The sequence below is a fragment of the Zea mays genome, chromosome 3 (genome assembly GCF_902167145.1).
Source record: "Zea mays cultivar B73 chromosome 3, Zm-B73-REFERENCE-NAM-5.0, whole genome shotgun sequence".
NCBI classification, from domain to species: Eukaryota; Viridiplantae; Streptophyta; class Magnoliopsida; order Poales; family Poaceae; genus Zea; species Zea mays.
In genome coordinates this window covers 35,951,169-36,023,257 of record NC_050098.1, presented here as the reverse complement: position 1 = coordinate 36,023,257, position 72,089 = coordinate 35,951,169, and the positions used below count along the sequence as shown (strand labels likewise).

The window sequence follows — 72,089 nt, the reverse complement described above, 5'->3', positions numbered from 1 at the left end:
AAAGCCCGACTTGTGGCCAAGGGATATTCACAAGTCGAAGGTTTGGACTTCGGTGAAACCTATGCACCCGTAGCTAGGCTTGAGTCAATTCGTATATTACTTGGCTATGCTACTTACCATGGCTTTAAGCTCTATCAAATGGACGTGAAAAGTGCCTTCCTCAATGGACCAATCAAGGAAGAGGTCTATGTTGAGCAACCTCCAGGCTTTGAAGATAGTGAGTACCCTAACCATGTGTATAAACTCTCTAAGGCGCTTTATGGGCTCAAGCAAGCCCCAAGAGCATGGTATGAATGCCTAAGAGATTTTCTTATCCCTAATGGCTTCAAAGTCAGAAAAGCCGATCCTACACTCTTCACTAAAACCATTGCAAATGATTTGTTTGTATGCCAAATTTATGTTGATGATATAATATTTGGGTCTACTAACAAATCTACCTGTGAAGAGTTTAGTAGGATCATGATTCAAAAATTCGAGATGTCTATGATGGGGGAGTTGAAGTATTTCCTAGGATTTCAAGTGAAGCAACTCCAAGAGGGCACCTTCATCAGCCAAACTAAGTATATTCAAGATATACTCACCAAGTTTGAAATGAAGGATGCCAAACCCATCAAGACACCCATGGGAACCAATGGGCATCTCGACCTCGACACGAGAGGTAAATTTGTCGATCAAAAGGTATACCGGTCGATGCTAGGATCATTACTCTATTTATGTGCATCTCGACCAGATATTATGCTTTCCGTATGCATGTGTGCAAGGTTCCAAGCCGATCCCAAGGAAGTTCACCTTAGGGCCGTGAAAAGAATTTTGAGATATTTAGTTCATACACCTAAGTTTGGTCTTTGGTACCCCAAGGGATCCACTTTTGATTTAATAGGTTATTCCGATGCTGATTGGGCAGGGTGTAAAATTGATAGGAAGAGCACATCAGGGACTTGTCAGTTTCTGGGAAGATCCCTGGTGTCTTGGGCTTCAAAGAAACAAAACTCAGTAGCTCTTTCTACCGCCGAAGCCAAGTACATTGCCATAGGCCATTGTTGCGCGCAATTGCTTTGGATGAGGCAAACCCTTAGGGACTATGGCTACAAATTGAGCAAAGTCCCTCTCCTATGTGATAATGAGAGTGCAATCCGCATGGCGGATAATCCCGTTGAACACAGCCGCACTAAGCACATAGCCATTCGGTATCACTTTTTGAGGGATCATCAACGAAGGGGGGATATCGAGATTGCTTATGTTAGCACCAAAGAACAATTAGCCGATATCTTTACCAAGCCATTAGATGAGAAAACCTTTACCAAACTTAGGAATGAGCTAAACATTCTTGATTCTCGGAACTTTGGTTGATACTTTGCACACATAGCTCATTTATGTACCTTTGATCATATCTTCTCATGTCTACGACTAATGTGTTTTCAAGTATATTCCTATGCTAAGTCGAAGATTGAAAGGGAAATGGAGTCTTCGGCGAAGACAAGGCTCCGCACCCCTCTCCACTTTGGTATAATCTTCACTCTAATTACTCATACCATTGGGGAGAAAGTAAAAAAAGAAGGGCTCTCAAAAGACTTCGTTTTTGGCGATTGATGCCAAAGGGGGAGAAATATAGCCCAAAGCAAAATGACCGCACCACCACAAATTTCAAAGTTTTTAAAAGAAGTTTTAAATTGTCATCTTATGATGAAAATATTTAGTAGACATATTTCAAATTGGTATCTAAAATATTTGATCTTCTTTCAATTGATAAAACCCTCTTGAACAATAAGAGGAGAATTTCATCCAGGGGGAGTTTTGTTTAAAGTCAAAGGAAAAGCATTTGAAACAGGTGGAGAAAATTTCAAATCTTAAAAATGCTTCTTGCAATCTTATTCATATACCTTTGACTAGTTGCAAATGGACTTTGAAAAGATTTTCCAAAAGAATTTGCAAAAACAAAACAAGTGGTGCAAGCGTGGTCCAAAATGGTAAAAGAAAGAAAGCAATCCGCGCATATCTAGTAAAAGTAAAAATTGGTTTAATTCCAAGCAACCTTTGCACTTACCTTATGCAAACTAGTTCAATTCTGCACTTATATATTTGCTTTGGTTTGTGTTGGCATCAATCACCAAAAAGGAGGAGATTGAAAGGGAAATAGGGTCATACCTTTTCCTATAAATATTTTGGTGGTTGAATTGCCCAACACAAATATTGGACTAACTAGTTTGCTCTATATTATATGTTCTACAGGTGCCAAAGGTTCAGCACAAACCAATAAAAAGATTAAAGTTAGGGTTCAAAAGAAAGGAGCAAAAGAAATTGAAGTGAACCCTGGTCTGGCGCACCGGACTGTCCAGTGCACCATCGGACAGTGTCCGGTGCACCAGGGTGGATCGACTTCGAACTCTTCACCTTCGGGTTTCTGAGGCCGCGCTCCGCTATAATTCATCGGACTGTTCGGTGGGTCACCGGACTGTCCGGTGTGACAGTGGAGCAACGACCGCCAGCGCAATGGTTGACTGACAACTGAACAGTGCGCGGACAGTTTGTACAGAGTCATAACAGGCGCCAGAAGGCGCACCAGACAGTGAATAGTGCATGTCCGGTGCGACACCGGACTGTCTGGTGGCCCAAGCTGTCAGAGCTCCAACAGTCAAAACCGTCAGAACCCTTACGATTGGGTGACGTGGCTGGCGCACCAGACAGTGTCCGGTGGCACACCGGACTGTCCGGTGCGCCCATCGACAGCAGCCCTCCCCAACGGCTGTTTTGGTGGTTGGGGCTATAAATACCCTCCAACCACCACCATTCAAGGCATCCAAGTTTCCAGCATATTGCATTCAATACAAGAGCTCTAGACTTTACTCTAAGACACAAACAAGAGATCAAATCCTCTCCAAAGTCCAAAACCACTCCAAACACCTAGTGACTTGTGTGTGAGAGATTTTCGTGTTCATTTGAGTTCTTGTCGCTTGGATCGCTTTCTTCTTCCTCCATTCTTGTTCTCAAGACACTTGTAATCAACGCAAGAGACACCAAGTTGTGGTGGTCCTTGTAAGGGGTCTAAGTGACCCGTTGATTAAGGAGAAAGCTCACTCAGTCTAAATGACTGTTTGAGAGAGGGAAAGGGTTGAAAGAGACCCGGTCTTTGTGACCAACTCAACGGGGACTAGGTTTGCAAGAACCGAACCTCGGTAAAACAAATCACCGTTTCACTCACTTTATTTCTTGGTTGATTTGTTTTCGCCCTCTCTTTCGGACTCAGTTTTATTTCTAACGCTAACCCCGACTTGTAGTTGTGCTTAAAGTTTGTGAATTACAGTTTCCGCCTATTCACCCCCTCTAGGCGACTTTCAGTGTCCCCTTCATCCTCTATGTTTTGGCGACCTCCTCCTTTTTATTGGACAAGGTGGGGGTCGAATACCGGTAGCTTCCCAAGGAAGGAGCTACTCTGTTGTGGTACACTGGAGTGTTCGACCTTGGTAAAGTTGTGTTTGTCCGTATGTGCCTTGGTCGTCTAGGCTTCCCTAGTCGCTCTTTATGGGTGGCGGCGTGGGTGCCGAAGAGCATCGGCGCCATCATTGACGTCTCTATGTCGCACCGAACCCTGGCCATCGTAGACTGGGTCTCGGTGCGGCCCATCGTGTTGAGGGTCCTGTAGGCGACTAGTGCTCTTAGGCCTAGGCTCGATAGGTCATGAGTGGTCCATAGGCCTAGGGACCTGGAGCTCATGAGTGGAAGGTGGACCGACTCTTCCTCTATGGCTCGATGTCAGACGCAATTAATGCAACCCGCAGGTTAGTCCTAGGTCAGGCGTCGAATCCACTCGAGTGGCTTCCTCTCACTCTGCCCGACCCCTCTTTCGACTCCACCTCGCCCGACCCGAGCTTGGCGCCTCGGTACCAACGGGGGACGGGTTCTTCTGGGATGATCCTTTCCCTGGCCTTCTATTGACCAGTGGGCCTAGAGGCCTAGGGATCATTTCCCCGACAATAGCCCCCAAGCCCCGAGGGGAGAATGTCTCCCCTTGGTGGCTCCCCTAGGTCGGGCGCCGCTCGCCTCGTCCTTTAGAGCGTCCAAGTTCAGAGGGTAGGATTCGCGAGACTCGTCATTAGCCTTCTAGGGGCTAGTTGATCCCTATAGGTAGGGGGTTTCTGTGCTCTATCCTCATCCAGCTTCGTCCAGCGCCTTCGTCTTCTAGAAACAACATCTTATCGGAAAGCTTGCCTACCCAAACCCTTTCAGGGACCCCTTGGCTGACCATGGATCGTGGCAAGCATCCTACCTCAGAGTGTCCTCACTAGGGTCGACTCAAAATCCATCCAACACAGGAAGGGTAGGTGGTTCTGAAAGCTTCCTTACCTTTCCTTCCTTCGATAATCTCTCAGGATGGCTTCTTTTGCAGGACGGCTGGCTCAAGCGACCGAGGAGATGTTATCTTCTTTTCGTCTTCCCCCACAACCTCTCCAGATGAGGAGTCAGGGGCTGGCCCTCGGTACGGTGGGCTCGGGCCTTCCTCCTGTGGTGTAACACGTCTGACGCCCTAACTATGATCGATCATCCTGTTCTAGCCATAGGGCTGGTCAAGGCTGGGCCCACCCTGGTCGTGTCATCCCATGTAGAAGGGTCGTCGCTTCTTCCCTTCATGTCGGACCTGCGCAACCTAGTGGATCCATGCCCCAGACCTTCCACTACTTGTGATAGCCGAGGTGCCGCCATCACCCTCGCTATCGCCCAGTTTCGCACTGGGCCAACCTTCGCGTTCGATGAGGCTTCCTCAAGGCGCCTTGCCCATGGCGTTTGAGAATCTGATCCAGGGATATGACGAGACCGCCAGCGGGATTGCAGGTGCCACGTCCTTGGAGGACTTTTGAAAGGGAAATGGCATTAACCATTTTCTCTAATTGATTTTGGTGCTTGATGACCATCACAACCTTATGGACTAACTAGTTTGCCTAGTCATTGATTCACAGGAGCATAAGTCCAATCAACTTTGTTCTAAGTTAGACTCAACTCAAAACCAACCACGAATTGGTAAAACTTGGAAAATATGTAGAGCACCTATTTTCACACCTTGGATAAGTTGCATACACCCCTAGGAATCTATTTAAGACATCTAAGAAAGTTGGAATAGCTCAATTTCACAAAGTCACCATTTTGGAGCTAATTTGAGCAAAAAAAGTTTTTGAGAAAGAGAGAAGAAAAGGTCCAAGAACCATGACTTAAACTAGTTAGATTGTCACCACATATGTTCGTATAAGTCATAAGGAACATCCTCAAAGATAGCCAAAAATATTTGGAGGAGAATTGGACAAAAGATAGAAAATTGGGTTGCTGGACAGTTGCACTGGGGGCTCACCGCACCGTCCGGTCCAAGGGCTCAGCCTCAGACAGAATCAGGCCAGTGCACCAACGGCTCATCGGACTGTCCGATGGCGCACTGGACCGTCCGGTGTGAATTATAGTGAACTCACCAACTTTGGTAATTTTTGCAACCAGAACATCAGACCGTCTGGTGGCACACTGGATAGCCTGACAGGGCTCTAGCGGTCACCTGCCATGTTACTATTCATGGTCTGGTGGCGCACCGAATATGTACTATTCACAGTCTGGTGCACCACCCGACAGTGCAGTGTTTGCAGCTTTTCTCCAATGGTTATTTTGGTTGTTGGGGCTATAAATACTATTCAAACATCACATTAAAGACACAAGAGCTACACCAAAGTGATATACATCAAGTGCAATAACTCCCACGCCTCCAAAGCCATACAAGCTTGTATTCGATCGATTTGAGAGATTAGACTTAGCGCTTGCGCAATTGAGTGTTGCAACCTCTTGTGTTCTTGATTTGAGCTTTCACATTCTCACTCCCATTATCATTCTCTTGATTGTAAAGCAAGGCAAGAGATTCTGAATACTTTGTGTGGAGATCCTTGCATGACTTAGTGTCCCTGTGATAGTGAAACAAGCTCAACTGGTCTACGTGACCGTTTGAGAGAGAGGGAAAGTGTTGAAAGAGACCCATCCTGAGTGGACTCCTCAACAGGGACATAAAGTCTTCAGAGTTGAACCTCATGAAACAAATCGTCGTGTCTTTGTGTTGATCACTCTTAGCGATTTGATTCTTCCTCTCCCCTATCTCTAGTCTCTTGTTTGCATTCATTTTGATTTGGCTCCAAAAGTTATCTACGTTGATTGAGTAACTCATAGCAAGAAGAACTGGTCTTCAGCACACCAATTCCATTAATATTCATTCTAACCCTAACCTTGGGAAAAATTGTGTTCAAAGTTTATAATTTTCAGGTTTCGCCTAGTCTAACAACTCGAAGTGGTGTCGGGTGAACATGCCAAGAACGACAAGGTGCGATCGAGAGGAAAACTCGAGCCATCGGGATCCAAGCTTGAAGACAAGGTGCCATCGGGAGGGATGAATCTATGCAGCGACAAGCTCAAGCGCAAGGAACACAAGGAAGAATCCTCGGGCTCCACCAAGTTGCACAAGAAGAAAGGCGACAATAAGAAGAAGATGAAGAAAGTGGTCTACTACGAAACTGACTCATCCACGCCTTTGACCTCGAACGTCGAATCAACATCCTCGAAGCGTCAAGAGCGCAAAAAGAGTAACCAAATTCCTTTCTATTACCCTCACATTCCTAAACACACACAATTACTTTTGATCCCATTAGGCAAACCACCTCAATTTTATGGAGATGATTATGCTATGTGGAGTGATAAAATGAGACACCACACCTAACCTCACTCCACAAAAATATTTGGGATATTGTTGAATTTGGTGCACAGGGTCCACATGTTAGAGAGGAAGATTATGATTCGGATGATGCCGCAAAAATCTAACACTTTAACTCCCAAGCCACCACCATAAATCATCGTTCTTTGAGTAGAGAAGAGTATAAAAGGTGCAAGGGTTAAAGAGCGCAAAGGAGATATGGGACGTGCTAAAGACGACGTACGAAGGTGATGGAGTGACAAAGATCACCAATAGGAAGATGATCGAGGGAGAACTTGGACGATTCATCCTCAACAAGGGAGAGGAGCCACAAACCATGTACAACCTGCTCAAAACAATGGTGAACCAAGTCCACAACCTCGGAAGCACCAAATGGGGTGACCATGAAGTCATCAAGCTCATCCTAAGGTCACATGTCTTTCGTAACCCTACATAAGTTCAATTAATTCATGAAAATGCTAGATACGAAGAGATGTCTCTCGATGAGGTAATAGGTAAGTTTGTGAACTTTGAACTTATGGTCAAAGACTCCAAACACATCGGGAACATGGACCATAGCGCCACCTCCACACCCGAGCCGCAACCCATTGCATTCAAGGCAATGGAAGAAAAGGAGGAAACCACACCAAGCAAGGGACTTCAAATCGACACCTCCAAGCTTGATGCGTTGGGATCCTTAGGGCCCTTTTCACTAATCGTCCTTTGGCTTCCCAACGCGGACTTTCACCCTCGTAGTCATACCAATTGGCGCAATAGGGAGGGGGTCACTATGACCTCCCTTCTTATAGTCATAGTCATAGATTCCCCTTTCTTTTGGTTGTATGGCCCCACGGCCAGCCCCTGAGTCCGAAATTGTAGTAGCAAAAGGCTTGGTGCCCTTTTATGCAAGGAACATTGTAGCTTAGGGAATCTCTATTGATTCTCGTGTATTCTTTTCCTCCTTGCCCTATTTTACTAGAGGGAATTTACCACTTGCACCATTGATCGAGGGGCGGTGGGGTATGCACTGGTCTGTTTCTACCCCATCGATGGGCCAGGCATGTTTCGTTATCAGACGAGTCACCTCACCTAGGCATCAAGCGATAGAGAGTTGTAGGGTGGCCTTTATTTAATTGTGCCATTCTCCCTGGTGTCCTCACTTTGCTCTTGGCCCCCTTGTTGTCCCATCTTCCTTGCTTAGCCTTCCTCCTCGCTCTTTGGGTTGTCCACCGCATCCCCTATGGCAAGCTGGTGTAGATTCTTGGTGGATCAGGAGCACATTCGGGCCCTTGATAGGCGTGGCATGTTGGACGATGGCAACTGGCTAGCCCTCAGCACCAAGGAAACCTCAGCTCATCCTCCTAGTTATGCAGTTTCGTTTGTTCATTTTCACAGGTGAGGCCTTGTCTTCCCCCTTCACACCTTTGTTGCGACTGTTTTCGATTATATGCAGGTTCAATTTCACTACCTGAATCAAAATGGGATTCAACATATTGTTGCCTTTATCATCCTATGTGAGGGGTATCTTGGCGTCGAGTCCAATTTTGACCTATGGTGATAGTTTTTCTGCGTCGAGTTGCTGCGAAAGAGGGAGGAGCGAAAAATGACAGAGGCGTGGCCAATCGGGTGCGCGAGTATCTATCTCCGCAATGTGAGATCATGTGAGTACATCTCGGTTCCACTTTCCTTGCCCCACAAGGGCTAGTATCAATAATGGTTTTATTTATAGGTTGCGGGTCAGGAGACCTTATCGGGGCCATGACTCCCTTGCTTCAATCTAGGCATTCCCCTCAAGGCCCCCATCAGTTGGAGTCATGACATCACGCCCGACGAGAGGGTTCGAATCCGCAATCATCTAGCAGGTGTGCTTATCCTCTAAGAGAAAGGAGTGTTGGGTGTTGGCGTTATTAGTGCCTACCTCCGGTGCAAATTGCTCCTCTTAAGGCTCGAGTTACGCCCCTAAATTGGATAGAGGCCGACCTTTTCCCCCGAGTACTTCGAGTACTTGGGGATTCCTGAGCGACATAGATGTTGCTCGGGGGCTTGCGCATGCCTTAGAGTTTGAAAGGACGTGGATGGGGTGACACGATTGTCCATGTTTCCCGTCCTTGAGTGTCCTTTGATGCGCCCCATACCAGGCTTCGTTCAGTTCATAAGCATTCCTCTTTCACACCCTCAGCTCTCTCCGTGACCCTCGATTTTGTTTTCCTGACGAGTTTCTATTGCCATTTTCATAGCCTTTTCGCTCGAGGAGCCTCCGCTCTGGCTGCCCCTAGGGTGCCCCGTAGAAATGACACATGGCCCTTTCCTTGACTCCGGATCTAAGACTATTGTCCATGAGGGTCATGGAGTTGCCAGGGCAGCCTTAGGCTCATCGTTGGTCCCTGCAAGGGCCCAATCATCCCCCTCGATCGTCGCTCAGCACACAATTTCTTCGAGGGCTCGCGGGGAATCAGTTTCGGCAAGCATGGCTTCTGGGGACTTCCGCGGTCAGTGTCCCCTCCCCAGAGAGCCCTTTTTCGATGGGCCCCCTTTTAGGGGCGTCGACGCTCTCGTGGAAGCTCCCCTTGGTCGAGAATGAGCCTCCTCGACAAGGTCAGGGTGTTCAAGGGGCAGACAGGTTTTCACTCCATGCGCATCTGCCACCCACGAGGGAGCCTCTGTCTCCCCATTATCGCGGGGATCGGGAGGGACCCTGCACCGGGACCAAAGCTGGTCGACATAAGATATCTGAGTTCCACAGTCGTTTTGATGCGGTAAGTGGAACACCTTGTTGCCCAATGCTCGTAGTAGGGGTTACAAGCGGACGAGAGAGGGAGGAGCTCCCGAGTCTTATGTGTGGCTAGACCTAAAGACTACGGGACTGGTGCTCTCTACTAAGCCTTGGACATCATGGTGGCTCGCTCCTTGGCAACCTTCAAGTCTTCTGGTCTTGTCGTCCAGGTGCATGTATGTATGTCCGTCCTCTCCATCCTCTGTGTTCTGGCCGGCCACCTCCTTTTTATAGGCTAAGGTGGGGGTCAACTATCGGTAGCTTCTCAAGGAAGGAGATAATGCGCTGTGGTAAAACGGGGTGTTCTACCTTGGTAAAGTTGTGTTTGTCCGTATGTGCCTTGGACGTTTGGGCTTCCATGGTTGCACTCTTTATGGAGAGCGGCGTGGGCAACGAATAGCCCTGGCACCATCATTGCCATCTTTGTGCGGCATCGGCCCTTGACCGTCGTAGCCTAGGTCTTAGCATAGCCCATCGTGTTGCGGGTCTTGTAGGCAACCAATGCACTCAGGCCTAGGCTCGATAGGTCATGAGTGGGCCGCAGGCCTAGGGACCCGTAGGTCATTAGTGGGAGGTGGATCGACTCTCCCTCTGTGGCTCGGTGCTTGACATAGTTAATGCGACCAATGGATCAGCCCTGGGTCAGACGTGGAATCCACTCGAGTGACTTTCTCTCGCTCCGCCCGACCCCTTGAAAGTCGCCTAGAGGGGGGGGTGAATAGGCGTAATCTGAAATTTACAACTTTAAACACACACTACAAGCCGAGGTTAGCGTTAGAACTTAAATTAAGTCTGGGAGAGAGGGGAAAACAAATCAAATGGAAATCAAGTGAATGAACACGGTGATTTGTTTTACCGAGGTTCGGTTCTAAAGAACCTAGTCCCCGTTGAGGTGGCCACAAAGACCGGGTCTCTTTCAACCCTTTCCCTCTCTCAAACGGTCACTTAGACTGAGTGAGCTTTCTCCTTAATCAAACGGGTCACTTAGACCCCGCAAGGGCCACCACACACTTAGGTGTCTCTTGCTTAGATTACAAGTCACTTGGGAACAAGAATGAGGAAGGAAGAAGTGATCCAAGCAACAAGAGCGCAAATGAACACGAACACAAACTCTCTCAAGTCACTAGGTGGTTGGAGTGAATTTGGGACTTGGAGAGGCTTTGATCTTTGGAAAAGTGTCTTGGAGTGAATGCACTAGCTCTTGTATTGAATGAGAACTTCAGAAACCTGGATGCTTGGAGTTGTGGTGGTTGGGGGTATTTATAGCCCTCAATCACCAAAGAATTTGTTGGGGAGGCTGCTATCGATGGGCGCACTGGACAGTCCGGTGCGCCACCGGACAAGTCTTATTCACTGTCCGGTGCGTTGCCACGTCACCCAACTGTTAGGGTTCGGAGCTCGGTCGACCGTTGGGGCTTTGTCTTCTTGCGGCACCGGCCTCTGACTTTCTGCTCTGACTTATATGATGCACTGTAGCTGCATTGTTCACCTTTGCAGAGTCGACCGTTGCGCGCAGGTAGCCATTGCCCGCTGACGCACCGGACAGTCCGGTGGCACACCGGACAGTCCGGTGAATTATAGCAAAGCGCGCTTGCGTTTTCCCGAGAGTGACTGGTTCATCTTTGTACGGACATGGTGCACCGGACACTGTCCGATGGCACACCGGACAGTTCGGTGCGCCAGACCACAGCACACTTGGTTTCTTTTGCTCCTTTGAATTGGATCCCTAACTTGAATATTTATTGGTTTGTGTTGAACCTTTTTGCACCTGTAGATCATGTATTCTAGAGCAAACTAGTTAGTCCATATATTTATGTTGGGCATTCAACCACCAAAAACAGTTGTGGGAAACGGTTAACCCTATTTCCCTTTCACCCCTCTTTCGACTCCACCTCATCTGACGTCGGGCTCGACACCTCGGGACCAACCGGGGTGGGTCCTTCTAGGGCAAACCTTTCCCTGACCTTCTACTGACTAGTGGGCCCCAGGATCATTTCCCCTGACATGGTTCTTTGACTTTTGGGCACGGAGGAATGACGATCGACAACTGGCCCGACACCCATGGGAATAATTAAGCTATGAATGAATTCAGTGTGTCATGGTAGGCCATTCTTCCTAATCTGGTTCGTCCTGCCCCTTATGCTTCTATAATTCTGTTCATCTCGAGGGCCCGTTAACATGTGACCTTCTAGTGCACCTTATCATTGAAGCACACACAATAAGTCTCTAGACGTGTGCTAAACTATTTTACCAGACATCTTATCAGAAGTGTTGGGGGCCTTCGGCTTCCGAAGGTCCTCAAAAACATGATTTAACAATGTCCTTGGAGTATAATACATGAACAGGTATCTTTGGACTCGGATCAGATCCACAGTATGAAGAAGCACAAAGAACACGAAGGTTGGCGCAGAGCCGAAGCCATGTGCAGAAGAGCTTCGGCACTATAGCAGAAAAGGAAACCGACTTAAAAAGGAAAAGGCTATTCAGACCTCGATGAGTTACTATAGAGTCATTAGCAAATGTAAAGGTGAAAGGGAAATGTGCCCTTGGGCCATTTCTAAGTATTTTGGTGATTGAGTGCCAACACAAGTGCTTAATTGTGAATCTATGCCCATGGATGAACAAAGTGCAAATCAAGAGCAAAGGTATGTTTCTAAGACTTAGTACATTGGTTTTGTGTACTAATATACTTGTCTAAGTATCAGAAACAGAATGAAGAAGAAAAGAGAAGAGTTGGCTGTGTACAGCCAAGAGGCTGTTTCGGTCTGGGGCACCGGACTGTCCGGTGGTGCACCGGACAGTGTCCGGTGCGCCAGGCTACCTCGGGCGAAGTGGCCGCTCTCGGGAATTTGCCGACGGCGTATGGCTAAAATTCATCGGACTGTCCGGTGTGCACCGGACTGTCCGGTGAGCCAACGGTCAGCCGGGCCAACGGTCGGCCGCGCGATCTGCGCGGGACACGTGGCCGAGCCAACGGCTAGAAGGGGGCACCGGACTGTCCGGTGTGCACCGGACATGTCCGGTGCGCCAACGGCTCCCGCATCTGCAACGGTCGGCTGCGCTGTTTAAGGAAGGAAATCGGGCACCGGACAGTGTCCGGTGTGCACCGGACTGTCCGGTGCGCCCGACGACAGAAGGCAAGGATGGCCTTCCAGAATTGTTCTCAACGGCTCCTAGCTGCCTTGGGGCTATAAAAGGGACCCCTAGGCGCATGGAGGAAACCACCAAGTATTCCTACAACATTCCTAAGCACCAAGACATCGATTCCACGCATTTGGTTCATTGTGATAGCATCTAGAGCTCCTGTTGAGTGGTGAACTCATTGAGTTGTGTTGCGAGCTCTTGTTGCGACTTGTGTGCGTGTTGTTGCTCTGATTTTGTCTTGTGTGCGTTGCTAGTTTCTCCCTTACTCCGTATTTCTTTGTGAATCTTAAGTGTAAGGGCGAGAGGCTCCAAGTTGTGGAGATTCCTCGCAAACGGGATATTTAAAGGCAAAGCAAAACACCGTGGTATTCAAGTTGGTCTTTGGACCACTTGAGAGGGGTTGATTGCAACCCTCGTCCATTGGGACGCCACAACGTGGAGTAGGCAAGCGTTGGTCTTGGCCGAACCACGGGATAAACCACTGTGTCATCTCTGTGTTTGATCTCTTGTGGTATTGTGTTTTGTTGAGACTCCTTTCTAGCCACTTGGCAATTATTGTGCTAACACTTAACAAGTTTTTGTGGCTATAAGGTTAAGTTTTCACAGGATCACCTATTCACCCCCCCCTCTAGGTGCTCTCAATTGGTATCGGAGCCGTTCTCTTCAAGAAGGGACTAATCGCCCGAAGAGATGGATCCTAAGGGGAAGGGAATCGTGATCAACGACAAGGAGAAGGAGTCCTTCGTCAACGAGCCAAAGGATGACAAGCCTACTGACTCGGGCTCGGGACACAAGCGAAAAGATGGGAAGAAGAAGAAGACAAGGCGCATCAAGGAGATTGTCTACTACGACGATAGCGATGAGTCTACTTCTTCCAAAAAGGACGACGACACGGACGACGACAACGACTACAGGAAGACGGTCAATTCGAACTTTTCATTTGATTATTCTCGTATTCCACATAGTTCGAATTCGCATTTGCTTTCCATTCCTCTTGGCAAACCTCCACACTTCGATGGGGAGGACTACGGATTTTGGAGTCACAAAATGCGTAGTCACTTATTCTCTCTCCATCCAAGCATATGGGAGATTGTAGAGAATGGAATGAAATTTGATAGCTCGGATAGCCCTATGCTTATAAATGAACAAATCCATAGAAATGCACAAGCTACTACTGTTCTATTAGCATCTTTGTGCAGGGAAGAGTACAATAAGGTGAGCGGCTTGGACAATGCCAAGCAGATATGGGACACCCTCAAGATCTCTCACGAAGGGAACGACATCACCATGCTCACTAAAATGGAGTTGGTGGAGGGCGAGCTTGGAAGATTTGCGATGATAAGGGGCGAGGAGCCAACCCAAACATACAACCGGCTCAAGACCCTTATCAACAAAATAAGGAGCTATGGAAGCACGCGATGGATGGACCATGACGTCGTCCGACTACTACTAAGGTCCTTTACCATTCTTGATCCTCATTTGGTGAATAATATTCGTGAGAATCCCAGGTACACCAAAATGTTGCCCGAAGAAATCCTTGGAAAATTCGTAAGCGGGCGAATGATGATCAAGGAGGCAAGATACGTGGACGACGCGTTGAACGGTCCAATCCATGAGCCTCAACCCATTGCTCTCAAGGCAACAAGGAGCAAGGAGGCGTTACCTAGCAAGGTGGCGCAAGTTGAGGCGGCAGGGCTAAATGATGAGGAGATGGCCCTCATCATCAAGCGCTTCAAGACGGCGCTTAAGGGTCGCAAGGGACAGCCAAGCAAGACCAAAGCCAAGGGAAAGCGCTCATGCTTCAAATGCGGTAAGATTGGTCATTTTATTGCTAACTGTCCCGATAATGAAAGTGACCAGGAACACGGGAGCAAGAGGGAAAAGAAGAAAAATTACAAGAAGGCCAAGGGCGAGGCACATCTAGGAAAGGAGTGGGACTCGGATTGCTCCTCCTCCGACTCTGACAATGAAGGACTCGCCGCCACCGCCTTCAACAAGTCATCCCTCTTCCCAAACGAGCGTCACACATGCCTCATGGCAAAGGAGAAGAAGGTATGTACTCGAGACAGTAATACTTATGATTCTTCTAGTGATGATGAGTCTAGCGAAGAGGAAATAGATTACTCTAGCTTGTTCAAGGGATTGGATAGGAATAAAATTGATAAAATCAATGAATTGATTGATGCCTTGAATGAGAAGGATAGACTCTTAGAGAAACAAGAGGATTTATTGTATGAAGAACATGATAAATTTGTAGAAACACAAAGATCTCATGCTCTAGAAGTTAAAAGAAATGAAATGCTTTCTTGTGAATTATCTTCTTGCCATGAGACAATTTCTAAATTAAAGAGCATTAATAATGATTTGAATGCTAAGTTAGAGATTGCTAGTAAATCTATCTCTTGTGTAGAAAATGTTGTAACGTGCACTAGGTGTAAAGACATTAACATTGATGCTTATAGTGAACACCTAGCTTGCATTACTAAATTAAATGAAGAGGTAGCTAGTCTTAATGCCCAACTTAAGACTAGCAAAAGTGATTTTGATAAGCTAAAATTTGCAAGGGATGCCTACACGATTGGTAGACACCCCCCAATTAAGGATGGACTTGGCTTCAAGAGAGAAGCCAAGAACTTAACAAGCCATAAGGCTCCCATCCCCGCCAAGGAGAAAGGGAAGGCCCCAATGGCTAGTAGTGCTAAAAAGAACCATGCTTTTATGTACCATGATAGGAGACAAACTAGAAATGCTTATAGGAATTATAATGCTTATGATGATTTTGACTCTCATGCCATGTTTGCTTCTAGTTCTTCCTATATGCATGGTAGACATATGTCTAGGAGAAATGCTACTCATCATGTGCCTAGAAAGAATATTATTCATGCTCTTAGAAAAGTAGTGAATGAACCTTCTACAATTTATTGTGCTTTAAATGCTTCCTTTGCTATTTGTAGAAAAGATAGGAAAATAGTTGCTAGGAAGTTAGGGGCAAAATGCAAGGGAGACAAAACTTGCATTTGGGTCCCTAAGACAATTGTGACTAACCTTGTAGGACCCAACAAGAGTTGGGTACCTAAGTCCCAAGCCTAAATTTGCCTTGCAGGTTTATGCATCCGGGGGTTCAAGCTGGATTATCGACAGCGGATGCACAAACCATATGACGGGGGAGAAGAAGATGTTCACCTCCTACGTCAAGAATAAGGATTCCCAAGATTCAATTATATCCGGTGATGGGAATCAAGGCAAGGTAAAAGGGTTAGGTAAAATTGCAATTTCTAATGAGCACTCTGTCTCTAATGTATTTTTAGTAGAGTCTCTTGGATATAATTTACTATCGGTTAGTCAACTATGCAATATGGGATATAACTGTCTATTTACAAATGTAGATGTGTCTGTCTTTAGAAGAAGTGACGGTTCACTAGCTTTTAAGGGTGTATTAGACGGCAAACTTTATTTAGTTGATTTTGCAAAAGAAGAGGCCGGTCTAGATGCACGCTTAATTGCTAAGACTAGCATGGGCTGGCTGTGGCATCACCGCTTAGCACATGTAGGAATGAAGAACCTTCACAAACTTCTAAAGGGAGAACACGTGATAGGTTTAACTAACGTGCAATTCGAAAAAGATAGACCTTGTGCAGCATGTCAAGCAGGTAAACAGGTGGGAGGAGCACATCACAGCAAGAATGTGATGACCACATCAAGGCCCCTGGAGCTGCTACATATGGATCTCTTCGGACCCGTCGCCTATCTAAGCATAGGAGGAAGTAAGTATGGTTTAGTTATTGTTGATGACTTTTCTCGCTTCACTTGGGTGTTCTTTTTGCAGGATAAGTCTGAAACCCAAGGGACCCTCAAGCGCTTCCTCAGGAGAGCTCAAAATGAGTTTGAGCTCAAGGTGAAGAAGATAAGGAGCGACAACGGGTCCGAATTCAAGAACCTTCAAGTGGAGGAGTTCCTTGAGGAGGAAGGGATCAAGCACGAGTTCTCCGCTCCCTACACACCACAGCAAAATGGTGTGGTAGAAAGGAAGAACATGACGCTAATCGACATGGCGAGGATGATGCTTGGAGAATTCAAGACCCCCGAGCGTTTTTGGTCGGAAGCCGTGAACACGGCTTGCCATGCCATCAACAGGGTCTACCTTCATCGCCTTCTCAAGAAGACTTCGTATGAGCTACTAACCGGTAACAAACCCAATGTATCTTACTTTCGTGTATTTGGGAGCAAGTGCTACATTCTAGTGAAGAAAGGTAGAAATTCTAAATTTTCTCCCAAAGCTGTAGAAGGGTTTTTGTTAGGTTATGACTCAAATACAAAGGCGTATAGAGTATTCAACAAATCATCGGGTTTGGTTGAAGTCTCTAGCGACGTTGTATTTGATGAGACTAATGGCTCTCCAAGAGAGCAAGTTGTTGATTGTGATGATGTAGATGAAGAAGATGTTCCGACAGCCGCTATACGAACCATGGCGATTGGAGAAGTGCGGCCACAGGAACAAGATGAACGAGATCAACCTTCTTCCTCAACAATGGTGCATCCCTCACCTCAAGATGATGAACAGGTTCATCAAAAGGAGGCGTGTGATCAAGGGGGAGCACAAGATGTTCACGTGATGGAGGAAGAAGCGCAACCGGCACCTCCAACCCAAGTTCGAGCGATGATTCAAAGGGATCATCCCGTCGACCAAATTCTGGGTGATATTAGCAAGGGAGTAACTACTCGATCTCGATTAGTTAATTTTTGTGAGCATTACTCTTTTGTCTCTTCTATTGAGCCTTTCAGGGTAGAAGAGGCCTTGCTAGATCCGGAATGGGTGTTGGCCATGCAGGAGGAACTCAACAACTTCAAGCGCAATGAAGTTTGGACTTTGGTGCCTCGTCCTAAGCAAAATGTTGTGGGAACCAAGTGGGTGTTTCGCAACAAACAAGACGAGCACGGAGTGGTGACAAGGAACAAGGCTCGACTTGTGGCAAAAGGTTATGCCCAAGTCGCAGGTTTGGACTTTGAGGAGACCTTTGCTCCTGTAGCTAGGCTAGAGTCCATTCGTATCTTGCTAGCATATGCCGCTCACCATTCTTTCAGGTTGTACCAAATGGATGTGAAGAGCGCTTTCCTCAATGGGCCAATCAAGGAGGAGGTGTACGTGGAGCAACCCCCTGGCTTTGAGGATGAACGGTACCCCGACCACGTGTGTAAGCTCTCTAAGGCGCTCTATGGACTTAAGCAAGCCCCAAGAGCATGGTATGAATGCCTTAGAGACTTTTTAATTGCTAATGCTTTCAAGGTTGGGAAAGCCGATCCAACTCTGTTTACTAAGACATGTGATGGTGATTTGTTTGTGTGCCAAATTTATGTCGATGACATAATATTTGGTTCTACTAACCAAAAGTCTTGTGAAGAGTTTAGCAGGGTGATGACGCAGAAATTCGAGATGTCGATGATGGGCGAGTTGAACTACTTCCTTGGGTTCCAAGTGAAGCAACTCAAGGACGGCACCTTCATCTCCCAAACGAAGTACACGCAAGACTTGCTGAAGCGGTTTGGGATGAAGGACGCCAAGCCCGCAAAGACTCCGATGGGGACCGACGGACACACCGACCTCAACAAAGGAGGTAAGTCCGTTGATCAAAAAGCATACCGGTCCATGATAGGTTCTTTGCTCTATTTATGTGCTAGTAGACCGGATATTATGCTTAGCGTATGCATGTGTGCTAGATTTCAATCCGATCCTAAGGAGTGTCACTTAGTGGCGGTGAAGCGAATTCTGAGATATTTAGTTGCTACGCCTTGCTTCGGGCTCTGGTATCCAAAGGGGTCTACCTTTGACTTGGTTGGATACTCAGACTCCGACTATGCTGGATGTAAGGTCGATAGGAAGAGTACATCGGGGACGTGCCAATTCTTAGGAAGGTCCCTGGTGTCGTGGAACTCTAAGAAACAAACTTCCGTTGCCCTATCCACCGCTGAGGCCGAGTATGTTGCCGCAGGACAGTGTTGCGCGCAACTACTTTGGATGAGGCAAACCCTCCGGGACTTTGGCTACAATCTGAGCAAAGTCCCACTCCTATGTGACAATGAGAGTGCTATCCGCATGGCGGAAAATCCTGTTGAACACAGCCGCACAAAGCACATTGACATCCGGCATCACTTTTTGAGAGACCACCAGCAAAAGGGAGATATCGAAGTGTTTCATGTAAGCACCGAGAACCAGCTAGCCGATATCTTTACCAAGCCTCTAGATGAGAAGACCTTTTGCAGGCTGCGGAGTGAGCTCAATATCTTAGATTCGCGGAACTTGGATTGAAATGTAGCATACATATGTTTATGCTTTTGATCATGTTCATTCTGCATTTTGTTGTTTATTGTGGTGCTCAAGTTGTACAAACACTCCCTGGACCTCACAAGCCCGTTGCAAAGTGATGCACATGTTTAGGGGGAGATGTGTTACAACTTGACCCTTTGAAGACTAACCATGTGCATGAGTTTGATGATTTAGTCTCAAAGATGGATTGAAAGGGAAAAAGGTGGACTTGGACCATGAAAGACTTCCACTGCACTCCGATGAGAGGGTAACTTATTCCAAGTTCATCTTTAGACTCTTATTGCCTATTTGCTCTTAATTGAAGATTTTGGTGAGGCAATGGGGTTAAAGGGCCAAGATTGATCCCGTTTTGGTGCTTGATGCCAAAGGGGGAGAAAATAAAGGCCAAAGCAATAGATGGATCAGCTACCACTTGAGAAACTTTGAAAATAGTAGGATAGAGCTTTTGGTTTGGCAAAACTCTTGCATTGTCTCTTTTGTCAAAAGTTGGTCTCGTGTAGGGAGAAGTGTTGATTATGGGAAATAGGGGGAGTTTTTGAAATCTTTGATCAATCTCTTTTGGAATGACTCTCTTTATGCTTCAACATGTGTGTTTGACTTAGAGATAGAGATTTGAGTTTGATTTGCAAAAACAAACCAAGTGGTGGCAAAGGATGATCCATATATGCCAAATTGAATCACAATAAATTTGAGTTTTTATTTGAAATGATATTGCACTTGTTCTAGTTGCTGTATGTTGTGTTGGCATAAATCACCAAAAAGGGGGAGATTGAAAGGGAAATGTGCCCTTGGGCCATTTCTAAGTATTTTGGTGATTGAGTGCCAACACAAGTGCTTAATTGTGAATCTATGCCCATGGATGAACAAAGTGCAAATCAAGAGCAAAGGTATGTTTCTAAGTCTTAGTACATTGGTTTTGTGTACTAATATACTTGTCTAAGTATCAGAAACAGAATGAAGAAGAAAAGAGAAGAGTTGGCTGTGTACAGCCAAGAGGCTGTTTCGGTCTGGGGCACCGGACTGTCCGGTGGTGCACCGGACAGTGTCCGGTGCGCCAGGCTACCTCGGGCGAAGTGGCCGCTCTCGGGAATTTGCCGACGGCGTACGGCTAAAATTCACCGGACTGTCCGGTGTGCACCGGACTGTCCGGTGAGCCAACGGTCAGCCGGGCCAACGGTCGGCCGCGCGATCTGCGCGGGACACGTGGCCGAGCCAACGGCTAGAAGGGGGCACCGGACTGTCCGGTGCGCCAACGGCTCCCGCATCTGCAACGGTCGGCTGCGCTGTTTAAGGAAGGAAATCGGGCACCGGACAGTGTCCGGTGTGCACCGGACTGTCCGGTGCGCCCGACGACAGAAGGCAAGGATGGCCTTCCAGAATTGTTCTCAACGGCTCCTAGCTGCCTTGGGGCTATAAAAGGGACCCCTAGGCACATGGAGGAAACCACCAAGTATTCCTACAACATTCCTAAGCACCAAGACATCGATTCCACACATTTGGTTCATTGTGATAGCATCTAGAGCTCCTGTTGAGTGGTGAACTCATTGAGTTGTGTTGCGAGCTCTTGTTGCGACTTGTGTGCGTGTTGTTGCTCTGATTTTGTCTTGTGTGCGTTGCTAGTTTCTCCCTTACTCCGTATTTCTTTGTGAATCTTAAGTGTAAGGGCGAGAGGCTCCAAGTTGTGGAGATTCCTCGCAAACGGGATATTTAAAGGCAAAGCAAAACACCGTGGTATTCAAGTTGGTCTTTGGACCACTTGAGAGGGGTTGATTGCAACCCTCGTCCATTGGGACGCCACAACATGGAGTAGGCAAGCGTTGGTCTTGGCCGAACCACGGGATAAACCACTATGTCATCTCTGTGTTTGATCTCTTGTGGTATTGTGTTTTGTTGAGACTCCTTTCTAGCCACTTGGCAATTATTGTGCTAACACTTAACAAGTTTTTGTGGCTATAAGGTTAAGTTTTCACAGGATCACCTATTCACCCCCCCCCCTCTAGGTGCTCTCAAAAGGGCATGGGTGTAATTTTACATGGGCTGTGTCCCGTGCCTATAAATAGATGAACAGTGCTCCCGTACTGTTCACGCTGACTTGGCATTTGCTTTTGCGTCACGCTTGTACTCTTACCTTCTTTCAAGCCGAAGGTACATTTGTAATTTAATATCATTTCCATTTTTCCATAATAATAAAATAGAAATGAGTTGATAACAATACATAATTGTTTATGTTATCTCTTACACTTCATATGATTCCTTCTTCATTATTATATCTTGTGCTCATGAAGGTATGTCCTTCATAACCTTCGTCCGAAAATCATTATGTCCCAAGGGAAATAATGCTTCGAAGGATGAAGGACTTTAATGTTTAACATTTTTTGTGTTGCCTTGTTCTTAACTCATAGAATTTGAGAACAAGTCCCCAACATTGGCGCCCACCTCCGGTGAACCCTTTTCGACCACCTTCGGCAAGCATTGACCTTCGTCATGCCACCGAAGAAAGCTTCAGCGACAGGGGCTGCCGCTCTGCAGCCGCTGGACCTGAACCAGGAGACCCTTTCTCTTCGAGAGGCCCGAAGACAGAAGAGCAAGGCCACTAGTCCAACACCCCAGGAGTACGAGTTGGACCAAGAAATCAGGAACATGGAAATGCTTCATCAACAAGTACAAAGAAAGAAGGAGAAGATGGCTCGACTAGCCGATCTTCAGAGGCAGATTGACGAAGCTACTGAAGAAGTACGCCATCTCGCTCAAGATGAGCAAGAGCGAAGGCCCCAACATAGGGAGCTTCACCAAGAAGGCTTCTTCAATGAGGATGAATGGTATGAGGATTTCCATCATGGAAATTTTGCTTTTGATGATGCTTCTCCTCTGTCAGCAGAACTGCAGGCTACACCTTGGCCCCCATCTTACAATCCACCCCAGCTCCCCATGTATGACGGGCACTCAGATCCGAAGCAATTTCTGATGAGCTACGAATCAACCATATCTTCATATGGAGGCAATACCGCAGTCATGGCGAAATCTTTCGTCATGGCAGTCAAGAATGTTGCGCAAACCTGGTACTCCTCTCTTTGGCCAGGAACAATCACATCATGGCAGAAGCTGAAGGACATGTTGATCACCAGTTTCCAAGGGTTTCAGACGAAGCCGGTTACTGCTCAAGCTTTGTTCCAGTGCACGCAAGATCACGAAGAATACCTCCAGGCGTATGTTCGAAGGTTCTTGCGTCTGAGGGCACAAGCGCCAACGGTGCCCAATGAAATTGTCATTGAGGCCATGATCAAGGGGCTTCGGCCAGGACCTACGGCCCAATACTTCGCCAGGAAACCCCCTCAGACCCTGGAGAAATTGCTTCAAAAGATGGATGAATACATCTGAGCTGATAATGACTTTCGTCAAAGAAGGGAGGAAGCCTACAGGTTCTCTGAGATGACCAGGGGCTTCGGAGGGAGAATCCACCCAAGGCACGTCAGATCAATCCACTCCTCCTAGAATGACGACAGAGGAAGTCAGCAACAGAGGCCACAGTATTCCTCGCAAGCTTCGGGGCAGCAACAAAGCTATCTTCGGCCGCCAGCTCTAAGGGGCAGAGGCGCCAGGGGCTTCGGAGGAAGGTTTGGGGATCAGCCTAGGAAAATTTATTGCTTATTTTGTGGTGAGGACAAGGGCCATACTACAAGGATGTGCCATGTCACCATTTAGAAACAGAAGGAAATAGCAGAAGCTGCATCTCAGCAGAACCAGCCGAAGCAGGTCATGCATACTGCTTCATATCACTCGTCCTACATACCAGAGTATGTGGGTAACCATCCTGCAACGTCTGTTGCTTCGGCCAGTCAGCCACAGGCATCCTGGCCATAGCATCCACCTCCGCCACCACTACAACCTGCATATTCGCGCGACCAACAGCCAGAAGGGAGTCAACAGACCCATCAGCAGAGAGACTTCAGGGAGGAGTCCGAAGCTCGAACAGTCAACAGTATTGTGCTAGAGTCGAAGCATATCTTCTAAGAGATATCCTACCCCTGAATTAGTTTTTACATTTATTGTCATTCTCTTTCTTACTAAAGAACAGTTGTTGAAAACTTAGTTTTCTTGGCGTTTTTAATTCCTTGTAATAGCTACGTTTTTGCCATAGTGAAAATATATCTTCTCCACAGACTTATGGAGTCCAAAAAGTTGCCGAGGCACAAAAAGCCGTTTCTAAGGCACAAATATCTTCGAAGCTACAAAAAGTCGTTCTACGGAACACAGCGTAAGTTTGCCGAAGCTACAAAAATTCGTTCCTAAGGGAGCACAGTGTAAGTTTTCTGCTCAAAAGTTGTTCCAAAGGGAATGCAGAGCCAAATACCGCCGAAATATAAGGCGAAGCGCGAAAAGTCAACGCGAATACCGCCGAAATAGAAGGCGAAGAAGTTCAAAAGGCGTTCCTAAGGGAATGCAGAACTTACAGCGAAAAGTCAGCGCTGATACACCGAAAAATAAGCGGTGAAGCCAAAAAATAAACGACAAAGAGATTGTGTATTCCGTTGTGGGGATGTGTGTGTGCGTCTTCGGCACAAATATCATCTTGCACAGCATAACATCATCACATCATTTGCATAACATAACATCATACATCATGTTGCATCAATGGCACAAGAAGGGGGTACAATGTCAACCTTCGGAGAATGTTTCGAAAAAGTGAAATTGTGCTAAGGCACAAAATAAGTTTTGAAGAGATACTGATTTATTAGCTCTAAAGTGGAGGAAAAAGTGTATTGTTGACGAAGCATCAGTGCTATGGCGACGTTTGAAGCATTTTTTTATGAAGTACTCTGATATCGAGGAAGAAAAACTATCATTGACGAAGCATTAATGTTTCTACGATGATTGGAGGATTTTTCACGAAGCATAAAAACTCTTCTTTACGAAGCATGAAAAGAAGGGAAGGTGTTTTTTCGCTGAAGGCTCAGAAGCGGTATGTACAATAAAAATTTCATGCATCGCAAAGAAATAGATTAGAAAGTCATTTACACATTACATTAAGAACTCATGAGTACCAAATATTACAAGCATAGTCCAGCAAATGTTACATTAATATTTTGGCAATATTTTTATAATATCTATTCCTCTTCTCTCAAAACTTTGTCCGCAGCTTCGGTCAGCAGTTGAGTAACGACTTCGTCCATAATGGCTTCAGCCATGCTAATAATTTTTGATGATTCTTTTGCCTCTGCTTCGGCCAGTGGCTCAAAAGGCTTCGAGGGAGGAGATAGTTCGGCTGTGGTAGAAAACGTAAATAAGTTCGAAGCCACAAAAATAAAAAATAAAGTTAAAAGCTATTAAGCAATACTTATCCGTCTTTCGAGTTCTGCAGCTTTTTCAGCTGCCTTCGTTGCTTCCCTAGCATCGTGAGTATCTTTTTCGCTCTTCTTTATTATCTCATGAGCCATCCCTCAGCCGCCATTTTCCCATATGTCAGTAAAAAAATTTCCACCAACTAAGCTTGCTTCGGCCGAGGGGTCCTTCGTATCATCAATAGATAAAGTAGCTTCGGCTTAGGCCAAAGCTTTCACATGATCGCAATCTGATTTTTCCAAGATAGCCGCAATTCCCCTTGCACCTGAGAAGGCGCAGACGTCCCCACAGCCACTTAAAATCTCTTCAAAGGCTTCGGCCTCGCCGCTAATCCACTCAATTGGCCCCTCGAGATCACCCCGTACGAAGTTGTCTTCACTTGAATATGCGCCAACATTGGCGAAGCTAGTTTTTATTTTTCCCACACATTCTATGGATTTTTCATAACATTTTTCTTTCGAAGATCGAAGTTCTACAACTGTTTTCTCCCAGTATTTTTTCCAGTAATCACTGGCGTCTCGGTCAGCTTTGGCAATAGCACATTTCAATTTTGTTTCTGCCAGCTGTTTCCGAAGATCCTCAATTTCGCATTTCTGGGCTTTAGCTTGGGCTTTGGAAGTAGCTTCGTCTTCTTTTATTTTGTTCACCAATGAGTTTAATATCTTATCTTTTTCAAGACCTTCGTTCCTTAGTTCAATTACTTCGGAACGAAGGTTGTTCAAAGCTATAGTGCATCCTTCGTCTTCGACACTTTTCTGTGCCCTGAGGGCGTTGCTAAGAATGAGGCCCTGCAAAAGGAGTGCGATATTAAGTATAAGAAAATGAAAAATTTTATTTTTAAAGTACAAAAAACTCATTCTCACACCTTTAAACTATTATATGCTAAGCTATCGACCAATTCATCTTTTGATAGCACCGAAAGCCCATCTTCTAGTGTCGAGAATCCGAAGCTTCTGCTTATCTCCCGGCAGACAGAAATCTCCTTGCTGTCCGGGAGACAATACAAGAAATCTTCTTCTCCGCTGCCGTTGAATATCAATGCCCCCTTTAGATATTTCAGTTTCCGGGCATAGTATTGAGCTTCTCGCTTTTCTTCTTTAGATAACCTTTTTCCTGAAGCATGTCGTACAAAATAATCAAAAGCTTCGGAAGATGTTTTTCAGGCAAAATTTGTTCTGTTGCTTCTTTTTTCGTTTCTTTTTCTTCGATTTCCAAGGATTTCTCCTTGGCGGGCTCTGAAGGCCCAGCTTCGGTCTCGGCCTAACTCTTTGCAGCTTCGGCTTCGGACAATCTTGTCTCAGACTGCGTCTTTGGAGTTTCGGCAGTTTTCCTTGGAGTAGAGCTTGTCTTTATTGTCTCCAGCGCATCTAGCACGTTAACCATCCTTTTCCTCTTAGGGGTCGCTCTAAGATCTTTTTGTGCCTTCGGCACTATCACTTCTGCCGAAGGGCTTGTAACTTCTAATATCCTTGTTCCTTTGACTACTATCTTTTTAATATTATCGGCCTTTGGCTCAACTAATTCGGCTGAGGATGTCTTCGGCATTGCAGCCGACTCTTCAATCTTCTGCGTAGGCGCAGGTTCTTTGGCTTCAATAGCCGAAGAGGTCTCACCGCCAAATTTGGGCACCACGACCGGCTCAATATATCGCGGCCGGTGAGTAAGAACCTTCACCTTTTTCCTCTTCGGCGCGGGCTCGTTTGGAGCAGCTGAAGCATCATCCTTCCCAGAAGTTGCACTTTTTCTTTTCTGCCCCCGTGACGGGTAGCGGTAGTCAGGGTACATGAACCCAATAGCATCAAAAACTCTGTTTAGCCTTTTCTTCTTCCGGCTTCCGAAGGCTGCAGATAACGCATTATCTTCCGCTTTGGAGTACGGCCCAAGCAGTTCATCACTTGTAGCTTCGATGCACTTCAGCCAATCATCGTCTGGTTCGATAAATTGGTCTTCAAACCTGAAGGTATATTTCAGTCGAACCAAACCACCTTCATTGGGGTTGCTGATGGTTTCTTTTGGCATCTCCCGATTGACTACCAATGGCCATATTCTGTAGGCCACGTGCTCTTGGACTAAGTCCCTTGTCCCGATGAAAGAACAAACTATGCCAAAGGCCCTTCGACATTCTTCAGCTGCTTCATCAATTTCTACCTTCAGTTTCCGAAGGCCGAAGCGGGACCAGATGGGGCGCATGATGATCTCTTTAATATCTTCTCTCGCCTTTAAATCATTTTTCATATAGAACCATTCTTTCATCCAGTCTCCAGGCCACCTCTTCCGAAAGGTTGGCACTGGGCAGATTGAGCCTGAACGAGCAACGAAGCTGTAGCAGCTAAAATTGTTGTGATACTGCTCCTTACCCCAGGGCTTCGTCTCATATAAAAGTTCGTGCATACTGCAGAAACCTTTTGCACTTGGTTCCAAACCCTGACTCCTCACAGCCCACACGAAGATTCCCATTCTTATGATGGCTTTGGGAGTAATCTGGTGAAGAAAAATCTGGTATATCTTTAAAACTTCAACCATGAAACTGCTTAAGGGGAACCGGAGACCAGCCTTGAAGAAGCTTCGGTAGATTACGACTTCATTCTCTTCAGGAACAGGGTCAGTCATGTCTCCGTTGTCAGCCCTCACGATGGATATGTCTCGAAAATATCTTCCGCTCATGTTATCAAGATGACTTTGCCTGATAGTCGATTTTCCGAAGACTGCGTGACTTGGTCGCCACTGCCGATCTTCGGAGTCTTCGCCCCCACTTTCCACATCATAACTATCGCTGTCATCGGTATCTTCAGATAAGCCTTCTAGAATTTCTTTTGTAATCTTTTCTGTGTTGGTCTTTGCAATTGACTCGATGAATCCAGCGGTTTTTTCCTTAAGAAGCTTCTCATCTTCGCTCAGCTTCGTTTCAGCAATAACTTTCTTATCTTGAGACATCTTCTCTTCGGAAATGGTGAAAAAGCGCTCTTAAAGCTGAAGCTTAGAAAATCTAAAAAGCCAAGCAAGCGTTGGTAGGCAAGAGCTAAAAATTGAGCAAGCAGAGCAGATGGCAAAAAGCGTGCCAAATGAGCTCGTGGTGTGCTCTTATTTATACGCCTAGTGCGTTGCAAGCTGGAGGGCCCCACTTGTCATTGACTGTTGCTATTCTAGCAAAGGGAAGGTGTTTTTCGGACCTTCGACTTAGGGCCTTCGTCCATATCGCAATCTGAATTTATCATTCTAACAAATTAATATTGCGAGGGGCTACTGTTGGGGGCCTTCGGCTTCCGAAGGTCCTCAAAAACATGATTTAACAATGTTCTTGGAGTATAATACATGAACAGGTATCTTCGGACTCGGATCAGATCCACAGTATGAAGAAGCACAAAGAACATGAAGGTTGGCGTAGAGCCGAAGCCATGTGCAGGAGAGCTTCGGCACTATAGCAGAAAAGGAAACCGACTTAAAAAGGAAAAGGCTATTCAGACCTCGATAGGTTACTATAGAGTCATTAGTAAATGTAAAGGACATGGGTGTAGTTTTACATGGGCTGCGTCCCATGCCTATAAATAGATGAACAGTGCTCCCGTACTGTTCACGCTGACTTGACATTTGCTTTTGCGTCACACTTGTACTCTTACCTTCTTTCAAGCCGAAGGTACATTTGTAATTTGATATCATTTCCATTTTTCCATAATAATAAAATAGAAATGAGTTGATAACAATACATAATTGTTTATGTTATCTCTTACACTTCATATGATTTCTTCTTTATTATTATATCTTGTGCTTATGAAGGTATGTCCTTCATAACCTTCGTCCGAAAATCATTATGTCCCAAGGGAAATAATGCTTCGAAGGACGAAGGACTTTAACGTTTAACATTTTTTGTGTTGCCTTGTTTTTAACTCATAGCATTTGAGAACAAGTCTCCAACAAGAAGGTTGTTAAAATATGGATTATTTTGGATTTTATAGTTACTATGCACCTGGTTACAAAAATACGTCTATATATATATATATATATATATATATATATATATATATATATATATATAAGTCGTATATGTTAAAAGACAAAACCTCTATAAAGAAGAATAAGAGAGTAATATTTATAATATATAATAAGTACTAAGATATTTTTATAGTAAATATTTATAGTAAACTTAAACATATCAACTTATAGAGAAAAAAGTCTTTACATCACAACATGGACAATTATACCGCACACACAGACAACTGCCTATTGATCCCAGGGCACGTGAACCTGCACTTAGTTAGGACATGTACAATTTTATTAGATGCTTTTTAAAGAGTCTTTAGAGACTTAAGTAAAAAAATAAAGAGGCAAACTCTTCACGTATCTTCACAATTTTTTTATATTTATTGTCTTTTAATTATATTTATGATCCAGAGGTTTAAAACTATGGTATAGTCACTTAGCATCGTGTTGTATTAGAAAATCGTTGTAGTGTCTCTAGGATGTACCTGCCCTCATCTCCTTCAGTCGGTGCCGTGCGCCACTGTTTTCCCACTGGCACGCTGCTGATCCGAGAAGACGCGCGATGGATGTAAACTGCCTTCCTGCAGTCCGCAACCAACCACGCATGGAAACGCAAGCCAGTCTCGTGTCGTCTCGTCTCGGCAGCCCCAGCACCGCCCTTCCCCTGTCTCGCGAGGCGATGTCTCGCGCGCACGTCGCCCTCACAACCGGACGCCAGCTCACGAATATCCATCCGATTTAATCCCAGCCCTTTCGATTCCGCCGCACTCGACCTATCATATAAGTACGTGCAGATATCAATAAGCTTACCCACTTATCAATAAGGACATGTGCTTCTCACAGATAAGCCAGTGCTGGGTGGCGTGGGGAGAGAGAAAAGGGCGAGAGGTCTGCAACGCATCGAAGAAAGCGAGACCATAGCTTCTCTCTCTCCCCCAACCTTCTCTTCCACATCTCCGCTTCTCTCTCGCCTCCGCTTCGCTTCGCGAGAGACGGGCCGACGACGGAACCCTAGGATTCGCGCCCGCCTGAGCGGCCAAGCCACCAGGACCGCGCCCTCCGGACCCGGGGGCGCCAGACAAGCTCCGGGGCGCGCGGATCGACCACTGGCCGGCTTACCGCCGCCGCTGCCATGTCGTCGCTCAGCCGCGAGCTCGTCTTCCTCATCCTGCAGTTCCTCGACGAGGAGAAGTTCAAGGAGACCGTGCACAAGTGCGTACACCCTCCCCTCTCTTTGCGCGGCCGGTGGTTACCTTGGGTTGGTGAGTGGTTGGAGATCAGGCTCCTCTACGCTCTAGGGGATTTGATTTGTCGCGCAGCCTGTTTCCGCTTTTTTTTTTTCTCATGAATCCGGCCAGACGCGGCTCTGTTTTTTTTTAAGTCGTTTCTTTTCCTTTCTGGGATTCGACGAGTTGCTGCTGGAAAAAATAAGTTTTTTCAAGCTTCGTTCGATTTGTTAGGAACCGTGTAATAACATGGAAGTTTGGGGGCTATTTAGGTCAAAAGACATTTTATCCCCCCTCGTGCTTTTCTCCGTGACAGTCGATGTTTTTATTTAATCAGGCCAAAAATCGATTTTCAAGGTCTCAACTTTTTTTATATTCCGGAAAAATTCAGGGGCGCATTTGGAATATAGAGCTTGCATGTGCGGGTCACTACACCCATCGCTGGTTCTTGTGTCCACTGGGCTTCCTCTTCTCTGTCGGTTCACTTAATTTCGTCGAACAAATGAATCTCGTGTTATTAGTTTTATAAATCAATACTCTGTTTGGTGTACTGGCGCTTTGGTCCCCTTGTCGTGTCCTGCGGGTAATAATCAGTAAACGACGCACTAGACGGTAATGTTGCTGGATTACGTCATTTCAACCAGGCAATTGGAACTTGTAGGACGTTCTGTTTTCAATGTGTTCTGCACTCTGCTCTGCTTGCTCCAAATTTTTGCATCGAAGAAAACACACGGTTGGTTAGTCAGAACTGTACTTTGTGGCTTCTGATCTTTTTCACAATAAATGCCATGAACTTGGTTGGTCGTTTAGGATCACTTCCAAGCTCAAATCTTGCATTGTGGTTGGCTGGTTTAAGTGGTTACTCGATATTTTTCAGTTTTGACCATTGGAGTTATGAGCTCTTTAGTGTACCCATTCTGTTGATTGATGAGAAAATTTGACAACTGATGTTGTACCACGTTCTTTTATCCCAGAAATGGAATTGCCTGTGGGCTGATATTCTACTACATGTAATAATTCCCTACTTCACATTGTGTTGTAGGCTTGAGCAAGAGTCAGGGTTCTTCTTCAATATGAAGTACTTCGAGGAGAAGGTCCATGCTGGGGAGTGGGATGAGGTGGAGAGATACTTGTCAGGATTCACCAAGGTAGATGACAATAGGTATTCGATGAAGATCTTCTTTGAGATCAGGAAGCAGAAGTATTTGGAAGCGCTTGATAGGTACTGTTCTTTCATATTTCAAACTTCATTTGAATGAGGAGCTGGGTTTTCGAATTTCGTGCCATTGTTTGGGGAATTGTAAAATTGTACTGACTTTTTTTCTTTTTTCTATGTTCCAAACAGGCATGATAGAGCAAAGGCTGTAGATATTCTTGTCAAGGATCTTAAAGTCTTCTCGACATTCAATGAGGAGTTGTATAAGGAGATAACACAACTTCTCACTCTTGAGAATTTTAGGTTTGTTCCTTTTGCTTTCTAAATCCATGGCATCAGATTGCTGAGAAACCATTAAAATAAATATTTCTTAGAGCCTTGTTACCCCTTAGATCTTTAAGATAAACATTGAAAACGACTCTCCTGTTTGGTGCAATGCAATTAATATATCTTCACTGACAATGAAATAGGACATTTACTAATAGATCATGAACTATTAGGAAGCCATGGCAAGCAGCTGGTACACATACATTAGCTGAGTAGGCCTGCAAGCCGGCAACGGCATAACTCGTTAGCTGCCAGATGCTTATTGCAAATGATAGAGGTTTGTTTAAGATATTCATTTGGTAGCTTTTATGTTATGCTGTATTTTCCTGTAAAAATTATTTTTTAAAATGAAATTTGTTAGTTGCTTAACAATATATTTATTACTATCCTACAGTGTTTTATTCCAAGTATTATAATTCCTTAGCCTGCTGCTTCTGTTTTCAATTTGTAGCTCAAAACTATCAAATAATGTTGCTTGCAGGGAAAATGAACAGTTGTCTAAGTATGGGGATACTAAATCAGCTCGAAGTATTATGCTGGTTGAGCTAAAAAAACTTATTGAAGCAAACCCCCTTTTCCGGGAAAAACTTGTCTTCCCTACTCTTAAGGCATCACGCCTCCGAACTCTAATCAATCAAAGGTTTGAAAGTAATCTAATGCTGTTACTTTAACGGATATTCTGTTTCCATTCCAATATTTTTAGTGTGACTGATTTCCCCCCCAAATGTGCAGCTTGAATTGGCAGCATCAGCTTTGTAAGAACCCTCGTCCAAATCCAGATATCAAAACTTTATTCACCGACCATACATGTTCTCCACCCAATGGAGCTCGTGCATCGCCGGTATCTGTACCACTGGCAGCTGTTCCAAAGGCTGGTGCTGCATATCCACCACTCACAGCTCATACTGTATGTTTGCACTTGATCATTTTCTGCTCGTGCGTGGATTTTATGATGTTTTTTTACATTATGTATTTATTTATGCAGCCGTTCCAACCTCCACCTGGTCCATCTTTAGCTGGTTGGATGGCAAATGCAGCCGCCTCTTCATCTGTTCAGTCTGCTGTTGTAGCAGCAGCATCAATACCTGTTCCACCCAATCAAGGTATGCAAATGTGGTGCTAAATTTCTGTTAAAGTTTATCTGGTTGCTTGTTTTGAACATATTTGTTCCTTACAGTGGTTAATTTGATCTGCATTAAGACATTTTAACAATTTTGTATTTTCTGTGCAATTCAATTAATACCAGTTAGTATGCCTTTGTGCTGTGTATCAGTCCATTCTGGAAATGTTACACATGCAAACTTCAATTCCAGATATATATATATTAGATGCTTCTAATTTATTATAATTTACAAATTACTCAATCATGAGATACACATTAAAGGGCGAATCCAGTGCCAGAGGCTCCCACATGAGTGGGGTCTGGCTAAGGATATACTGAGGCAAGCCTTCCCCCGCAAATGCGGAGAGGCTGATGCATATTTATGGCTTCAATCCCATTCTGTGAAATAACACTGCTCTTTGGTAGGTTTAATGCTGTTAGCTCTAGGGTTTCAGTGCAGGTTCTTATGCTTTTGTGTTTTTCAGTCCATGTAGTAGTAAGTACGATAATTTGGTGCAGCAATTAATTAGTAATGTTATACTCTTTCAGTTAACCTATAAAAGTTTAGATCAGTTTTGCTTAGAATCGTTGTGTGCATTGTCATGTGGAAATATATTTGCGTTGTCAGTTATATGCATGTTTCAAAACATCACATGACGTCATTTATATTACATTGTTTTGTCAGCTGTCTCCATGTTGAAACGCCCAGCTCTAACAGACTATCAAAGTGCAGAGTCTGAGCAACTAATGAAGCGCTTGAGGCCTGGTGGACATGGCATTGATGAGGTAATAACCGTAATATTGCATTTGCACTTAGAAAAATATGTCATTTTTGGATTTTGTATGAATTTTAATAATCAATCATGCTTATGCAGGCCACATATCCTGCTCCCACCCCTCAACCTGCATGGTCAGTGGATGATCTTCCAAGGACAGTTGCTTGTTCATTGTCACATGGATCTAATGTAACTAGCATGGATTTTCATCCAACTCGGCATACACTGCTTCTAGGTATGATCAAGATAACTGTCTTATTTGATTAACTTTATTTACAAAATGTGATATTCAATGTTTCATGTAATCTGTGTGAATCCTAAACTTGGATATACATCAATTTATTAAGTTTCTTACCCTGTGTTTTACTACACAGTGGGATCTGCTAATGGTGAATTTACACTTTATGAGATCGGTCTGCGTGAAACATTACTTTCAAAGCCCTTCAAAATTCGGGATATAAATGCATGTTCACCACAATTTCAGGTATTCACATACAAGCTGAAGTCTTATCTGTAGTTTACTTTTGATATCTATTTACTTGTACCTTGTCTGTTAGCATGCCTGTGTGTTTCATCTTGTGAGTCTGATTATTTGTCATTCCTGTGTAAAGAATGCTGTTGTCAAAGATTCCTCCATATCCATTAATCAAGTTACCTGGAGCCCTGATGGAGAAATGATTGGTTAGTATCAATATTGTACTTTTTCTCCCGGTCAAAAATATTGTACATTTTCAGCTAATACTTTGGTTGAGAAAAGAAACTAAGTAACACTTTGTTGAGCAATAATTTTCATTTAAACTTACTTTTTTTTTTGGTTTTAGGCGTTGCATTCACGAAACATTTGATCCATCTGCATGGATACCAACCACCAAATGAGACACGACACCTTCTAGAGGTACCACAACAAACTTTTATAGATAATTAAATGCCATATAACATAATTTGAGTTACTATCATTTTTCTTCATGTCAGATTGAGGCTCATTCTGGAGGTGTAAATGATATAGCATTCTCCCGACCAAATAAGCAACTTTGTGTGGTCACTTGTGGAGATGATAAACTAATAAAGGTATGAGATGTGACTTGTATGGAAAATTAATAAACTGTTTTACTTGGCTTATCTCCTTGAACTTCATTTTTTTTATTTAGGTATGGGATATGCATGGACATAAATTATTCACATTTGAAGGGCATGAGGCACCTGTGTATTCTATATGTCCGCATCACAAAGAGAGTATTCAGGTGTGTTATCCGAGTAATATGCGCATATTGAGATTTCATTCTGGATGCAATACCAATCTTTGCTATCGATACCTTTTCTATACCTAGTTTTACTTGATTCTTCTAGTTTAAATGTAGGGATTATGACAGTGGAGTTTCTACTACAATTATGACATACAATATAGTGACATGCTTATTTAAGTGGAAAAGAGGGAGGTCTGCATGTGGATGACTTTTAAGTGAACAAAAGTTGATTTTAGCTGTATTTACGGTGCCTCTGTTTTGTTCGCTATAGCATTTGTCCAAGATCTGTCCACATTGTTTATCAAATTCCTGATTGATTCAAATTTATTTAATTAATAGAAGAATGATCTTATTAAAAAAAAGGGCAGACCTAGTGTCAGAGGCTCCCACATGAGTGGAGTCCAAAGGAAGGGATAAGCGAGGTAAGCCTTCTCTGCAATTTGCGGAGAGGCTACTTTGAACACGTGACCTGGTGACTCGATGATACAGTTCTCACCATTGCACCATCTAAGTTTAAAATGCTTTGGATTATTCACTTATTCACACAGCTCTATTTTGTTATTTTACAATTTCCAGTACTCAGCAGAATGAGCAAAATCAAGTCTAAAACATGACTTTATTACGTTTGATGCAGTTCATCTTCTCAACTTCCCTTGATGGAAAAATTAAGGCCTGGCTTTATGACAATATGGGATCTAGGGTGGACTACGATGCTCCTGGCAAGTGGTGTACTACTATGCTATATAGTGCTGATGGAACTAGGTAAGAATAGTTAGGTTGGCTCTTATTTTTATCACCAAAGTTAGTTCTAGTTTTCAATTTTTACTGAGGAAACAATTTGCCTTTTCTTCATGTGAAGGTTGTTCTCATGTGGAACTAGCAAAGAGGGAGACTCCTATTTGGTTGAGTGGAATGAAAGTGAAGGATCTATCAAGAGGACATATTCTGGATTCCGTAAAAGGTCAGCTGGTGTTGCTGGTGTAGTGCAGTTTGATACAGCTCAGAATCACATTCTGGCTGCTGGTGAAGATAACCATATTAAATTTTGGGATGTTGACAATAATAACATGCTGATCTGCACCGATGCTGAAGGAGGCCTCCCAGTTAGTCTCTGCTCATTTTCATGTTTGTCCTTGTTTCTGGAGGGGTCAATCTAACCATTTTACATTATGCCAGGCTCTTCCTCGCTTGAGGTTTAATAAAGAAGGCAATCTTCTTGCTGTTACTACAGCAGACAATGGTTTTAAGATACTTGCAAATGCTGATGGACTTAGAACTCTACGCGCATTAGGGAGCCGGCCTCCTTTTGAAGCATTTAGGCCGCAATACGAAGCTTCTTCTATGAAGGTTCCTACAGAACTTTTTAACTGCTATTTTTATTTTGTGATTCATAGACTTGTTTTTAGATTGATCCTGACCCCTGACACTAATTTTGGATTTACAGGTCTCAGGTGCTCCTGTTGTTGCTAGCATCTCTCCTAACATAGGCCGAATGGATCACTTGGATAGGAATTCTCCTGCAAAGCCATCTCCTATACTGGTATGATGATTTTCAGTTTCACACAAAAAGTTCCTTGCTTACCTATTATCAATAATTTAAGTAACATCTGACTTGATAAATTTGAATAGAATGGTGGGGATACAGCATCAAGGAGCATAGATATAAAGCCAAGAATCTCAGAAGAAAAGCCTGATAAAGCAAAACCTTGGGAACTAATGGAAGTTCTAAATCCCCAGCAATGCCATGTAGCAACAATGCCAGAAACTCCAGACCAAGCCAGAAAGGTTGGTTTTTCTTGATGTATGTTTCACACGGTATCATGGAATGTGCAAGGGTTTCACATCTTTTGTGTACAGGTTGTCCGACTTCTGTACACAAATTCTGGTGTTGGGTTGCTAGCACTAGGGTCTAACGCCATTCAAAGGCTATGGAAATGGAGTCGAAACGAACAAAATCCGAGTGGAAAAGTATGTGTTAGTTTTCTGTTGGTCATTTGTATTTTAAGACAATCAAGGTTACGTTGTAATTTTTCCTGTTCTAAGCAGGCCACAGCTAGTGTTGTGCCACACCATTGGCAGCCAAATAGTGGTCTTGTCATGACAAATGATACAGCAGATACCAATCCAGAGGAGGCAGTTCCATGCATTGCACTCTCAAAGAATGATTCCTATGTGATGTCTGCTTGTGGTGGGAAGGTTTCTTTGTTTAACATGATGACATTCAAGGTAATGTCTAACTATTTTATTCTGATGATTTTTCAAACTTCAAGAAGAGTTAGGGCCTGTTTGTTTACCCTCATCTGTGTTGTTTGTTTGTCTCTTAACTTATTTAAGCTGGATTATATAATCTAGATACCTAGATTATGATAATCTATAAGCAGGTCATTAGATGCTTATATAATCCATAAGCTGGATTATATAATCTTGAGAGGAAACAAACATGGCCTTAATCATGCATCCTTCTTGCAGGTGATGACAACATTCATGCCACCTCCACCAGCATCAACATTTTTAGCATTTCACCCTCAAGACAATAACATCATAGCAATAGGAATGGAAGATTCAACCATCCACATATACAATGTCAGGGTAGATGAGGTAATCAGTGTCTAATCTCTGATGCAGTTTATGATTCTGTGGATCATTTCATTCAGCCTTCTGACCTTTTGGTTTTCAGGTAAAAACTAGACTCAAAGGACATCAAAGGAGGATAACTGGGTTGGCATTCTCCACCAACCTTGGCATACTTGTTTCTTCAGGCGCTGATGCACAGGTTACTATTAGTAATTAATGTTTGTGTCCCAAAATAATCATGTTTTCAACAACCCCCATCTCTTGTTTTTCTCTGAATTTTCTTGCACCAATGAAGCAGTCACTGACTTTTATCCTTTCAGCTCTGTGTGTGGACCAATGACACCTGGGAAAAAAAGAGAACAGTCTCGATACAAATGCCAGCTGGAAAAACTCCTTCAGGAGATACACGGGTCCAGTTTAGTTCTGATCAAAGTCACTTGCTAGTAGTACATGAGACTCAACTAGCCATATATGACGCATCAAAAATGGAGAGGATCTATCAGGTTGCACATAGTATACTTGATAAAACAGTACTATTTCATCATTGCCTGATTACCTATTAAATATGTTTATCTTATTTCAGTGGATACCCCAGGACACATTGTCAGCTTCCATATCGCATGCATCATACTCATGTAACAGCCAGCTAGTTTTTGCTGCCTTCACTGATGGTAACTTAGGTGTTTTTGATGCGGAGAACTTGAGATTAAGATGTCGAATTGCACCATCGGTGATAAACAGGTACTCTCCTTGTACATTGGATACATATTATTTAGATAAAGACCATATGAGGATTTGGATGGGCCAGCACATTTTCTGTTCACTTGTTAGCATTTGAGGAGTGATGCCAATGCAAATTCTCAATTTTAACCATCACATTATAGTTTGTGCAAGCTTTTTGATTCAAAATAAGAGAGATGAGATGCTAAATGTTCCTTTAGCCAAGTTTGATGATGCTTTTTGTGGGGCCAAGTTTTTTATGGGGTCTTGCTTCTATGTGGTTTGGCTTAGTGACTAATCAGTTCTGAGAGTTAATTAGATCACTAATTGAGCATCATGTACATTATTGATTTTGTTGGCTGTCGAAGTCTTCATAGGTCATCATTAATGTTCTGAGATTATTGTGTAAAATTTGTGGGGCAATTGTTGGCCTACATAGATCAATCCGTAGTGTCATTGAGCTTACTCAGGGCTTCAGGCAGCTGGGGTGCCTATTCTGCCTCTGGTACTGCTGATCAATCATTGGACTGTGTGGGTGCATTACGGCGAATTCAGAAAATATAGGATAACGAACTTTTAGACATGCTTCTACGCTTAGAGTGCTCATTCATGTTACAACATAGATTACCCATTCATATTGCAACACATATTGTCATGATGCCATATGATCCTTATATCTAACACTAGGCACCTAAGTAATGTCTGTTTCATGATTCCAGCAATCCACCTGTTCACCCTCTTGTCGTCGCCGCACATCCCCACGAGCCAAACCAATTTGCGGTCGGGCTGTCAGATGGGTCCGTCAAAGTGCTGGAGCCATTGGAGTCCGAAGGGAAATGGGGAGCGCCCGCTCCGGCAGACAATGGCATCATTCCCAATGGCAAGACGCCAGCTTCGTCGGCTACTAGCAACCCTGCTGCGGATCAAATCCAAAGATAGATTGTATTCCCTAAGCTTTTCTTTTTCTGCAAACTTTCTAATTACACTGACTTATTTGTATGTGGATGCCGTTAGGATATTATCGTCATTTGTTGTAAAAAGGACAGAATAGGTTTTATGTTCAGGTGTGGTTAACTTTCAGGTACTACCCTAGTTATCCTGTTCATGGAAGATTATGTTTGCGATACGGGGTAATAGTGTCTATAAAGTATGTCGCCTAAGGTTTTCTCAGGTTTAGCTCGATAGCTCAAATGATGTAAGCTATATATTTCTTCATGAATGTAAAGCAATACATAGTTTTTGCTCAAGATCTATTTTTACCTGGTTTTACATAGTTTTTGCTCAAGATCTATTTTACCTGGTTTTTTAATATAGCGTGTGTTCATCGAAAAAGAGGAAATACCGTGCTATGGTGAATGTTAGAAATGCCACCCCTCCCCCCCACACACACAAATGGTTATAAGTGCATCTTCAAGAGTACAAAAAAGAAGTTTCTAAAATCATTGAGTTTTGCAAGTTACTAAAAAATTTGGAGGCACGCAAGAAAGTCTTCTCTGGTAATTTCTTAAAATTTACTTGTAGACTATAAAAAATTAATCTCCCAGAAATAAAGTAATTATGAAAAGGTCATTGTCCAAATGTTGGATACTTTTTAGTTTGAGACTTAAGATCACCACATTATCAACATAAGCCTCCATGTTTTTGTGCAGTAGCCTAAACGACGCAGTAGTATAGCAATAGACATCGAGTAGGTGGTGAACAGTAGTATAACAATAGACATCGAGTAGGTGGTGAACGGAGTCTTTATTTGGTCCTCTTCCTTTCCATTAATGAAATATGATGATATCCAGAATAACAATCCAAAAAGAGAGTAAATCACAACAAGAGGTGTAGTCTACAATCTGATCAATCCATGGCAGGGAATGGATGATTCGGATATGCCTTATTGAGATTGGTATAGTCAACACATATACTCTATTTTTTTTCTTTTTCTTTTGAACGAGTATAGGATCAACCACTCACTCAAGGTAAAAGACTTCTCTAATGAGTCCGGGTTCTAGGAGCTGAATTATCCTTTTCTATTATATTCCACCCATCGATGTTTTTTATTGTTTGTGTATTTTTAAGTTGCAATGTGTCGTGGTTTCGAAAACATGGGACAATAAAGTTTGTGTTCAGTGGGGATGATAGCACAGACTCACTCCAAATGGTGAATCATGGGGATTCAGACAGGGGGTTTGAGACAGAGGGTTTATACTGGTTCAGGCTTTCACCCTAGTCCAGTGTAGTATTGATCGTAGTATTGCCAGTAGATTGTGTTACAACTTGGTGCGTGTGTGGGAAGGAGGGATCCTGCCATTGTATAGCTCAAGGGTAGGACCTTACAGTGGGGACTTGTATTCTACCAATTAGAGCGTGGCTTGTTGCCCTTGGGTGGCGTAGTCCTTCTGACATCGTTTGTAGAGTCATGTGCGACCGTACTCTTAGTATGGTGTTCCGCTTCATCCGTCCGATATATGGGTCCCTGTAGCGAGTCCGATGCTGCCATAGTGACTCTTGGCGAGTCCCACATGGTAGACCTACGATATGCTTCGGGGTCGTGCGTGGTGCGACTTCGTCTTTCATCATGAGCCTTGCGTCACCTTCCTGCGTGCGTAGGCATACACCTGGTATGGTGTATCGCCCCATCCTTTCTGGTATGTGGGTTACTATAGAGTCTTCGGCGTTGAGGTCCCCCATGACTAGGGTTGACTGGCCCACAAGACAGCGGGGACATGCCCTAGGACCATACGTGGGGGCATACCGTCGTGTTGATAGAGACCTCTCGGCGTCCCTCTAGTATGTTGCACGCATGTCTGGACGTGGTTTGGTGATGACGCGTCTTTGTCATGCTGACGTGGGTTGGTTGTACTGGATCGACTCTTCCGCCTTGCTAAGTTGCTCGGTGAAAGTCGCCTAGAGGGGGGTGAATAGGCAAACCTGAAAATTATAAACTTTGAACACACACTTCACCCGGGGTTAGAGTTAGAAAAAAATAATAGTGAATTTGGAGTGCGGAAGATAGTTCCTCTTGCTATGAGTTGCTCAATCAATGCGGATAACTTTGGGAGCAAACTCAAATCATTGTGAGCAAGGGAACTTTTAGAAAGAGAGGAGAGGGAAGAAACAAATTGAGTGATGAGGATCAACACAAATGAACATGGTGATTTGTTTCCCGAGGTTCGATTCTAATGAACCTACTCCCCGTTGAGGAGGCCACAAAGGGCGGGTCTATTCCAACCCTTTCCCTCTCTCAATCGGTCACTTAGACCGGTCGAGTGCTTCTTCTTAATCAGACGGGTCACTAAGACCCCGCAAGGATCACCACACAATTAGGTGTCTCTTGCTTGATTTACAAAATACTTGGAAAGATTAGAATGAGAGGAAGAAAGCAACCAAGCAACAAAAGAAACACAAATCACCATCTCTCAAGTCACTAAGCACTTTTAATCACTTGACTTGATTTTGGAGCTTGGAGATGATTTGATGCTTTGATTGTGTCTTTGGCGTCTATTCTTTTGCTCTAGTATTGAATGAGGAAGTTGGAATGCGTGGATGGCTTGAATGGTGGTGGTTGGGGGTATTTATAGCTCCAACCACTATTCCAGCTGTTGCTGTCGATGGGCACACCAGACAATCTGGTGGTGCACCAGACACTCATTGTTCACTATCTAGTGCGTACCACGTCAGTCGATCGTTGGGGTTTTGAGCTATTGACCGTTGAAGCCTTCTGTCCTTTTGCAGCACCGGATAGTTCGGTGTATCCTGACGTTGCAGACTAACTTCTGACTTCTACGCCGTAGTCGGCGTAGTCGACCGTTGGGCGAAGTTGACCGTTGCTCCGTTATCTCACGGGACAGTCCGGTAGAACACCGGACAGTCCGGTAAATTTTAGTGGACGAGCGCTTAGATTTCCTGAGAGCAGCCACTTCACGGAGGGCTCCAGCCAGGGCACCGGACAGTGTCCGGTGCGCCATTGGCTACAACAAGCTGAGAAAAATGTTAAGTAGACAAACTAGTTAGTCCACATGGTTTTTGATGGTTGCCAAACACCAAAATCGATTATAGGAAATGTTGAGGCCATTTCCCTTTCAATCTCCCCCTTTTTGGTGATTGATGCCAACACAACCAAAGCAAATACAAAGTGTAGAAATGTAACTAGTTTGCAATTTGTCAGATATGCACAAGTTACTTTGAAATGTAGGCATTTCTAAGCATATATGATTGTTTTAACATATTTAACATTTTAGACCACATTTGCACCACTTAGCTTGTTTTTGCAAATCCTTTGGAAAAGTGTTTTCAAATTCTTTTGCAACTAGCCAATGGTATAAGAATCTGATTTCTAAAAGCATTTTCAAGTTTTTGAAAATTCTCCCCATGTTTCAAATGTTTTCATTTGGCTAAATAAAAGGTCCCCCTGAAGAAGTTCTTCCCTTAGTTGTCAAGATGGTTTTTGCAAATGATTTGAAATTGAAAAAGATTAGAAAACATGGTGGTGGTGCGGTCCTTTTGCTTTGGGCCTATCACTCTCTCTCTTTGGCGTTAAGCGCCAAAAACAAAGAGAACTAGAGGCCTCGTACAAGATATGAATATAAATACATGAGTAGGGCAAAGGATAAATGGTACCGACCGAGTCGTAGTGGAAGCCTTGCCTTTGCCGATTATTCCATTTCCCTTTCAATCGAAGAATAAGCATAAAAATACTCTTGGAAACACATTAGTCTTAGATTTGGCACAAGAAGAATAAGAAATATGTATTTGTATCAAATGAAAGAGACATGATCAAAGGTATATAAATGAGCAATGTGTGCAAGATTTCAATAAATGTTCCGAGAATCGAGGATATTGAGTTCATTCCTAAGCTTGCTAAAAGTCTTTTCATCTAGGGGCTTGGTGAAGATATCAGCTAATTGGTTGCGGGTGCTAATATAAGCAATTTCGATATCCCCCTTTTGTTGGTGATCTCTCAAAAAGTGAAACCGGATATCTATGTGTTTAGTGCGGTTGTGTTCAACGGGATTATCCGCCATGCGGATTGCACTCTCATTATCACATAGGAGAGGGAATTTGCTCAACTTGTAGCCATAATCCCTAAGGGTTTGCCTCATCCGGAGTAATTATGCACAACAATGTCCTGCAACAATATACTCGGCTTCGGCGGTGGATAGAGCTACTGAGTTTTGTTTCTTTGAAGCCCAAGATACCAGGGATCTCTCTAGAAATTGACAAGTCCCTGATGTACTCTTTCTATCAATTTTACATGCGGCATAATCGGCATCGGAATACCCAATTAGATCAAAGGTAGAACCCTTGGGGGTACCAAAGCCCAAACTTAGGAGTGTAAACTAAATATCTCATGATTCTTTTCACGGCCCTAAGGTGAACTTCCTTAATATTAGCCTGGAACCTTGCACACATGCATATAGAAAGCATAATATCCGGTCGTGAAGCACATAAATAGAGTAAAGAACCTATCATCGACCGATATACCTTTTGATCTACAGATTTACCTCCCGTGTCGAGGTCGAGATGCCCATTTGTTCCCATGGGTGTCTTGATAGGTTTAGCATTCTTCATTCCAAACTTCTTGAGTATATTCTTAATGTACCTAGTTTGGCATATGAAGGTGCCCTCTTGGAGTTGCTTGATTTGGAATCCAAGAAAATACTTTAACTCCCCCATCATAGACATCTCGAATTTCTGTATCATAATCCCACTAAACTCTTCACAAGATGACTTGTTAGTAGACCCAAAGATAATATCATCAACATAAATTTGACATATAAACAAGTCTTTATCAATTGTTTTAGTGAAAAGAGTAAGGTCAGCTTTACTAACTTTAAATCCATTAGTGAGAAGAAAATCTCTTAGGCATTCATGCCATGCTTTTTGGGCTTGTTTGAGCCCATAAAGCGCCTTTGAGAGCTTATAAACATGTGTAGGATACTCACTATCTTCAAAGTCGGGAGGTTGCTCAACATATACCTCTTCCTTTATGGGGCCATTTAGGAAGACACTCTTCACTCCATTTGATATAACTTAAAGCCACGGTAAGTAGCATATGCAAGTAATATACGAATTGACTCAAGCCTAGCTACGGGTGCATAGGTTTCATCAAAATCCAAACCTTCGACTTGTGAATATCCTTTGGCAACAAGTTGGGCTTTGTTCCTAGTCACCACACCATGCTCATCTTGTTTGTTGCGGAATACCCACTTGGTAACTACAACATTTTGGTTAGGACGTGGAACTAAATGGCATACCTCATTCATCGTGAAGTTGTTGAGCTACTCTTGCATTGCCACCACCTAGTCCGGATCTCTTAGTGCATCATCTATCTTGTATGACTCAATAGAAGACACAAAAGAGTAATGTTCACAAAAATGAGCAACTCGAGATCGAGTGGTTACCCCCTTGTGGATGTCACCAAGAATGGAGTTGACGGGGTGATCTCTTTGGATTGCTTGGTGGACTCATGGGTGCGGTGGTCTTTGATCCTGAATTTCTTGATCATCTTCCTTGTCTTGATCATCTTCATCTCCCCCTTGATCAATGTCCTCCTCTTGAGGTGGTTCATCGTCTTGATCTTCATCCTCTTCTTCTTGAGCCATTTCCTCATCTTGAGTTGGTGGAGATGCTTGTATGGAAGATGATGGCTGATCTTGTGCTTGTGAAGGCTCTTCAGATTCTTTTGGACACACATTCCCAATGGACATGTTCCTTAGCGCGACGCATGGAGCCTCTTCATCATCTAATTCATCAAGATCAACTTGTTCTACTTGAGAGCCATTAGTATCATCAAACACAATGTCACAAGAAACGTCAACTAATCTAGTGGACTTCTTGAAGACTCTATATGCCCTTGTATTTGAGTCATAACCAAGTAAAAAGCCTTCTACTGCTTTAGGAGCAAATTTAGAATTTCTTCCTCTTTTAATAAGAATAAATCATTTGCTCCCAAAAACTCTAAAATAACAAACATTGGGCTTTTTACCGGTGAAGAGTTCATATGATGTTTTCTTGAGGATTCGGTGAAGGTAGAGTTGGTTGATGGAGTAGCAAGCGGTGTTAATCGCCTCTGCCCAAAACCGATCCGATGTCTTGTACTCATCAAGCATGTCCTTGCCATATCCAAGAGAGTTCTATTCTTTCTCTCCACAACACCGTTTTGTTGAGGTGTGTAGGGAGAAGGGAACTCATGCTTGATGCCCTCCTCCTTAATAAATCCTTCAATTTGAGAGTTCTTAAACTTTGTTCCATTATCGCTTCTAATCTTCTTGATTTTCAATCCGAACTCATTTTGAGCCCGTCTCAAGAATCTCTTTAAGGTCTCTTGGGTTTGAGATTTTTCCTGCAAAAAGAACACCTAAGTGAAGCGAGAATAATCATCCACGATTACAAGACAATACTTACTCTCGCTGATGCTTATGTAAGCAATCAGACTGAATAGATCCATGTGGATTAGCTCAAGCGACCTCTCGGTCGTCATGATGTTCTTGTGTGGATGATGAACTCCAGCCTACTTCCCTGCTTGACATGCGCTATAGATCCTGTCTTTCTCAAAATGAACACTTGTTAGTCCTAAAATGTGTTCCCCCTTTAGAAGTTTATGAAGATTCTTCATCCCAACATGAGCAGGTCGGTGATGCCAGAGCCAACCCATATCAATCTTAGCAATTAAGCAAGTGTCTAGTTCATCATTGTTATCATTGAAATTAACTAAATATAGCTGACCATCTAGCACTCCCTTAAAAGCTATTGAGTCAACACTCCTTCTAAAGATGGTAACACCAATATCAGTAAAGAGACAGTTGTAACCCATTTTACATAATTGAGAAATAGAAAGCAAGTTGTAATCTAAAGAATCTAGAAGAAAAACATTAGAAATGGAATGGTCAGGAGATATAGCAATTTTATCCAAACCTTGATTTCCATCCCCGAATGCGTTTGCTCTTTAGGGATCATCATTTTTCTCATATGAGGAGAACATCCTTTTCTCCCCTGTCATGTGGTTTGTGCACCCGCTATCTGAAAGTCGCCTAGAGGGGGGTGAATAGGCAAATCTGAAATTTATAAAGTTTAAGCACAACTACAAGCCGGGGTTAGCGTTAGAAATATAATCGAGTCCGAAAGAGAGGGCGAAAACAAATCACAAGCAAATAAGGCGGATGACACAGTGATTTGTTTTACCGAGGTTCGGTTCTTGCAAACCTACTCCCCGTTCAGGTGGTCACAAAGACCGGGTCTCTTTCAACCCTTTCCCTCTCTCAAACGGTCACCTAGACCGAGTGAGCTTCTCTTCTCAATCAATCGGGACACTAAGTCCCCACAAGGACCACCACACATATGGTGTCTCTTGTCTTGATTACAATTGAGTTGGAAACAAGAAAGAAGGAAGAAGAAAAGCAATCCAAGCGCAAGAACTCAAAAGAACACAATTGTCTCTCTCACTAGTCACTATTTGATTGGAATGAACTTTGGACTTGGGAGAGGATTTGATCTCTTTGTTTGTGTCTTGGAATGAAGTCTAGAGCTCTTGTAAGAGGTTTGAAGGCTGAAAACTTGGATGCACTGAAGTGTGGTGGTTGGGGGTATTTATAGCCCCAACCACCAAGTTGACCGTTGGTGAAGGCTTCTGTCGTATGGCGCACCGGACAGTCCGGTGCGCCAGCCACGTCACCAGGCCGTTAGGGTTTGACCGTTGGAGCTTCTGACAAGTGGGCCACCGGACAGTCTGGTGGTGCACCGGACAGGTCCTATTCACTGTCCGGTGCACCTTCTGCGCCTGCTCTGACTTCTGCGCGCAGTCGCGCACTGTACCGCTGTAGCGTTGCAGACGGCCGTTGGCGCTTTGAGCCGTTGCTCCGCTTGGCACACCGGACAGTCCGGTGAATTATAGCGGAGCGGCCTCCAGAATTCCCGAAGCTAGCGAGTTTGAGAGAATCCACCCTGGTGCACCGGACACTGTCCGGTGGCACACCGGACAGTCCAGTGCGCCAGACCAGGGCTGCCTTCGGTTTAACTTTGCTCCTTTGTTTTGAACCCTTTCTTTTATCTTTGTATTGGTTTGTTGTGAACCTTTGGCACCTGTAGATCTCATAATCTAGAGCAAACTAGTTAGTTCAATTAATTTGTGTTGGGCAATTCAACCACCAAAATTCATATAGGAAAAGGTGTAAGCCTATTTCCCTTTCAGTCTCCCCCTTTTTGGTGATTGATGCCAACACAAACCAAAGCAAATATAAAAGTGCAGAATTGAACTAGTTTGCATAAGGTAAGTGCGAAGGTTGCTTGGAATGAAACCAATAATTATTTCTACTAGATATGCATGGATGGCTTTCTTCTTATTTGAAATTTTGGACCACGCTTGCACCACTTGTTTTGTTTTGCAAATGTTTTGGAAATTCTTTTCAAAGTCTTTTGCAAATAGTCAAAGGTATATGAATAAGATTTTGAGAAGCATTTTCAAGATATGAAATTTTCTCCCCCTGTTTCAAATGCTTTTCCTTTGACTAAACAAAACTCCCCCTTAATGAAAATCTCCTCTTAGTGTTAAAGAGGGTTTTAGATATTAATTTTGAAGAGGGTATACCAATTTGAAATTATATCAAAAATAAGATACCAATTGAAAAATCTTCTCTTAACACAAATTTGAGAGACTACATTTTTGAAATTGGTGGTGGTGCAGTCCTTTTGCTTTGGGCTAATACTTTCTCCCCCTTTGGCTTGAATCGCCAAAAATGGATACTTGTGAGTGAAATATAAGCCCTTATTCACACTTTCTCCCCTTTGGTAGATAATATAGGATTGAAGATTATACCAAATTGGAGAGCGTTGTGGAGCGACGACGAAAGATGAATAATTCGATGGAGTGGAGTGGAAGCCTTTTGTCTTCGCCGAGGACTCCATTTCCCTTTCAATCTATGACTTAGCATAATATTCACTTGAAAACATATTAGTCATAGCACATGAAAGAGATATGATCAAAGGTATATAAATGAACTATGTGTGCAAAGCATCAATCAAAATTCCTAGAATCAAGAATATTTAGCTCATGCCTAAGTTTGGTAAAAGTTTTCTCATCTAGTGGTTTGGTAAAGATATCGGCTAATTGATCTTTGGTGTTAATATATGCAATCTCGATATCCCCCCCGTTGTTGGTGATCCCTCAAAAAGTGATACCGAATGGCTATGTGCTTAGTGCGGCTGTGCTCAACGGGATTATCCGCCATGCGGATTGCACTCTCATTATCACATAGGAGTGGAACTTTGGTTAATTTGTAACCATAGTCCCTAAGGGTTTGCCTCATCCAAAGCAATTGCGCGCAACAATGACCTGCGGCAATGTACTCGGCTTCGGCGGTAGAAAGAGTTACAAAATTTTGTTTCTTAGAAGCCCAAGACACCAGAGATCTTCCCAAGAACTGGCAAGTCCCTGATGTGCTCTTTCTATCAATCTTACACCCTGCCCAATCAACATCTGAATAACCAATTAAATCAAAGGTGGATCCCCTGGGGTACCAAAGGCCAAACTTAGGAGTATAAACTAAATATCTCAAGTTTCGTTTCACGGCCCTAAGGTGAACTTCCTTAGGATCGGCTTGGAATCTTGCACACATGCATACGGAAAGCATAATATCTGGTCGTGAAGCACATAAATAGAGTAAAGAACCTATCATCGACTGGTATACCTTTTGATCTACGGATTTACCCCCCGTGTTGAGGTCAAGATGCCCATTGGTTCCCATGGGTGTCTTGATGGGCTTGGCATCCTTCATTCCAAACTTGGTGAGTATGTCTTGAATGTACTTCGTTTGGCTAATGAAGGTACCCTCTTGGAGTTGCTTGACTTGAAATCCTAAGAAATACTTCAATTCCCCCATCATTGACATCTCGAATTTTTGTACCATGATCCTACTAAACTCTTCACATGTAGATTTGTTAGTAGACCCAAATATAATATCATCAACATAAATTTGGCATACAAACAAATCATTGGCAATTGTTTTAGTAAAGAGAGTGGGATCGACTTTTCCGACTCAAGCCTTAGCGATAAGAAAATCTCTTAGGCATTCGTACCATGCTCTTGGGGCTTGCTTGAGCCCATAAAGCGCCTTAGAGAGTTTATAGACATGGTTAGGATACTCACTATCTTCAAAGCCGGGGGGTTGCTCAACATAGACCTCCTTGATTGGTCCATTGAGAAAGGCACTCTTCACGTCCATTTGATAAAGCTTGAAGCCATGGTAAGTAGCATAGGCAAGTAAAATGCGAATTGACTCAAGCCTAGCTACGGTTGCATAGGTTTCACCGAAATCCAATCCTTCGACTTGTGAATATCCCTTGGCCACAAGTCGGGCTTTGTTCCTTGTCACCACACCATGCTCATCTTGTTTGTTGCGGAAGACCCACTTGGTTCCTACAACATTTTGGTTAGGACGTGGAACTAAATGCCATACCTCATTCCTCGTGAAGTTGTTGAGCTCCTCTTGCATTGCCAACACCCAATCCGAATCTTGAAGTGCTTCCTCTACCCTGTGTGGCTCAATAGAGGAAACAAAAGAGTAATGTTCACAAAAATGAGCAACACGAGATCGAGTGGTTACCCCCTTATGAATATCGCCGAGGATGGTGTTCACGGGGTGATCTCGTTGAATTGCTTGGTGGACTCTTGGGTGTGGCGGTCTTAGACCGTCATCATCTTCCTTGTCTTGATCATGGGCATCTCCCCCTTGATCATTGTCCCCTTCTTGAGGTGGCTCATCTTCTTGATCTTCATTTTCATCTTCTTGAGCTTGATCCTCATCTTGAGTTGGTGGAGATGCTTGCATGGAGGAAGATGGTTGATCTTGTGTTTGTGGAGGCTCTTCGGATTCCTTAGGACACACATCCCCAATGGACATGTTCCTTAGCGCGACGCACGGAGCCTCTTCATCATCTAACTCATCAAGATCAACTTGCTCTACTTGAGAGCCGTTAGTCTCATCAAACACAATGTCACAAGAAACTTCAACTAGTCTAGTGGACTTGTTAAAGACTCTATATGCCCTTGTGTTTGAATCATATCCTAGTAAAAAGCCTTCTACAGCCTTAGGAGCAAATTTAGATTTTCTACCTCTTTTAACAAGAATAAAGCATTTGCTACCAAAGACTCTAAAATATGAAACATTAGGCTTTTTACCGGTGAGGAGTTCATATGATGTCTTCTTGAGGATTCGGTGTAGATATAACCGGTTGATGGCATAGCAAGCGGTGTTGACCGCGTCGGCCCAAAACCGACCCGAAGTCTTGTATTCATCAAGCATGGTTCTTGCCATGTCCAATAGAGTTCTATTCTTCCTCTCCACTACACCATTTTGTTGTGGCGTGTAGGGAGAAGAGAACTCATGCTTGATGCCCTCCTCCTCAAGAAAGCCTTCAATTTGTGAATTCTTGAACTCCGTTCCGTTGTCGCTTCTTATTTTCTTGATCCTCAAGCCGAACTCATTTTGAGTCTGTCTCAAGAATCCTTTCAAAGTCTCTTGGGTTTGTGATTTTTCCTGCAAAAAGAATACCCAAGTGAAGCGAGAATAATCATCCACAATGACTAGACAATACTTACTCCCGCCGATGCTTATGTAAGCAATCAGGCCGAATAGGTCCATGTGGAGTAACTCAAGCGGCCTGTCGGTCGTCATGATGTTCTTGTGTGGATGATGAACACCAACCTGCTTCCCTGCTTGACATGCGCTACAAACCCTGTCTTTCTCAAAATGAACATTTGTTAGTCCCAAAATGTGCTCTCCCTTTAGAAGCTTGTGAAGATTCTTCATCCCAACGTGGGCTAGTCGGCGATGCCAGAGCCAACCCATGTTAGTCTTAGCAATTAAGCAAGTGTCGAGTTCAGCTCTATTGAAATCAACTAAGTATAGCTGACCCTCTAACACTCCCTTAAATGCTACTGAATCATCACTTCTTCTAAAGACAGTAACACCTATATCCGTAAAAAGACAGTTGTAACCCATTTTACATAATTGAGAAACTGAAAGCAAGTTATAATCTAAGGAATCTATAAGAAAAACATTGGAAATAGAATGATCAGGTGATATAGCAATTTTACCCAATCCTTTGACCAAACCTTGATTTCCATCCCCAAATGTGATAGTTCTTTGAGGATCTTGGTTTTTCTCATAGGAGGAGAACATCCTTTTCTCCCCAGTCATGTGGTTTGTGCACTCGCTATCAATTATCCAACTTAAGCCCCTGGATGCATAAACCTACAAAACAAATTTAGGCCTTGTTCTTAGGTACCCAAACGGTCTTGGGTCCTTTGACATTAGAAACAAGCACCTTGGGTACCCAAACACAAGTCTTTGATCCCTTGTGTTTAGCCCCAACATATTTGGCAACTACCTTGCCTGATTTGTTAGTTAGCACATAAGAAGCATCAAAAGTTTTGAATGAAACATTATGATCATTTGATGCAATAGGAGTTTTCTTCTTAGGCATTTTAACATGTGTAGAACGCCTAGAGCTAGAAGCCTCATTCTTATAGATAAAAGCATGGTGAGAATGAGTCTTCTTTGCATGAATTCTTCTGATCTTATCCACAAGGTAACCAGCAGGATATAAAATATAGCCCCCGTTATCCTGAGGCATGGGAGCCTTGCCCTTAACAAAATTAGATAATCTTTTAGGAGGGGCATTAAGCTTGACATTATCTCCCTGTTGGAAGCCAATGCCATCCTTAATGCCAGGGCGTCTCCCACTATAAAGCCTACTACGAGCAAATTTAAATTTCTCATTTTCTAGTTCATGCTCGGCAATTTTAGCATCTAATTTAGCTATATAATCATTTTGTTGTTTAATCATAGCAAGGTGATCATGAATAGCATCAATGTTAACATCTCTACATCTAGTGCAAATATAAATATGCTCAATGGTAGATGTAGAGCGTTTGCAAGTATTTAATTCAACAATCTTAGCATGTAAAATAGCATTCTCATTTCTAAGATTGGAAATAGAAGTATTGCAAACATTTAAATCTTTAGCCTTAGCGATTAATTTTTCATTTTCAATCTTAAGGCTAGAAAGAGATGCATTCAATTTGTCAATCTTAGCAATTAAACTAGCATTATCATTTCTAAGATTAACAATTGAATCATCACAAACATTTGATTTCTCAACCTTAGCAATTAATTTGGCATTTTCATTTCTAAGGCTAGAAATAGTGTTATGGCAAGTGCTTAGCTCACTAGTTAATTTTTCACATTTTTCTACCAGTAGAGCATAAGCATTTTTAACCTTAACATGCTTTTTGTTTTCCTTAATAAGGAAGTCCTCTTGGCTATCCAAGAGTTCATCCTTCTCATGAATAGCACTAATCAATTCATTCAATTTCTCTTTTTGTTGCATGTTAAGATTGGCAAAAAGAGTAAGCAAGTTATCCTCCTCATCACTAGAATTATCCTCATCACTAGAGGTTGCATACTTAGTGGAGGATCTTGATTTTACCTTCTTCTTCTTGTCGTCCTTTGCCATGAGACACTTGTGGCCAACGTTGGGGAAGAGAAGCCCTTTGGTGACGACGATGTTTGCGGTGTCCTCGTTGGAGGAGTAGTCGATGGAGCTCTCGTCGGAGTCCCACTCCCGGCAAACATGGGCACCGCCGCCCTTCTTCTTGTAGTACCTCTTCTTTTCTTTCTTATTTCCCTTCTTGTCGTCGCCCCTGTCACTATCACTTGAAATAGGACATTTTGCAATGAAATGACTGGGCTTACCACATTTGTAGCAAACCTTCTTGGAGCGGGGTTTGTAATCCTTCACCCTCCTTTGCTTGAGGATTTGGCGGAAGCTCTTGATGATGAGTGCCATTTCCTCGTTGTCGAGCTTGGAGGCGTCGATGGGGATCCTACTTGGTGTAGAGTCCTTCTTTTCTTCTTACGTCGCCTTGAATGCGAAGGGTTGCGCCTCAGGTGTTGAGGTGGCGCCTTGCTCGATGATTTTCTTGGAGCCTTTGATCATCAATTCAAAGCTCACAAATTTTCCTATCACTTCCTCAGTAGACATTAGTTTATACCTTGGATCACCATGAATTAATTGAACTTGTGTAGGGTTAAGAAAAACGAGTGATCTAAGAATAACCTTGACCATTTCATGGTCATCCCATTTGGTGCTCCCGAGGTTGCGCACTTGGTTCACCAAGGTCTTGAGCCGGTTGTACATGGCTTGTGGCTCCTCCCCTTGGTGAAGCATGAAGCGACCGAGCTCCCCCTCGATCGTCTCCCACTTGGTGATCTTGGTCACCTCGTCTCCTTCGTGCGCGGTCTTGAGCACGTCCCAAATCTCATTTGCGCTCTTCAACCCTTGCACCTTATTATACTCCTCTCGACTTAGTGAGGCAAGGAGTATAGTAGTGGCTTGGGAGTTGAAGTGTTGGATTTGTTCGACTTCCTCCGAATCATAATCCTTGTCTCCTTCCTTTGGTACCTGCACTCCATACTCAATAATATCCCATATGCTTTTGTGGAGTGAGGTTAGGTGATGCCTCATTTTATCACTCCACATAGAATAATCTTCACCATCAAACATAGGTGGTTTGTCTAATGGGACAGAAAGTAATGGAGTGCATTTTGAAATACAAGGATAGCGAAGGGGCATCTTACTATACTTCTTGCGCTCATGGCGCTTAGAAGTGATGGATGCCGATTCTGAGCCGGAGGTAGAGGGTGACGAAGAGTCGGTCTCGTAGTAGACCACTTTCTTCATCTTCTTCTTCTTGTCACCCTTCTGTTGGGACTTGATGGAGGAAGAGGATTCCTCCTTGTGCTTGTGGGTGGACTCCCTTGAGTGCGTTCTCCCCGAGCTTGCGGACTTGTCGCCGGTCCCGATCTCCCTCTTGGCGGATGCTCCCGACATCACTTCGAGCTGTTAGGCTCTAATGAAGTACCGGCTTTGATACCAATTGAAAGTCGCCTAGAGGGGGGGTGAATAGGCAAATCTGAAATGTATAAGGTTTAAGCACAACTACAAGTTAGCGTTAGAAATATAATCGAGTCCGAAAGAGAGGGCAAAAACAAATCACAAGCAAATAAGGCGGATGACACGGTGATTTGTTTTACCGAGGTTCAGTTATTGCAAACCTACTCCCCGTTGAGGTGGTCACAAAGATCGGGTCTCTTTCAACCCTTTCCCTCTCTCAAACGGTCACCTAGACCGAGTGAGCTTCTCTTCTCAATCAATCGGGACACTAAGTCCCCAAAAGGACCACCACACAATTGGTGTCTCTTGCCTTGATTATAATTGAGTTGGAAACAAGAAAGAAGGAAGAAGAAAAGCAATCCAAGCGCAAGAACTCAAAAGAACACAATTTTCTCTCTCACTAGTCACTATTTGATTGGAATGATCTTTGGACTTGGGAGAGGATTTGATCTCTTTGTTTGTGTCTTGGAATGAAGTCTAGAGCTCTTGTATGAGGTTTGAAGGCTGAAAACTTGGATGCATTGAAGTGTGGTGGTTGGGGGTATTTATAGCCCCAACCACCAAGTTGACCGTTGGTGAAGGCTTTTGTCGTATGGCGCACCGGACAGTCCGGTGCGCCAGCCACGTCACCAGGCCGTTAGGGTTCGACCATTGGAGCTTCTGACAAGTGGGCCACCAGACAGTCTGGTGGTGCACCGGACAGGTCCTGTTCACTATCCGGTGCGCCTTCTGCACCTGCTCTGACTTCTGTGCGTGCAGTCGCGCACTGTACCACTGTAGCGTTGTAGACGACCGTTGGCGCTTGGAGCTGTTGCTCCGCTTGGCACACCGGACAGTCCGGTGAATTATAGCGGAGCGGCCTCCAAAATTCCCGAAGCTAGCGAGTTTGAGAGAATCCACCCTGGTGCACCGGACACTGTCCGGTGGTGCACCAGACAGTCCGGTGCGCCAGACCAGGGTTGCCTTCGGTTTAACTTTGCTCCTTTGTTTTGAACCCTTTCTTTTATCTTTGTATTGGTTTGTTGTGAACCTTTGGCACCTATAGATCTCATAATCTAGAGCAAACTAGTTAGTTCAATTAATTTGTGTTGGGCAATTCAACCACCAAAATTCATATAGGAAAAGGTGTAAGCCTATTTCCCTTTCACTATCGATTATCCAACTTGTCCTGTTGGATGCATAAACCTACAAAAAAAATTTAGGCCTTGTTCTTAGGTACCCAAACGGTTTTGGGTCCTTTCACATTAGAAACAACACCTTGGGTACCCAAACACAGGTCTTAGGACTCTTGTGTTTGCCCCCAACATATTTGGCAACTATCTTGCCTGATTTGTTAGTAAGCACAAAAGATGCATCAAAAGTCTTAAATGAAATACTATGTTCATTTGATGCTTTAGCAATCTTCCTTTTAGGCACTTTGATATGAGGTGTATGCCTAGAGCTAGAAGCCTCATTACTATACATAAAAGCATGATGAGAAACATAATGAGATTTCCTAGCATGAATTCTTCTAATTTTGTGCTCGGGATAGTTCTCAGGGTATAAAATGTAACCTTCCCTATCCTAAACTATGGGAGCCTTGCCCTTAACAAATTTAGAAAGTTTGTTCTTAGGGGCATTAAGTTTGATGTTGCTTTGGCTCCCTTATTGAAACCAATACCATACTTAATGTCGGGGCGTCTCCCATTATAAAGCATACTTCGAGCAAATTTAATTTTTTTATTTTTTAGTTCATGCTTAGCAATTTTAGCATTTAATTTGGCCATGTGATCATTTTGTTTTTAAATCATGGCAAGCTGATCATTCATAGCATCAATATTAACATCTCTACATCTAGTGCAAATAGTGACATGCTCAACAGTAGATGTAGAGGGTTTGCAAGCATTCAATTCTTCAATCTTAGAAACTAAACTAACATTCTCAGTTCTAAGACAAGAAATTGAATCATTACAAATATTAAGCTCTTTAGAAAAAATTTCGCATTTTCCACTTCAAGAGAATAAACATCTTTTAGCTTAACAAACTTTTTATTTTCCTTAACGAGCAAGTCCTCTTGGCATTCGAAGATATCATCCTTCTCGTTAATGGTTTCTATTAATTCATTAATTTTCTTCTTTTGATCTTTGGTAAGGTTTGCAAAAAGAGAAGTTAAATCATCATTATCATCACTAGAGCTACCCTTATCATCGAAAGTAGTGTATTTGGGGGTTATCTCTAGAATGTACCTTGTTCTTTTTGCTATCCTTAGCCATGAGGAATTTGTGGCCGACGTTGGTGAAGAGAAGGCCTTTGTTGATGGCGATGTTGGCGTCATCCTCATCGGAGGAGGAGTCGGTGGAGCTCTCGTCGGAGTCCCATTCTTGCCCCATGTGCGCCTCGCCACCCTTCTTCTTATTGTAGTATCTTTTCTTTTCCATCTTCTTCTTCCCTTTCTTGTCGTCGTCCCTGTCACTATCACTTGTATATGGACATTTAGCGATAAAATGACCGAACATACCACACCTGTAGCAAACCCTCTTGGAGCGGGGTTTGTAGTCCTTCCCCTTCCTTTGTTTGAGGAAGCTCTTTATGATAAGAGTCATCTCCTTGTTGTCGAGCTTGGAGGCGTCGATTGGAAGTCTACTTGGTGTAGACTCTTCCTTCTTCTCTTACATTGCCTTGAAAGCAACGGGTTGCGCCTCAGGCGTGGAAGTGGCGCCTTGATCCAAGTTGATAGTATGTTTGGAGTCTTTGACCATAAGTTCAAAGCTCACAAAGTTGCTAATGACCTCCTCGGGAGACATCTGTTTATATCTAGGATCTCCATGAATTAATTGAACTTGAGTGGGATTACGAAAAACAAGAGATCTTAGAATAACCTTGACCATTTCATGGTCATCCCACCTAGTGCTCCCGAGGTTGTGGACTTGGTTGACCATCGTCTTGATCCGGTTGTACATTGCTTGTGGCTCCTCTCTTTTGTTGAGGATGAATCGACCGAGTTCTCCCTCGATTGTTTCGCGCATGGTGATTTTGGTCATCTTGTCCCCTTCATGCGCCATTTTGAGGACGTCCCAAATTTGTTTGGCACTCTTCAACCCTTGCACCTTGTTGTACTCCTCTTGACACAAGGAGGCGAGGAGTATAGAGGTGGCTTACGAATTGAAGTGCCTTATTTGAGCGGTCTCATCGGAGTCGTAGTCCTCATCGCCCACCTGTGGTACATGCGCTCCAGATTCAACAATATCACATATACTTTCGTGGAGTGAGGTTAGATGGTGCCTCATTTTATCACTCCACATACAATAATCTTCACCATCAAAATATGGTGGTTTGCGTAGGTGTACGGAAAGTAAAGTAGTGCGTTTAGGAATGTGAGGATAGCGAAGAGGCATCTTACTATACTTTTTACGCTCTTGGATCTTCGAAGATGTGGACTTGGCGCTAGAGGTGGAAGGTGAGGAAGAATCAGTCTCGTAGTAGACCACCTTCTTCATTTTCTTTTTCTTCTTGTCACCCTTCCTATGTGACTTGATGGAGCCAGTTGATTCCTCCTTGCGCTCCTTGTGCTTGTCGCCGATCTCCTTTGGCGGAGTCCTTTCTTCATTCTTCTTTCCTGAAGATCTGGGCTTTTCCCCGGTCACTATCTCTCTTTTGGTGTGTTTTCCCAACATCACTTTGAGTTGTCAAACTCTAATGAAGAACCTGGCTGTGATACCAATTGAAAGTCGTCTAGAGGAGGGGTGAATAGGTGAAACCTGAAAATTATAAACTTTGAACATGCACTTCAGCCGGGGTTAGGGTTAGAAATAAATAATAGTGAATTTGGAGTGCGGAAGATAGTTCCTCTTGCTATGAGTTGCTCAATCAATGTAGATAACTTTGGGAGCAAACTTAAATAAATGTGAGGAAGGGAACTTTTAGAAAGAGAGGAGGGGGAAGAAACAAATGGAGTGATGAGGATCAACACAAATAAACACGATGATTTGTTTCCCGAGGTTCGGTTTCAATGAACCTACTCCCCGTTTAGGAGGCCACAAAGGCCGGGTCTATTCCAACCCTTTCTCTCTCTCAATCGGTCACTTAAACCGGTCGAGTGCTTCTTCTTAATCACACGGGTCACTAAGATCCCGCAAGGATCACCACACAAATAGGTGTCTCTTGCTTGCTTTACAGAATACTTGGAAAGATTAGAATGAGAGGAAGAAAGCAACCAAGCAACAAGAGCAACAAAAGAAATACAAATCACCCTCTGTCAAGTCACTAAGCACTTTTAATCACTTGACTTGATTTTGGAGCTTGGAGAGGATTTGATGCTTTTATTTTGTCTTTGGAGTCTATTCTTTTGCTCTAGTATTGAATGAGGAACTTGGAATGCTTGGATGACTTGAATGATGGTGGTTGGGGTATTTATAGCCCCAACCACTATTCCAGTTGTTGCTCTCGATGGGCACACCAGACACTCACTGTTCACTATCCGATGCGTGGCACGTCAGCTGACCGTTGGGGTTTTGAGCTGTTGACTGTTGAAGTCTTCTATCCTTTTGCGGCACCAATAGGGGTGGTAATGGATCGCGATCCAAATGCTTCTTCACAAAATGTTAGGGCCTTAAATAATTTGTAGTTCAAATTAATAGAAATAGGGCCCGATCCTAATCCGATCCAATCCTTAAAATTTATAGCGTAAAATTTAGAGCCCATTGTCACCCCTAGGCACCGGACAGTCCGGTGGCACACCAGACAGTCTGATGTATCCTGACGTTGCAGACTGACTTCTGACTTCTATGCTGCAGACTGTGCCGCAGTCAGCGCAGTCGACCGTTGGGCGAAGTTGATCGTTGCTCTATTGTCTCACCGGACAGTCCAGTGAATTTTAGTGGACGAGCGCTTAGATTTCCCGAGAGCAGCCACTTCGTGGAGTGCTCCAGCTAGGGCACCGGACAGTGTCCGGTGCGCCATTGGTTGCAGCAAGTTGTTTGCTCCAAACTTTGTAGAATTGACCCGCGGTCATTTTCTTTGTATGTGTATATGAACTTTATGTACCCGATAAAAAATGTTAACTAGACAAACTAGTTAGTTCACATGGTTTGTGATGGTTGTCAAACACCAAAATCGATTATAGGAAATGTTGAGGCCATTTCCCTTTCACTCGGCAGAGACCTGGTCGTCCGCTCTGCCTCGAAGGGTTGCTCGATAGAGACTTAGTCATCCGCTCCACCATGCAAGGTTGCTCGGCAGAGGGTTAGTCATCTGCTCCACCTCGCAGGGTTGCTCGGTCGAGGGTTGATCGTCCGCTCCGCCTCGTAGGGTTGCTTGACAGAGGGCCTGGTCAGCAAGTGGGCCGTTAAGAGGCCATGGTCCTACTTCGGGCACTTGGTTCCTGGGTACTCAATAGCAGCCCTAGAGGCTTTGTGTAACTCCTTGGAGTTGTGCGGAGGCTTTCGTTGAGGACCAAATTCTTGAGTGCGCGCAAGCGCATCTGCTAGATGTAGCCCTCGAGCCCCTGACTAATCTATGTGGATTGCATGGGGGTTTATTCATTGTATGTGCAGTTTTTGGAAAGACCCTTCCTGCGACGGTCGTCAAGCACTGGGTGTGAGTCCATGGTTTCTTGGCTCTTATTGAGGACCGAATTCTCGTGTGTGCGCAAGCACATCTGCTAGATGTAGCCCCCAAGCTCACGAGTAATTCATGTGGATTGCTTGGGGGTTTATTCGATGTATGTGCAGTTTAGGGATGGACCCTTCCTACGATGGTCATCACGTGATGGGTGTGAGACCATGTTTATACTGGAACCGGGCATAGTCTTGGGAGATGATCTTTTGAGTTGGTCACCGTTTGACGCTTGATCCTTGTCATGCACGCATCTTCCCTCGTGAGGCTATTTAAAGCCCTTTTGAGGGGAGGGTCGCCCTCCTTCGACCTAGTAGGCATGAGGAAGGAGGCCGTCGAGCTATGAACGGGTTATCCAAGTGAAATCTGACCACCCTCCAATAGGGTTAAGTCTAGGCGAGTGGTCCCATTGGGGGCTTGACCCGCTGGGGGCATCTCATTGAGTCCTTCCTTATTCGACCCTGTATCGGATCTTTGGTCAGTCTGGCCAATCAAAGAGAGGCCTCGGGGCCACCTCGTCAGCCACCCGTCAGTCGAGTTTCCACACGGGAACATGAGATATGACCTTGGACATGGATATGAGCAAATGACCTATTTGTCGGTCACCTAGCTTGTGGCCCACTGGGAGCTTGTTCGGTCCACCCCTCGCTCAACGTGAGAAGTTGGGGTGAGTTTTTGTTCTTTACCTGTGTGGCCTGAGGCAGTTTCGGGTACTACGGTGGTGGTGCGGTAAACGAGGAGGCCATCATGCCGCCGCTTGGTGTGGGACACGTAATGGCCTGCTCGTCGTATCATGCGCGGGTGGCGTGATGGGGTGGTTAACCATCTCGCCCGTTACTAGTGTATCCTCTATGGTCGTGCTCACATCTTTCTATGAGCACAGGTTCGGCCTACTCCTTTCATCCCTTTGTGCGGGGGATCCTCCACTACTACCACCTGAAGATCTAGAACCTCCACCCCAACATCGTCCTCCACATAGCGTGCTTCATTACGCTATGTGAGGCTTTCATGGGCATCAATCTCTACTGGAAGCTACGGTAGTATCTCTTCAGCACGTGGGTGACTCTGGGTCGTGGCGGTAAATTGTTCTTCAACTTAGCCACCATCTAGCTCTGCTTCAGTCGGAAGGCAGAGTATTTCAAGATCTTGATCCCCTCTTTCGTGTCTATGAGGGCGAGTAGTTCTACGCTAAGAACGTGCCCGACAGTGCTCCGACGTTCACCAGACAGGAGCCGGTGTCGATGGACAAGTGGTACTACGGTGCGGAGGCGCGTTTCAAGAGTAAGGTGGAGCACCTTCTAAAGGCGGTCGCCACATTGAAGCAGCAAGGCCTTACCAGTGTGCGACTGGTACGTACATTTATGCAACACCGGGTTCAACCTTTGATGGCCCATCAGAATTCACTGTACAAGTATTCCGGCGTCAACGACCAACCGCCATTCCTTCGAGCCTCTCACGCTAACCGAGATTGAGGCCTAGTCAAGGCCATTACAACGTTGTCGTCGGGGGCTTTCATGGACGAGGATTTTCCCCTCCCCCTTTCCAAAGATATTTTGAGCACTCTGGTGAGTTTTTTCCCTTGTCTCTTCCCGCTCCTTTAGCTTTTTCTGCTGTGATGATCATCCAGGGCTCCATAGGAGATTTTACCTATGGCGCCCTGTCTTCTGCCCCTTCCCGAGGATGCCACCATCAAGGTAGAGAAGCAGAATAGGGAGGCAGACGCGAATGCCTTGGAGACGTGCAAGAAACACCGGCAGGCGAGGAAGAGGCAGAAGAAGGCTGAGCACCAAGATCACAAGGAGCCAGGGAGGAGTATCACTCCTTCGATCGACACATAAGACATGACCACCACGGCCTCCGACGGGATTGAGGCTCATGCATCAGTGGGCGGCCTGTCCTACTACGGAGACGCCGAGGCCAGCTCCAATGTAGGGAAGAGCCAGTGGTGGACCCTTCCATGCTTGTGGCGATCATGGAGTGCCATGCGGGGGATGTCGAGGCTATGGTGCATGGCGCGTTGGTTGGGCATGGAGCGGGGGAGCGGCACTGGTGGTGTCGCAACCTCCGGTGTCCCCAATGCCATTGGGGCACTGCTAGGGGAAAGAGTCGGAGGTAGCTGTCTCCCCCGCACCTTCGGCAGAGCGGTGCCTCAGGCGCAGAGGAAGCCGACCACCCGGAAGCGCTCCTCCCGATATGCCAGGCTTTTCTCACTTCTTTTGTTCCTATGTCCGTCCTTGTTCCACAATATTAGTTGACTTTCTTTGTTAGTGTGTATGTGCCACGTATGACGGTGAAGGATGCGGCCCGCAGGACGAAGGGAGGAGTCACATCTTCTCAAGTCCTTGCGTTGCCAACGCCAGTCGAGGCGCCCCCTTTGGTTGCCCCATCTGTGTCGGGCGTCGCTGTGGCAACCACCCCTTCTAGGGTGGTAGTGCTGACCTCCTTGGTTGCTTAGGAGAAGACGATCGTGGCTACTTCTAACGCGGTTCCTCATGGACCATTGGCTCCAGCGCCCGTCCTAGAGGGACTCACGATGATCGCCCCTCCTAGGCTACCGTGTTGGCCTCCTGTTGGGGCGAAGGCGAAGACGCCACCCTTCGCTCGATGCCTTCGCCAACCTCGCTGGCTGCTACAGGAGGCAAGACAACTGGCAGATTTACCCTTCGTCCCACGTGTCGCCGGATGAAGACTTGCGACGAGGTCGTCGCACCCTGCGGCCTCGTCCGACATGGAGGCCCACGTGTGATCCGGCCCATTGTAACAGGCCCTGCGTGGCTGCTGCGCATTACGTGCCTAATTTGTAAAGGTCTCCCTGTAATTACAGTCTATAACCCTGCTTTATGGGAATATTCTGGGGATAACCTAGGTGCCTGAGGGCACATGCGTCCTTAACACTGGACGCTGGGCACTCAGATACCTATAAATACCCCCGCACAGTGCCCTTGAGAGGCTAGATTAACAGAGCTATTGCCATCTCGAGCAAAAACCCTGTTTACGTTGCTTCACTCCCTCGTTGGATCAACTTGCTCGGGAGAGCAAGTTCCAACATTTGGCGCCCACCGTTCGTGCTATGAAAAAACCACCCGCGATGGCACCCAAGAAAGCTAGCTCGAAGGCTGACGAGGCTGTGAAGGCAGCACTGTTGGCCAAGAAAAAGGGCAAGGCCCTCACCCTCGTCGACACCACCCACTAAGAGGCCACCGAAGACGACGCTCTCAGCAAGAGGCAGCGCAACGAACAACCCACTCCCGAAGGCAGTCTCCGCACCTGTAGCTCTAGAGTACAACTGCAACTTCCCCCAGGCTTCGCTCCACCGGAGGGCGCGGACGTCATCGAGGACGGCGAAGTCATCGGTGTCTCAGCAGAAGAGCAGCTACAACTGCGCGCCTTGCACATCAAGAACCGCAATCTCCAGAAGCAAAAAGAGATACTTGAGGCCAAGCGCCAACGTGTGTCTGCACAAGCCAAGGTGCGGCAGATGATACGCGACGAAGAGCAGAAGGCTCAAGAGCTCGAACAAGAGATCGCGCTAATGCAGCGCGAAGGCCACCTCGGCCTGCAACACGGGTCACCCCTGCAACAGCGCGCACAAGTCGAAGACCTATACTTCCCCCAGCGCGGCCACGCCATCCCACACACCGCGGCATTCCAAGGTGTCAACTACCTCGATGAGCGAAGTCCCCTGGCGCCACACCTGCAAGTGACACCTTGGCCCGCCAACTTCCGGGCAGGTATCTATCCCAAGAACAACGACAACACTGACCCAGCATAGTACATCATGAGTTATCAGGTCACCGTTGCATCTTCCGGAGGGGACGACGCCACGATGGCCAAGTCATTCATCATCGCCCTCGAAGGCCCAGCCCTCACCTGGTACACCAGGTTGCCCCCGTTGTCCATCGACTCCTGGAGAAGCCTCCGGGACAAATTCCTGCTCAACTTCCAAGGGTACTGCCCAGACACCGACGCCTTGGCTGAACTTTCACTCTGCAAGCAGCTGGAAAAAGAGACTCTGCGGGAGTACTACCGCAAGTTTCTGACCCTCAAGTCGCAACTGCCTTCGGTCGATGACCAAATCGCCATCCACTACGCCATCAGTGGCCTTCGGGTCGGCGTCCTTTACAGCCACTGCATCAGGGATCCTCCCAAGAACCTCCAGGAGTTGTATCAGCTATTTGAAAAATATGCCAGATCCGAAGAGCTCCACCAGCGCAAAGTCGGGTCTTAGAGGAAACCCAAAGACACTCCACAGTCCAGCCGCACGTGGACGAGGCCTTCGCAGCCAGACTCCGGTCGGGACGGCCGCAATCAGCAGCAAGTGCACAACATCGCCAACCAGCACCCCGCTGGCGAGGCCCCTCGCCGCCAGGAATATCCCCCCCAGGGCCGTGGGAACGGAACTCGTGGTCGGGGTCGGGGACGTGTGCAGCAGCCACGGCGATTTTACTGCCTGTCCCACGATGAAGACTGCGCCCACCAAACCAGAGACTGCCCAGAGACGAAGGCCACCAGAGACAGGATGGCACGAGCGCAACCAGCCGACAACCCAAGAATTGTCGCGCACACATATCAGCAACCCCCTCCGCCATACATCCACGACCCCGCTCCGCATCCACCGCACCACGCATACCAACACCACCAGGAAGTACAAATCGTACCTCCCCACCCCCACCTCTACACCAGCAACAACAAAACATCCACCACCCCCATGCCCCAAAGCAAGAGGACTTCGCCGATCAGCCGTATCGTGGAGTCATTCATATGATCACTGGGGGGTCCAGCGCCGATTTCGACACGAAGCGGCAAAAGCGGGACCACTACCGCAGCATCAACCACGTCGCCATCACTGGTCTGGTCGTACAGACGAAGTGGTCCCATGTGCCGCTAACCTTCGACGCCTGAGACGTCGATCTGTGCAGCGCCCCCACATCGACGCCATGGTTATCAACTGCAGCGTGGCAGGCTGGGACCTGCACAAAGTCCTAGTCGACAATGGCAGCCAAGCATACATCATTTTCCTCCATGCCTTCGACCGCATGGGCATAAGCCATAGCCTGCTCAAGCCTTCGGACAACCCACTGTATGGCTTCGGCGGCAAGGGCACGTTTCCCGTCGGCAAAATAGAGTTGCCTCTCTCCTTCGGTGTAGCACCCAATGCCCGAAGTGAGCAAGTGACTTTCGACATCGTCGACATGGTGTACCCGTACAACGCCATAATGGGTCGGGGCTCCATCAACAAGTTCGAGGCAGCCATTCATGGACTCTACCTGTGCATGAAGATCCCAGGTCCGCAAGGCGCCATCACAGTCTACGGCAACCAGCAGATTGCATGCAACATAGAAAGAGACTTCGTTCCCGGGCAAAGGAACGTACACTGCCTCACGGCCTAGCGTGAGGTCCCCGAATCTGCCAGCCCAACCGCCAGAGAGCATGACAAAGCACAGCTGCAGAGCAACGACGGAACCAAAACTGTCCCCCTTGACAAGGCGACACCCAAGCAAACGGTCACCATCAGCGAAGACCTCACTTCGCATGACGAGGAGAAACTCCTCTGCTGTTTGTCCAAGAACAAAGACGTCTTCGCCTGGTCCGCCCTCGACCTGGTCGGGGTCAGTCGCTCCATCATCGAGCACAGCTTGGGAATCGACCCTTCGGTGAGACCGAAAAAACAGCAGCTCCACAAAATGTCTGATGAGAAGACAGAAGCTGCCAAGGCCGAGGTACATCGCCTCCTGGAGGCCAAATTTATCGAGCCAGTGGCCTACCCCACATGGCTCGCCAACGTTGTGATGGTGCAGAAAAAGAGCGGCAAATGACGGATGTGCATCGATTTCACCAGTCTCAACAAGGCCTGCCCAAAGGACAACTTCCCGTTGCCTCGGATCGACAAAATAGTCGATAGCGCGGCCGGGTGCGAAGTCATGTCACTCCTTGACTGCTTCTCCGGCTACCATCAAATATACATGAAGGAGGAGGACAAGGCCAGCACCAGCTTCATAACACCCTTAGGCACGTATTGCTTCATCAGAATGCCGGAGGGACTCAAGAACGCCGGGTCCACTTTCTCCCGGCTTACCAAAACGGTGCTCGAGGGGCAAGTCGGCAGAAATATATTCACGTATGTGGACGACATCGTCGTCGCCAGCAGAAGCAAGGAGGACCATCTTGCTGACCTCGCCGAAACGTTTGCGAACATGCGGGACGCACGACTTTGCCTAAACCCCGAAAAGTGTGTCTTCGGCATTCGCCAGGGGAAAATATTGGGCTACCTGGTGTCACACCACGGAATCGAGGCCAACCCAACCAAAATTCAGGCCATCATCAACATGACGTCCCCGCAGTCAGCCAGGGACGTCAAACGCCTGACAGGCGGATTGGCCGCCCTCAACAGATTCATCTCCAAATCCGCAGAGCGAAGTCTCCCCTTCCTCAAAACTCTCCGCGGCGCAAAAGACTTCGCTTGGGGACCAGAGCAGGCGGCGGACTTCGCCTCATTGAAATAGTACCTGTCGGAATTGGCGATTCTTACAAGCCCCAACTCTTCGCTACCCCTGTTGCTCTATGTTGCGGCTTCGCCACATGCGGTCAGCGCGGCACTGGTTCAAGAACAGACAGTAGAGGGCATGATCAGGCAATGTCCAGTTTATTACGTCTCCGAAGTGCTCACACCATCAAAATGTAATATGACGGAACTGGAAAAGATTGCCTATGCAGTTGTTATGGCTTCACGCAAATTGCGCCACTATTTTGAAGCATTCAAGGTCCGGGTCACCTCAGATAGGGGACTCAGCGAATTGTTCAGAAACCCGGAGGCATCGGTCCGGATTGCCAAATGGGTGGCCGAACTCTCCGGCTACCACATCACATTCGAGCCCAGGACAACCATCAAGTCACAAGTTCTGGCAGACTTCGTCGTCGACTGGACTGGGCCAATAACACAGCCGGACCCGTCCGCAGAGAAGGTTTGGACAATCCATTGCGACGGCGCATGGTGCCACGCGGGGGCAGGCGCTGCTGCAGTCATCACCTGACCCACCGGGGTCAAGCACAGATACGCGGCACGCCTCAGCTTTGCTCTGGAATCTGACAGATGCACTAACAACATAGCAGAATACGAAGCTGTCATCCTCGGCCTCCGCAAACTAAGGGCCCTTGGTGTCACTACCTGCATTATCAGAACAGACTCCAAGGTAGTCACCGGCAAGTCGAGAAAGACTACGCAGCGAAGGACCCCGCACTTATGCAATACCTGGCGGCTATCCGTAGTCTCGAGAGACAATTCAAAGGTTTCACCTTGCAGCATGTGGACCGGGCCAAGAATGAGGAGGCCGACGCATTGGCCAAGGCTGCCGCCAGAGGCGAGTCCCTGCCCTCCGACGTGTTCTACCATGTTATCGGCACGCCAGCTGTCCGCAGCCCCGAAGGGCTCCAAATAACCAATGACAGCGAGGGCCACCGCATAGTCAACCTTATTATGACCGAAGACTGGTGGGCACCAATAACCCTGTTTCTATAGGGGTACTACTATCCAACCGACATCAACGAGGCCAAGCGCCTTAAACATCGAAGCCGGGACTTCTCACTAATTGAAGGCCAGCTTTACAAGAAAGGGGTCAGTCAACCCATGCTCAAATGTGTCACCGAGACCGAAGGCGTCCAAATCCTGCGTGAAGTCCACAGCGGTACTTGCGGCTCTCACGCAGGGCCAAGGGCCCTAGCCGCAAAGGTGATCCGTCAAGGTTTCTACTGGCCCACAATGATCTGCGCCGCAAATCGGGTCACAAGGTCCTGCGAAGCCTGCCAGAAGTTTTCTCCTCGATCAGGAAGCCCTTCGCAATTCACGAAACTAATCGCCCACACATGGCCTCTCCAGCGCTGGGGCCTGGACATTGTCGGGCCCCTGCCCACGGCTCAGGGGAACCTCAAGTTCACCTTCGTCGCTTTCGAGTATTTTACCAAATGGATCGAGGCGAGGGCTGTATCCACAATAACATCAAAGATTGCACAGAAATTCTTCTGGCAAAACATTGTTTGCCGCTTCGGAGTCCCGTCCGAACTCACAGTTGACAACGGCAAGCAATTTGACAGCCAAGACTTCAAGGATTTCTGCTTCTCCATTGGCACCAAGCTTGCCTTCGCCTCAGTATACCACTCGCAGTCCAACGGAGTTGTGGAACGTGCAAATGGCAAATTTTTCACAGCTGTCAAGAAGATGCTCCTCGATGATAAAAAGGGCAAGTGGGCCGATTTGTTACCTGAAGCGGTCTGGGCACTAAACACGACTGAGTGCAGGGCGACTGGGTTCACCCCTTTCTGCCTTCTATATGGATCGGAGGCCATGACCCTGCAAGAAATAAAACATGGGTCCCCACGGACAGTCTCGTCAGCTGTCCCCGACGTGGACGAGCCCACTTCGAAGGATCTCATCGATGGAGACCGCGTCTTCGCCCTACAAGCTCTAAATAAATACCAAGCCCAAACAAAAGCATGGCGTGACCACGCAGTCATCCCGAGGGAATTCAGCGAAGGAGACCTCGTACTCGTCCGGACAGCTCGGACAGAGTCCCGGGGCAAGCTGGAGCCCAAGTGGGAGGGCCCTTTTATCATCAAGACGAATGCTTCCCCCAGCGCGTACAGGCTCGCAACGCCAGCCGGCGAGGACTTGGAGCATTCTTGGAACATTGATAATCTCCACAAATTTTTTGTTTGACTCCTCAGGGCCAGCTCGCCCTTATAATTCGCAAAACAATTTTATTCTGGCCCGCACTCTTTTCCTCCCGGAGGGTGAGGTTTTTAACGAGGCGGAGCCATGTAATATACAATCGAAAAATCCCCCGCAAAAATCTACGTCGAAAAAAGACCGCGTCGACGGTCTTCGACATTCGACCAATACAAAGTCACCGCGAGGGGCAGCGCTAGCTACCCTCGCATGCGACACTCCGCGCAAAAGTCGCCTAAGGGTGCAGCCAGACTAGCACAACAGGTGCGCAAAATTGAAGTCTTCTCTGAAAGACTATCCGTGCAAAAGTTGCCTAAGGGTGCAGCCGGACTAGCACAACAAGTGCACAAAATCGAAGTCTTCTCCGAAAGACTATCCGTGCAAAAGTCGCCTAAGGGTGCAGCCGGACTAGCACAACAAGTGCACAAAATCGAAGTCTTCTCCGAAAGACTATCCGTGCAAAAGTCGCCTAAGGGTGCAGCCGGACTAGCACAACAAGTGTGCAAAATCGAAGTCTTCTCCGAAAGACTATCCGTGCAAAAGTCGCCTAAGGGTGCAGCCAGACTAGCACAACACGTACGCAAAATCGAAGTCTTCCTCAAAAGACTATCCGTGCAAAAGTCGCCTAAGGGCGTAGCCGGATTAATTCAACAAGCGCGCCAAAACTCAAGCGCATTACGTCCATGCACAAGTCTACACCAAGAAACTATCCGCGCACAGACCAGCTACAGGCGCAACCACACCAACATAATAAATGCGCCCGACCAAGCGCACAACGTCCCTATAGACATAGCCAGATGCGCGAAGGCACACGACCTCTTCATACAAACTATAGTAACATACTTACAGCGAGGGCACCACACCTCACATCGGTTCAACCTTCGGAATGATTCCCATCTCCCTATAGTTAAATAACATTATCCTAAGCTCCTCACCCTCAAAAAGACTTCGCAACTCCCCCTCACCTACACTCGCAACGGCCGGCGAGGACAACAATTCTTGCTTGCCAGCCCTGCCCACACGAAGCCGACCGCCATCCACCTCAGTCACTCTACACTTCGCAACCGCCCTTCGCCGCCTACGCCCAGCACTCGGACCAGGCACAACTTCAGCATCCACAGCACGCGGCGAAGCCTCCGCCACTGCCACATTCAAGGCCGCAAAGTAATCCAAGTCCTCATTCGACGACTCTTCCGTCCACTCAACCAAACTCCCAAAGTCACCAAAATCAGAAAACTTAGAAGCAGACTCATCCGATTCATTCCCATCATCCACGGTCGAAGCCGCCAAAAAATTAGCAGTAGCGGTTGCATGCGCAGGCCCAAAATCTTGAACCTGCGCAGCAACCAAGGTTCAGCAACATAGACAAAATTCTCTAACTACCCACACCCACTAAGCCACCTGCGAAGACCCAGCCGCCGTGGGATCCTCCGCTGCCGGCTCCGTCGCCGTCTTCGGGGGATCCTCAGCCCTCGGCACATCGGTTGGCGACGAGCCACCACCGGACACAGTAGCCGCAGGGGCAGCGAGGGAGCCTTCGCCGGTTTCCGGGGGCGGCGCCGGGTCGACCTCGGCCTCGGCCGCCACCGGGTTCGACTCCGCTTCAGGTCGCGTGCTGTTCAAAGCTCCGAAGTCCTCCACGTTCTCGGCACGCGCCGCCTACAACACAGCACACCGATTCAGCAAGCCCACGTATAACCCACATTCAACAACACTAAACAAAAGATAAACATTACCTGATCCCTCGCACGGTCGGACCGCTCCCTAACCACCTCCCGACCGTGGGGGCCCCACATCCGGTCAAAGAGGGCTCCCGCGGAGTCCTTCACCACAGGGTCCTCGACCTTGTAAATCTCGCGCTCGAAATCTTCATCAGATCGGTCGAAGACCTCATAGTGACTGCACCCTTCGCGGGACAGCGTGTTCATCGCCCCTTCGCAGGTGACCAGGGAGGCAAAGGACATAAATCCCTCCACAATGGTCGGGAGCGCCAACAATTCCTCTTGCAGCCACTCGAGGCAGCGAAGGCCTGACTCTCGGTCGGGCACTTCGAAGTCAGCGGTCCGCGCGCCCAGCTCGCGATATGCGTCCATGAGCTGTTTGCGCGTCCGCTCAACTTCCAAGCGCGTAGAAGCCTCGGCCCTCTCCATGCGGGCCTGCAGAGCGTTGAACCGCGTCTCCCATTCCTCGGCGCGCTAGCTGGCGAGACTACCCTCCACCCGCGCCAAATTGGCCTCCGCCTACGCCGACTGCGCCTTGGCGAGGGCCTGATTAGCCTCCCTCCTCTCCTCCACCAGCTGGCGCCGGAGGTCAGTCCTCTCGCCCTTTAGGGCGGCCACCTTCTCCGCCAGCTAGCGGCACTTGCTATCGGCGGCCGACTTTTCCCGGACGGCGTCAGCATGCTGCACCCGAAGTCTCTCGACTTTGGCAGACACAACTGTCGTAAGGGCCCCCGACGCCACGCGGTCAGCGAAGTCAGCCGCCTAAAAGACACACATAAGACCACAATCCCCACGAAAGCGGTAAACACCGAAGTCTAGCTCAACTTACCTGACTTAGCCGCTGCGACGCCTCCCTCAGCCGGCGGGACACAGTGCCCGCTGTCGTCCTTGACGGCAGTGAGCGCCGAAATCTCACCGCCAGCGCTGAGAGCGCTACCCTTCGCCCCAGGCACCGTGGCAGACTGAGAGCACCTAGAGGGGGGGTGAATAGGTGATCCTGTGAAACTTGAAACTTAATCCACAAAAAACTTGATTAGGCGTTAGCACAATAATGCCAAGTGGCTAGAGAGGAGCCTTAACAAAACACAATAACCACAAGAGATCAATCACAGAGATGGCACAGTGGTTTATCCCGTGGTTCGGCCAAGACCAACGCTTGCCTACTCCACGTTGTGGCGTCCCAACGGACGAGGGTTGCAATCAACCCCTCTCAAGCGGTCCAAAGACCCACTTGAATACCACGGTGTTTTGCTTGCTTTACTATATCCCGTTTGCGAGGAATCTCCACACTTTGGAGCCTCTCGCCCTTACACTTTGATGATCACAAAGAAGCACAGAGTAAGGGAGGGATAAGCAACACACTCAAGACAAGAAATCACAGCAACACCACGCACACAAGTCGCAACAAGAGCTCACAACACAACTCAATGAGTTCACAACTCAACTAGAGCTCTAATTGCTATTGCAAGGAATCAAAAGCGCGGAATCAATGTCTTAGTGCTTAGGAATGCTTAGAGAATGCTTGGTGTACTCCTCCATGCGCCTAGGGGTCCCTTTTATAGCCCCAAGGCAGCTAGGAGTCGTTGAGTGCATTCCAGGAAGGCCTTTCTTGCCTTCTGTCGACTGGCGCACCGGACAGTCCGGTGCACCACCGGACACTGTCCGGTGCGGATCTCTTTCCTTATTTGGCAAAGCCGACCGTTGGCGCCTTGGAGCCGTTGGCGCATCGGACACTGTCTAGTGCACACCGGACAGTCCGGTGCCCCCTTCTAGCCGTTGGCTCGGCCACGCGTCGCGTCCGGATTAAGCGGCCGACCGTTGGCTCGGCGACCGTTGGCTCACCGGACATTGTCTGGTGCACACCGGACAGTCCGGTGAATTATAGCTGTACTCCGTTAATTTCTTCCTGAGAGCAGCAAGTTCGCCTGAGCCAGTCTGGCGCACCGGACACTGTCTGGTGCACCACCGGACAGTCCGGTGCACCCAGACAGAGCTGGCTTTGGCTGAACAAGGCTATCTCTTCTCCAGTTTGTTTTCTCCTGTTTCCAGCACTTAGACACAATACATTAGTCTCTAAAACAATGTACTAAGTCTGAGAAACATACCTTTATACTTGATTTGTACTTTGTCCACCTTTTGACACTTAGGCACTTGTATTGGACACTAAATCACCAAAACACTTAGAAATGGCCCAAGGGCACATTTCCCTTTCAATCTCCCCCTTTTTGGTGATTTATGCCAACACAACATAAAGCAAGTAGAACAAGTACAATATCAATTCAAATAAGAACTCAAATTTGTTTTGAATCAAATTTGGCATATATGGATCATTCTTTGTCACCACTTGGTTTGTTTTTGCAAATCAACCTCAAATTCCTATCTCTAGGTTAAAAACACTTGTTGAGACATAACAAGAGTTGTTCCAAGAGAAAGTGATCAAAGATTTCAAAAACTCCCCCTTTTTCCCATAATTAATCCTTCTCCCCACAAGAGACTAACTTTTGATAATAAGAGACAAATAAGAGTATTTTGACAAACAAAAACTCTAACTCTACTATTTTTCAAAATTCACAAGTGGTAGCTGATCCATTTATTGCTTTGGCCTTATTTTCTCCCCCTTTGGCATCAAGCACCAAAACAGGATCAATTTTGGCCCTTTAACCCCATTGCCTCACCAAAATCTTCAACTAAGAGTAAAAAGGCAATAAGAGTACAAAGATGAACTTG

At 45.8% G+C, this 72,089-nt stretch overlaps 1 protein-coding gene across 2 annotated transcripts; it reads left to right on the top strand.

Moving 5' to 3' along the window:
• The first annotated feature begins 29,034 nt into the window (after positions 1–29,034).
• Positions 29,035–38,657, top strand: LOC103649954 (protein TPR1). 2 transcript variants are annotated; one of them, XM_008675649.3, is made up of 25 exons: positions 29,035–29,475; positions 30,532–30,711; positions 30,835–30,948; positions 31,454–31,612; positions 31,705–31,879; positions 31,958–32,075; positions 32,760–32,860; positions 32,950–33,085; positions 33,225–33,334; positions 33,462–33,531; positions 33,672–33,745; positions 33,823–33,918; positions 33,999–34,091; positions 34,729–34,856; positions 34,954–35,197; positions 35,271–35,441; positions 35,539–35,634; positions 35,724–35,879; positions 35,952–36,062; positions 36,141–36,320; positions 36,564–36,692; positions 36,772–36,867; positions 36,989–37,171; positions 37,252–37,409; positions 38,108–38,657. In XM_008675649.3, the coding sequence occupies exons 1-25, from the start codon at positions 29,396–29,398 to the stop codon at positions 38,325–38,327; spliced, it is 3,378 nt and encodes a 1,125-aa protein (XP_008673871.1). In that variant the 5' UTR covers positions 29,035–29,395; the 3' UTR covers positions 38,328–38,657. The 2 variants fall into 2 exon arrangements, with proteins under 2 accessions (XP_008673871.1, XP_008673872.1); XM_008675650.3 differs by having other exon boundaries at positions 29,133–29,475; positions 32,808–32,860.
• Positions 38,658–72,089: the final 33,432 nt, after the last annotated feature.

Excerpts from the sequence above, each read along its gene's own strand:
- LOC103649954 (XM_008675649.3), top strand. The coding sequence starts at position 29,396 with ATGTCGTCGCTCAGCCGCGAGCTCGTCTTCCTCATCCTGCAGTTCCTC. Across the intron at positions 30,949-31,453 it reads CTCACTCTTGAGAATTTTAG|GGAAAATGAACAGTTGTCTA; the intron begins GTTTGTTCCTTT and ends TGTTGCTTGCAG. Across the intron at positions 33,919-33,998 it reads GAGATGATAAACTAATAAAG|GTATGGGATATGCATGGACA; the intron begins GTATGAGATGTG and ends TTTTTTATTTAG.